The following is a 72089-nucleotide window of genomic DNA, read 5'->3' on the forward strand; positions in this document are numbered from 1 at the left end:
GTATCCTCCAACGGAGAATGTAATTCCAAATCAGTTGTTGAAACTGTGCAGATTGCCGGAGTGAGAATTGTCTAATTCTGAACAGGTAATTCAATGATCGCGGGATGAGGTCCAAAGTTAGTCGGGTAAGGTGCCAATACTTTGCCGGAATTTGTGATGTTCTGTTTGCCAGTCCCATGGGCTTTTACGTGAGTGCAGTCTTCTGATCTGAAAACCAGGCTTGTCTAAATTATGTGGGTAAACGACACTAAATCTTACAGCCACCCTAAATAATTTAACATGGAACCTGCCTCCAAGGAGTTGCTCTCTTTTCCAACCATTTTCCAACGCCTGGAAATGTTGGAATGATGGGTTGGGTCCATATATATTTGTATATGATTAATGTACCATATGCCCTTCCCACCCTGTATTTCTGTGTCAGAGACAGATTGTGATTGTTCCGTAATTTCCCGTTGCTTTCCTGTCTCTCTTTTGCAGCCAACATACTGGGAATTATAATCCTGACAGGGGGAAAGTGTGGCCTCTCTACATGCACCACTCGCTATCTGATCGCTATGGTGACGGCGGATCTACTGGTCATTATAACTGACATCGTACTGATCTGGATTAAATCTTTTTATTTCCCACTGTGTTTCCTGGACATGACCCCTATGTGCAGTCTCATCACGGTCGTGAGCCTTGCCGCCAGGGACTGTTCTGTCTGGTTCACCCTCATCTTCTCATTTGACAGATTCGTGGCCATTTGTTGTCAGCAGCTGAAAACAAACTATTGCACTGGGAAAACTGCGGTTGCGGTAATCGCCACAACCAGCATTCTGTTTTGTTCCAAAAACATCCCGTGGTATTTCACGATTGAACCTGGCGAGATAGTTGACAATGTACCTTGGTTCTGTTACACAAAGGCAAGCTATTACACTGAATCTGGCTGGGTTGCAGATGGCTGGCTGGACGTGGTTCTAACCCCATTCCTCCCATTCGTTTTCATTCTGCTGATCAACTCACTGACAGTGCGGTACATTTTGGTGGCCAGTCGAGTCCGTCAGGGATTGAGGGGCCAGAACAGGAATGAGAGTCACAGTGACCCAGAGATGGAGAGCAGAAGAAATTCGGTGATTTTACTCTTAAGCATATCTGGCAGCTTTATTATCATGTGGTTGGTGTATTTTGCACATTTCTTATATTCTAGAATTGCAGTAACATATGCATACAACCCTGTATTTATCCTTCAACAAGTCGGGTGGATGATGCAGAATTTGAATTGTTGCATAAACACATTTATTTATGGGGTGACGCAGTCCAAGTTCAGAGAGCAGGTCAGGAACATCGTGACATACCCGGTCACATCAATTATTCAATTAATGAACAAATTAAACAGTTGAGAGAAATTATCGTTATGACAGATAGTCAGTGGGGGGCAATTAGGACACGCATGTGGCATTCTATTGGGTGGCATGGACCCGTGTTCCATTCAACCTCAGGTAACTGTCTGTGTGTTGTTTGCACATTCTTCCCCTGTCTGCGTGGGTTTCCTCCGGGTGCTCCGCTTTCCTCCCACAGTCCAAAGATGTGCAGGTTACATGGATTGGATATGCTAAATTGTACCTAGTCGGGGTTGTGGGGCTAGTGTGTTGGATTGGGCCAGGGCTGGAGTGCTCTTTCGGAGGGTGGGTGCAGATTGGATGGGCCGAAAGGACTCCTTCAGAACTGTGCTGATTCTATGTTCTATGTTCTGCCAAGCAGATCATCCAACTCGGCGGTGGACGCCCGCTACATGCTGTCATTGAACTTTCCCCGCTGAAACAGAGCCCACACAGCCAATCAGTAAGCCACCTCCCCTAGCACCTCCGTAGCTAATGGGATAACTGCATCTCGCGATGGACAAAGAGTCCTTACCCTCAGTGAGTTTCACTTTATCAATCACTGGCACATCAGCAACTGATACGAGCAATCAGCTCACCAAACCAGTCACTGTCATCGAGCAAAAGCGTTGCCCTTTCAGAACTATCGACCTGTAAATTAAAGTAATGACACCAGAGTTCCAGCTGACCAGCTGACCATAGGCTGCTTTCCCCTTTGAGGGGGGAAGCTGAACCTGAGGATTACCACAACTCAGGCAAGAGGCACGAACCAATGGAGCGTGACTGATATGTGACCGAGGGAGGAAGAGGAAGATATGGCGCGAGAGAGCGGGAAGAGGTAAGAGAGAGGTAGAACATAAGATTAGCTGCAAAAATAAGCCACGCCTGCTCGGCAATTCAAAAGATCATGTTCGATTTGATTCTTTTTTTTCAAATACAGGGCAATTTAGCTTGGCCAATCCACCTACCCTTCACATCTTTTGATTGTGGGAGTGGGGGGGGGGCAGCACAGTGGCCCAGAGGTTAGCACTGCCCCCTCACGGCGCCAAGGTCCGAGGCTCGATCCCGGCCCCGGGTCACTGTCTGTGTGAAGTTTGCACATTCTCCCTATGTTTGCGTGGGTTTCGGCCCCACAACCCAAAGATGTGCAACCCAGGTGGATTGGCCACGCTCAATTGTCCCTTAATTGGAAAAAATAAATTGGGTCCTCTAAATTAAAAAAAATAAATCTTTGGATTGTGGGGGTGAGACCCACGCAGACAGGGGGGCAACTTGCAAACGCCGCATGGACAGTAACCTGGATCGGGATTGAACCCGGGTCATCGGCGCAGCCGGCAGTAGTGCACTACCGTGCCAACCTGCCTGGGTTGAACTTTAACCGCAGATCCACATTCTTGTTCCCACGACAATCGTTCACTTGCCTACTTATTAAGAATATATCTAACTTAAATGTCGAAGTAAAAGTGTGTGTAGATAGACTGGGTCAGAGTGAGATCAAAAAGGAGTAGGTGTTGGGCGGCTTGAAATACATTAAGCTAGATAAGTCCCCACGGTCTAATGCGATTTGTCCCTGAATACTGCGCGAGGTACGGGAGGAAATTACAGGGGCCTTGATAGAAATCTTTGTATTCTCGCTGGCTACAGGTGAAGTCCTGGAGGACTGGAGAATAGCGAATGTTGTTTCTTTCTTTAAGAAGGGTAACAAGGATAATCCAGGAAATTACAGGTCAGTGAACCTTACGTCAGTGGTCGGGAAATTATTGGAGAGGATTTTTCGAGATAGGATTTACTCCCATTTGGAAGCAAATGCACACATTAGCGAGAGCAGCATGGTTTTGTGAAGGGGAGGTCGTGTCTCACTAACTGGATCGTGTTTTAGGAGGAGATGACGGAGATGGTTGACGAAGGTAGGGCAGTGGATTTTGTTTACTTGGACAAGATTGTTGATAAGGTTCCTCCTAGCAGACTGATACAGAAGTTGAAGTCACACGGGATCAGAGGTGAGCTGGCAAACTGGATACAGAACTGGCTCTGTCGTAGAAGACTGGGTAATACTGGAAGCGTGCTGTGATGAGTGACGTTCCACAGGGATCAGTGCTGGGTTTGCTGCTTGAGGTATAGATAAATGATTTGGAGGAAAATGTCACTGCTCTAATTAGTAAGTTTGTGGATGACACAAAGGTTGGTGGAATTGCGGATAGTGATGAGGACTGTCAGAGGATACATCAGAATATAGGCCAGCTGGAGAGATGGCAGATGGATTTAAATCCGGACACAAGTGAGGTAATGCATTTTGGAAGGCAAAATATAGTTGGAAAATGTACAATAATTGGCAGAACTTCTGAGAGTATTGGCAGGCAGAGGAATCTGGTGTACAGGTCCACAGGTCACTGAAAGTGGAAACTCAGATGAAGAATGTAGTTAAGGTGGCATATAGCATGCTTTCCTTTATCGGCCAGGGCATTGAGTATAACAGTTGGCAAGTCCTTGCATTAATGCTCCAACGCGCCTTGCAAACAACAAATAACAAAGAACAATGCAGCACAGGGACAGGACCTTCAGCACTTCAGGCCTATGCTTGGATATAACTCTTGGCCAAAACCCTCAGCACTTCCTAGTGCCGTATCCTTCTATACCCATCCTATTCATGTACTTGTCGAGATGCCTTTTGAAAGCCGTTAGTATATCTGCTTCCACAACCTCCCTTTGCAGAGCGTTCCAGGCAGTCACCGCCCTCTTTCAAAAAACCTGACCCTTACATCGCCTCTAAACTTTTCCCCACGGACCTTAAATTTATTCCCTCTAGTGACTGACACCTCCACCCTGTGAAATATTGCCTGCAAATACGCTCTTTGCATGCCTCTAATAATCTTGTAGATCTATATTAGGTCATCCCTCAACCTCCATCGTTTTAATGAAACCAGTTCAAGTCAATTCAGCCTCGCCCCAAAGCTAACACCCTCCAACCAAGCAACGTCATGGAAAGTCTCCTCTGCATCGTCCCTAAACCCTCCACATCCTCCTGATGGCATGGCGACCAGAATTGTTCACAATATTCCAACTGCAGCCTCACCAAGGTTCTATACAATTGCAGCATGACTCGCCAGTTTATATACTCTATGCACCTTCCAATGAAGGCAAGCATTCCATATGCTTTCTTGATCACCTTGTCCACCGTGTTGCCACTTTCAAAGATCTGTGGATTTGTAACCCCAGATCTCCCTGCCTTTGTATATTCCTTAGAGTTTTGCCGTTGACTGTATATTTCCCCTCGATGTTAGACCTACCAAAATGCATTACCTCACATCTGTCTGGATAAAACTCCATTTACCATTTCTCTGCCCAAGTCCCCAACCTATCCGTGTCCTTCTGTATCGTCTGGCAGTCCTCAACACTATCTGGCATTTCACCAACCTTGGTGTCGTTGTCTGCAAACTTACTCATCAGACCAGCTACATTTTCCACAAATCGTTTTTCTATACTACAAACAGCAGAGGCCCCAGCACCGATTCCTGTGGAACACCACCAGTCACAACCAGCAATTCAAAAAAAAACCTTCTAATGCTACCCTTCCCCTGTTGTCACATAGCCAGTTCGCTACCCATCTTGCCACCTCACTTCTGATCCAGTGTGATTTTATCTTTTGTACCAGTCTGCCATGAGGCACCTTGTCAAAAGCTTTACTGAAGTCTAGGTAAACAACATCCACCGGCCTCCCCTCATCAATCACCTTTGTCACCTCATCAAAAAACTCGATCAAGTTAGTGATGCACGACCGCCCCTTTACAAAGCCGTGAGGCAAAGTACTGATTTAGTACCTCGCCAATTTGCTCTGGCTCAACACATAGATTACCTTCATTGTCCGTAAGTGGTCCAATTCTTTCCCAGGCCATGCCCTTCCTTTTTAGATATGAATACGAAGCTTTGGGATTAATCCTACTTGCCAAGGGCCTTTCATGGCGCCTCCTAGCCCTCCTAATTTCCCGCTTATGTAACTTCCTACTTTCTTTATACTCCTCAAGAATTTTGACTGTGCCCACATTCCAGACCGGACAACAGCCTCCTCTTTCCATTTTGACGAGGTTCACAACACCCCTCGTCACCCAAGGCTCCCTAAAGTACCCATATTTATCCTTCGTTCCCTCATAAACGTGACTTTCCTGAATTCTAATCAACAGTCACTTGAATGACTCTCACATATCCGAAGTTGAGTTATCCTCCAACAGCCGCACCTAATCCAAATTATTCAATACCTGTCTAGTGTTATTGTAATTTGCCTTTCCCCAGTTTAGCACTTTAATGAGAGGGTTACCGTCATTCCGATCGAAAGTACCCTAAAACGTACGGAATTGTGGTCACTACTGCCAAAATGTTCCCTTACTGAAACCTCAAGCACCTGTCCAGGCTCATTTCCCAAGACCAGGTACAGGATTGCCCCTTCCTTGGTTTGCCTATCTGCATATTGCATCAAGAATCCTTCCTGGGTACACCTTACAAACTCTGCCCCATCCAAGCCCCTAGTGCTAAGTGAGTTCCAGTTAAAATAGGGAAAGTAAAAATTCCCTGCCACGCCAACACTGATACTTTTGCGCCTATCCAAAATCTCTCTACCTATCTGCTACTCTATCTCTCGCTGGCATATTGGGACCTCTAATAAACCCTCAACGTTGTGATTGTCCCCTTCCTGTTCCTAAACTCTACGCAGACTGCCTCATGGTATAAGCCTTCTGTGGTGTCATCCCGCAGTACGGCTGTAATATTTTCCTTAATCAGTAATGATACACCCCCACCCCTTTTACATCCCCCTCTATCTCTCTTGAAGCATCTCTACCCCCAACATTGAGAGGCCAATCTTGTCCATCCTCTGACAATGTTTGTGTGATACTACAACACCATTGTTCCAAGTAATATTCAGTGCCCTCCGTTTATCTGCCTTACCCGCTATACTCTGGAGCTGAAACACACGCTTCAGACCACTGTTTTTGAGCAGACAGGGTAATGCTTTTGTTCTCTAATTTTTGTTCTCCATTGTCCCTTCAGTTATTACACCTTCCTCTGGTTCCCGCCCCCCCCCCCCCCCCCCCCCCACCCTGCCGTACTAATTTAAATCATGCCACGTGACTCTAGCAAATTCCCAGCCAGGATACTGGTGCCCCTACAGTTAAGATGTAATCCGTCTTTCTTGTACAGGTCCCCGGAAGAGATCCCGCTTTTCAGCTTACTGCGAAACTCACTGAACTCCTTCTGTAGTACCTCGTTGCTGTTTCTGACTATGTTGTTAGTATCCATGTGTACTACGAACTCTGGCTGTTCACCCTCCCCCTTCCGGATGCACTTCGTTCAGTGAAGTTCTTCTTGTCTTCCTCTGTCTGTGTGTGTCTCTCTGTCACTTCATCCGTCTCCCTGGGCAAAACGTCAGCTTTTACAACAATCTTTTTTTGAAAATTACGAAACATGCAACTCCTTTATAATCTAACTGTAACTATAGAACAATATGAGATGAGCCATGATGTGATTGAATGGCGGGCAAGCTTGAATGTTCTATGTTCCTATAAGACTATAAAATTCCTACAGGGCAGCAGGAGGCCATTCGGTCAATCCAATCTGCATCGACCCTCTGAACGAGTTGCCAACCTATGCGCATTGCCCTGCCTTATCCCCGTAACCCCATGACCCACCAACTAACCTGCACATCGTTGGACACTAAGGGGCAATTTAGCCGGGCCAGCCCACCTAGCCTGTTCACATATGGACATACGGAACAATTTAGCATGGTCAATTCACCTAGCCTACACATCCATGGACACAAAGCTGCGATTTAACATGGAAAATCCACCTGACCTGCACAGATTTGGACGGTGTGAGGAAACCGCAGCACCCGGAGGAAACCATGTGGAGAACGTGCAAACCCTCCACAGTCAGTCGAGGCCGGAATTGTACCTGGGTGTCAGGTGCTGTGATTCAGCAGTGCTGACCACTGCACCACCGTTTGTAATACTTCATTATAATACATGTACACAATGAGCGCAATGATTCGAACCTATTCGGCAGTGGGTCAAACAGGCAATGCAAAACCTCAACGCGCAAAATGTTTTTTACGTTTTTGTTTCGATTTCTCAACATACAAATTGACAGATTCATCTCAGGACAAGAAAATATCACATACACACATCAGGTGAATTATAACGGTTTATGTAGATATTTACATAACTAAAAGAAATGACAAAATGGGTCTCATGAATTAATAATGGCAATCATGAGATTATAGATAAATTGTACACAATGTTGTGCATCGGTATGATTTGTAATTGACACAAATATCACCTCAGAAATAGTTGTAAACCAGGAAACGGAAATGAGGAACAGAAGAAAATAACATTCAATGTGGAGGTGAGGTGGAGCAAACTGTTTTGGCGACGGCCTCCAAAGACCCAGAGTACTGGTGAACCTCTTTCCAGCGTTTATATTAAGTAGCCATTGAGACAGCAGCTGCATTGGTTTGTATTGTCCAATTGACCCACGTCGATTCACTTAGATTGTAAATAGGTAATGTATCGAATTTATTCAAAAAGGCAGGCAAAAAGAAATACACTACAAAACAGTTACCTTAAAATGTGTTCTCCGGAATATGTTAAAGTTTAAACTCACATAAGTATGAGCAAAGCATTAATATAAACTCTAGGTTGTGGCGAAGATTTCACAGAATTTTACGTTTCGGAAATTATTAGTGTCATTTGTTTTATTAAGTAACACCTGCTATGATTAAAGAACGACCAGTCGAGGTATTGAACTTAACTTTGAAGGTAATGTACAACACCTAAAATTGCTTAAAATAAAAGATACAGCTGGCGTGCCTGACATATTGGCATGGAAGGAATATTGGTCAGTTTAAAGAAAACAGAGAGTGGGGTTGAGTGGGCTATTGCATGGTTTTCAGGATGTAACAAATGGTGTGCCACAGCGATCAGTGCAAGTATCTCAGCTTTTTAAATTGTACACAAGTTATTTGGGTGCATTGTTTAAGGAAGTACGCGAACACATTGAAAGCAGTTCTGAGGATTTTGCTGGACTAAGACATGGAATGCTGCATTTGTTTTAGGAGCACGAATTGAACAGGCCAGAATTAATTCCACTGGATATTAGACGAGTAATAGGCCACTTGATTGAAAAGTTTATAATCTTGGCTACATGGACACAGTGAATGGGAAAACAAGGTTTCCTCCTGTAGAAGAATCTAGAACTGAGAGTCGCTAATAAAATAAACGGAGTCGCCCATAGAAAACGTTCCCCATAGAAAACATACATGAGGAGAAATCATTCCTCTTTCGGGTTTGTAAGTATTTTCAAATTTCTTCTGTAAGAGGCGGTAGCAATAATGAACAAAGAACAAAGAATAAAGAAAAGATCATCATAAGAATTGGCCCTTCGGCCCACCACACCTTTTACGACCATGCTGCCCGTCAAACCTAAACACTTCTACACTTCTGGGGCTGTATCCCTTCATTATCATCCTATTCATGTAGTTGTCAAGACGTCCCTTAAACATCACTATCGTACCTGTTTCCACCATCTCTTTCGGCAGCAAGTTTTAGGCACCCACTACCCTCTGTGTAAAAATCTTCCCTCCCACATCTCCTCTAAACTTTTCCCCTCATACCGTAAACTTATATCCCCTAGTATTTGACTCTTTCGTCCTGGGAAAGAAAACACTTCTAACTATCCAATCTCTCTGTGCCCCTCATAATGATGCAGATCTCTATCAGGTCGCCCCTCAACCTCCGTCGTTCCAGTGAGAATAAACCGATTTTGTCCAAAATCTCCCCAAAGCTCGTACCCTCCATACTAGGCCACACCCTGGTAAACCTCGTTTGTACCCTCTTCAAAGCCTCCACATAATTTTGGCAGTGTAGCGACAAGAATTGAACATTATTTTACATGTATGGCCTAACTAAGCTTCCATACAGCAGAAGCTCTCTGAGGAGAGTAGCTGAACAAGGCAATTGTGTGTGTGTGTGTGTGGGGGGGGGGGGGGGGGGGGGCACAGTTAACGGAACATATTTGTTTGCAACCATCATGCATTTAGAGTGCACGTTTAGATGGAGCAATGAGTTGGTTGAGAAGGATCAAGTAAATTCTAAAGAATTCTCCGGAAGAAAAACCGCATGCACGTATTCCAGTCCCGAGCAACGGATTTATGTGCCTAGCTTGAGGGAATTCGTCACTAGCTTATGTGCCTGTGAAAATATTGCTGGGAAAGGGATATTGGTAAATTACATCATATGCTTGAGTTCGTAGAGAATTCGTTCCAACATTTTGGGTTGATGCCATATGTTTCATTCATTTATCTTTCAAAAAATACTTAATTATTTATGTTATAAATTCATCAGAACAAGGGTGACGTGGTGTTGCTGGGTTACGAGGATAGGGTGGAGACGAGGGCTGAAAGTAGGGTGCCCTTTGCCAGGGCCGGTGCAGACTTGATGGGCCGAATGTTTTCCTTCTGCACTGTAAATTCTATAATACTAATTCTATTGCAGAATTTGCAGGGGAGAGTATCCTATGGCGTTCGAAATGATTTCATCCCGATGGATCTCTGGGTCACCAATATTTGGTACTTGGTTCTCAAGTAAAAAAGCAATTTGTCACAACCCCATCGACCATCGTTGCTTTGACTTAATACATGCAGCACATGATCAAGGTCGGGTTTACCATTTGCTGATGTTCCTTGCTTTATGAATAGTTTCTGCATTTTCTTTCAGCAGGCGTTTGGTCTTCATGTCTCCCAGTCTCTTTCCTTATCTTCTGAACACCTTGAATACCCAAGCTGTGAATAACTTCAGTGTACAATTTTTGATTCTCGGCTGGTTCCCACAATAATGGTTATATTTGGCATTGTGCCGCGAAAGGACAATAATAAGTCCACATGTCTATTTTTAAAGCTGTAAGTGGTCATAATTACATTTGTCCACTTAAAAAATATTTATGCTGATCAGAATATCAATATCGAGTTATTTCAATCCTTCCACTTCAGTCCTTCCTTTTGGACAATTGGTCAGGCACACCCGACCACGGTGCCACCTGCCCACCAGACATTCTATGGATCTGGCTGGAGTCCAGTGGATGTTGGGCCTACTTCACTGCTGCTCTCTCTTTGGTGTCTCCCAAGTCCTACGGACCTCAGCAATGTCTGGCACCATCGGGTTTTTAAACAGCGCAAATCTTCCAGTTTTTATTATTCGTTGGGAGTGGAGTTTCAACTGCACAAAGCTGATGGCTATCATTAATATATGTACTCCTTGAGGTACAATGAGTGCCTGAAAACAAATATACAGGCTAACTCTTAAGATCTATTAAGATTGGTGCAGCAAGGCTGTTTTTCGCACTGCTGCCTCATAGCGCCATGGACGATGAATTCCGGCCTTGAGTGACAGTGTGGAGTTTTTACATTCCTCCGAGAGCTCCAGTTCTCTCCAGAATCCAAAGATGAGCAGGTTAGGTGAATTGGCCATGATTACGGCCTGAACGGTGAACAATGTGTGCGTGGGCTTCCTCCGGGTGCTCCGGTTTCCTCCCACAGTCCAAACATGTGCAGGTTAGGTGGATTGGCCGTGATAAATTGCCCTTAGTGACCAAAAAAGGTTAGGAGGGGTTATGGGGATAGGGTGGAAGTGAGGGCTTAAGTGGGTCGGTGCAGACTCGATAGGCCGAATGGCCTCCTTCTGCACTGTATGTTCTATGTTCTATAAGCCACAGTAACCATACGGGTGATCTGAAAGAGGAATGTGACGTTTTTGTCACACTCTAGTCCCCCATAGATAAATATTGTTCTGCCCGTCAATTGCATAAGGGAAGTTTGGGATTGCCTGAAGGCAACTTCCAGAGATTTAACGGACTACATGATGGCAAATCGTTACTGACGAGGTTCAGAGTATTGCAGGAGTATTGCAGGAGCAGATTATGTCATGCTGTGACTGAGTAAAGACATTCTGGAGCTTTCATTGGAAGAGTCTATAAATAAACAAGGGTCCGTATAACCTTTGTAGCCTAACTGATAGACCCACTCATTCTTTGCCATTCTGAGAGACCATATTGGTATCCAGCAGTCTATTGGTATGATAGGCTGATGAACTGGTCAGTGAAGCCCGGTGCAAGCTGGAGGAGCAACATCGCATCTTCCGGTTGCTTAATTTGAAGCCCTGGGGGGTTCAACGTGGTGTTCGGCACCTTTACATATTGATGTCTCCACCGTCTTACACATAATGTGTCATGCATGTAATGCCTCAATGCAAACATTCATTCCCTCCACCCCCCCTCACGCCAAACATTTTGATTCAAAGGTGGTCATTTTTGTTGCAGTTTCTGTTGCTCCCCCTTTAAGTTCTGATGAAGAATCTAACGCCTGGAAACTTTAACAGTGTTTCTCTCTTGAAATTCCTTTCTGAAGAAATTGTATTTTGCCTCGTTTGCCTTCTTTCAAGGGAGGCGCCCTACACGGTATAATTTCTCCACAAACTGATATATTTTTGGATGCATTATACCAAATCTTTATTCTCAATATCAGCCATAATATTGTCGATTCCGCCTCGAGGCAGCATAACTCTCCCCCCTTGGACTGCTCATTGGTTACATTAAAATCGCCTGGAATCATAGGTTTACCCCTTCCATTATCTTGGTTCAAACGCTTTAATGTTGTCTCACCCGAAAAGCTCATTCTACATGAACGCGACAAACCACCAGCAGAGTTTTCACAAGGCAGGTCAAATAGTTACCCACTTCTAAGTTCAGCATTGTGACGCCATGCAACATAAGGTTTGTATCCCCTTTTCTGACTTTCGCGACAGGAGGGGTTGCCATGTTGCATACTGGCTCTGAAGATACTTTGTTCTCCAAGTGCACCCAATGATCGGCGGGTGAGTTTCATTTTATTTCCACTAACAGTCGCAAATTGTGCCAACCAACAGAGGTGGGTCGGATTCTGTGACACCTTCCCCATGTTGCGAAAGTGAGATGTCTAGGAGCTTCGATCTTGATGTAGTTTCATGTGGGCCTCTTGCGAATGTTCCAAAAATGAGGCTGCGATCGCGGGCGGCACGGTGGAACAGTGGTTAGCGCTGCTGCTTCACAGCGCCAGGGGCGCGGATTCAATTCCAGCCTCGCGTGACTGTCTGTGTGGAGTTCGCACATACTTCCCGTGTCTGCATGGATTTCCTCCGGGTGCTCCGGTTTCCTCCCACAGTTCAAAAATGTGCAGGTTCCGTGGATTAGCAATGCTGAATTGCCTCATAGTACCTAAGGTTGTGTCGGTTAGGCGGGGGTATGTGGTTATGGAGATAGGGGTGGGTGGGCCTGGAAAGGGTGCTCTTTCAGATTTTCAGTGCAGACTCTATGGTTGGAAGGCCCTCCTTCTGCGCTGTTAGAATTCTATAATTCCATGATCACGGGTCAAGTTGCCAAACACTTGGAATGACAGCCTTGACGTGCTTATGCCTCGTGGACCAATCAGGAATCAGCATGTGATCGTCATCTCGGGCTCTGCCTAACAACTACCATTGAAGGAAAACATCCAAATATTTTAGCTGTCCAGCTACTTTCTCGGGCGTGGCAGAAACAGGGCTCTATGTTATTCCCCTACGGTTTGGGAATTGGTTGAGCAGATTTGGGTGCTGCCGAGAGAGTTTGTATTTGGAGGATAGTGGTTGCTAACGATAGAGGTAGATTCACCGTCACGGCCTCCAGATACCTGGTCCACCCCTCCTACTTTAAGCTTCCTGATCCCTCTGAAATTTTTGGAGCTGCCAATCTTCCCTCTCTGTTCCTCTCTCTCGTCCTCTCCCTGGTTTGTCCGTCCATGTCTCTCTCTCTCCCTTTTGCCTTTCACTCTCTTTTTTACCCTGTGCTTGATTTCTCACTGGATTCTGAGCTTTCTCAGCTGGATATTGGCTGGAAGGGGTGGGTGAGTATTGGAACTCAGGGCTGAGCTCTGCCTATAGCTGCTGTGTTGGTAGCGTAAGATCTAACTGTTCGAGAAACAACTGGCTCATCTAATTTCTGGTCAGTTCAGTGAGTTGAAAGGCACCGCCCAATCTACAGTCTTCCGTTTCTCTCTGCTGAGGGACAATAAGGTTCCACCATTCAAATGTCCTCACGTTCACATTTCGGGGCAGCAACAGTCACCGTTTTTAGAGTTGCGTATGACTGAATCAAACAAAGTTGGTAGGTAGAGCTAGTGAAGTGTTCGCATCACTATCAGAGAAGGTATCTGGGAAGTGTGTGGGCGTAACAAATCCACCACAGGTGCATATGAACTCGTGCCTGAAGCCTACTTACAATGGTTTAGATATTTAAAGACAAAAACTGATCAAACATATATAGAGTTTGAAAGGAGCAAAAAGAGTAATTCTGATGGGTTCATAAGGGGGTTGAAAATAGACCAAATCTATGAAGCTCTTTGAGAAATAGCAATTTTGGAGGAGTTTAAAAATTCAATTCCTGATGTAGTGAGAACTCATGTGGAAGAGCAGAGGTTTAAAACTGCGAGATTAGCAGCAGAAATGGCAGATAATTATGAATTAGTTCATAAACTAAAGTTTGGTTTCCGTATCAGTTTCAGCCTGTGATGGTTAGAAACTGGGGAAATAAGAAATAGTCAGGCGGAAAAGCTAAAGGATATCTAATGGGAGATATTAAGGATAGTGTACCTCATATTAAAAAAGAAATCCAGCAGTCTGGAAGAGAAATGAAAAGTTTTAGATGTTTTTACTGTAATAAACTAGGCCATGTAAAGTCACAGTGTTGGGATTTTAAGACAAGCATTTGGAAGGCTGATGTGGTAAAACGGGATACGCCAGTGGGGTTTGTTAAAGTGGGAAAGGAAAGCCCAATTGAATTGTAGGAGGTGCAAAAGAATGTACAGCCTGATCAAGAGGTGATTGATAATAAGGTGCCAGATCTCTTTAAATCATTTACTTGTGTGGGTAAAGTTTACTTTTGTGTGTAAAGAAGTGAGGTTGGAGAGTCCAGTGAAGAGTGGTGAAGTGGTAGTTGAGTAATACAGAAATTATCTTCTCCAGGAATATAGTTTATCTTGGGTAATGGGATAGCTGTATCGTAGGTGGGAGCGATGCCCACTGTGGTCGATAAGCCAGTGGAAAATCAGACAACTGAATTGTTGAAGGGCAAATATTCTGGGATTGTTCCTGATTGTGTAGCAAAAAGGTCGCAACGTCACTGGTTAAGACAAGAGAGGAAATCAAAGTGAAGATAAAGTTGATGTTTAATTATCAGAAACCTCTGGAAAAGAACATGGACAGGTGGAGGATGAGCTGGATATTTGTAGTTCAGGAACGTTGGCAGACTTACAACAGAAAGATATAGAAATAAAACGGATGTATCAGAAAGCATACACGAAAGAGGAATCTGAGTATATTCCAGAATGTTATTCCCTTAAAAATGATGTCTCAATGAGAAAATGGGGACCTTTACATGTGGAGGCGGATGAAAAGTGGTCAGAAATTCATCAAATAGTATTACCGGTAGGATATAGAAAGGAGGTGTTGTGAGTAGCAGTAGGAAGTTATTTGTGAGTAAGGAAAACTCAAGCTAAAATAGAAAAACATTGATTGAGGAGAAATTGGTGAGTGCATTCTGAAATTGTATTATTGGGTTACACGTCAAATTTTAGTGAACGGTTAAATAGAGCAGGTGAATGGCTAGACAACATTTCAAAGTTGCACAGCATGTGCTGAGACAGAAAGTGGACAAGAAAGCAAAAGTTCGTAGTTTCGCCAGTGGGGATAACGTTTTAGTATTGTTACCAGTGGTAGCTGAACCTTTAAAAGCAAGGTTTTGTGGACATTATCATATTGAAAGGAAATTGAGTGAGGTGAATTATTTTGTAAGAACGTCAGATAGAAGGAAAACTCATCGAGTGTGTCATGTGGATATGCTTAAAATATATTTTGAAAGGGAAGGAGAGCAAAAGGTGGAGTTTTTAGTGATTATGACTCAAAGTGAGGATCCGAATCTAGATGACTCTGAATTTGACATTCCTCAAATTAAATTGGATAACGAGGATTTTATTAAAAATAGGGATAAATTATTTAGAGACCTTCTAGAGGGGAAATAAACTGACCTGAAAGAAGTATTAATATCACATGGGCAAGTTTATGGAAATATGTTGGAAAGTATTATAATGGTTGAACATGATGTAGATGTGGGAAATGCTGTTCCAATTAAACAACACCCATATCGACTCAACCCTCTAAAATTATTAGAAGTTCAAAAGGAAATTGGAAGTATACTTGAAATGGCTTAATTGAAGTGGGTACAACGAATGGAGCTCACCCACAGTGATGGTACCGAAACCTGACGGTACCAAACGATTGTGTTTGGACTATAGAAAAGTTAATGCAATTACAAAAACAGAATCTTATCCTATCCCACGGCTGGAGGACTGCATTGAGAAGGTGGGACAATGAACTTTAATCTCCAAACTGGGTCTAATCAAAGGTTCATGGCAGGTACCTTTATCAAATAGGGAGAAGGGGATTTCAGCTTTTGTCACTCCAAATGGTTTCTACCAATTCAGTATCATGCCATTTGGCACGAAATACGCCCCAGCCACATTTCAATGGTTAACTAATAGAGTCATCTTAGGATTTGCAATTGTGTGGTGTACATAGACGATCTGGTGATTTTTAGTCAGACATGGAAAGAACATTTGAAGCATCTGTTTGGAGTTATCCAATCGACTTTAGGGATTATTGGGAAACCTAGCTAAAAGTGAGTTTTTAAAAGATCAAGTCACGTTCCTTGACCATACAATTGGATATGAACAAATGGTCCCACCGGATGGAAAAACAAAAGTTACTGGGGAGTTCCCAATACCCTCCACACGACGGGCAATAATGACATTTCTTGTCCTGAGTGGGTTTTACCGCAAATTTGTGCCGAATTGTACCAGCGTGGTTGCTCCACTGACGGACTTGCTGAAGAAGCGTAGCAAATTTCAGTGGATGGCGGAGTGTCAACAGGCATTTGACAGCCTGAAGGCCGTGTGAACAACGGCTCCTGTGCTGGTCAACCCCAAATTACAAAAAAACATTACAACTCGGACGGTCTACACATGGACAGAACTGTGACCAATTTCCTCGCGGAGTTGTTTGCTAGTGCTTTTGGGGAGGGTATAAACTAATGTGGCATGGAGATGGTACCAATGCAGGACGTAAGACGGTAGTAAAGAGCGGACAGAAACAAAAGTTAGTAAGGAGAAACGTCGAAGGCAAACAACAGATTGAACTGCCCAATATGACATGGGAGTGAGAACCAGAGCAGTAGGTCAGCGGGAGAAATAACTGAGGGCGAGCTACAGACAAAGGTATGTAAGATTAAGAGGAAGAGCAGGGAGTGGTTGTTCAACGCAGCGGTGCTGGTGAGCTGAAGTGCATTACTTTCAATGCGAGGAGTATTTAAGGTAAGACAGATGAACTTAGAGCTTGGATGAGTACGTGGAGTTATGATGTTGTTGCTATTACAGAAACTTGGTTAGAAGAGGGACAGGATTGGCAACTAAACATTCCAGGATGTAGATGCTTCAGGCAGGATAGAGGGGTGCAAAAAGGGTAGGGAGTTGAATCATTGGTTAAGGACAATATTACAGCTGCGCTGAGGGAGGACAACTTGAAGGGTTAAGGCAGCAAGGCAATATGGGTAAAGCTCAGGGATAGGAAGGGTGCTGTCACAATGTTGGGGGTTTACTATAGACCTCATAACAGCCAGCGGAGCAGGTATACAGACAGATCTTGGAAAGATGCATAAAAATTAGGGTTGTTGTGGTGGGTAATTTTAACTTTCTCCATATTGACTGGGCCAATTGCTGCTAGAGGGATGGATGGAACAGAATTTGTAGTGCGCGCCCAGGAGGGTTTCTTGAAACAACATGTAAATTGCTCAACTTGGGATGCGGCCATATTAGACCTGGTGCCGGAGAATGAACCCGGCCAGTTGATCGAAGTTTCAGTAGGAGATAATTTCGGGAACAGTGATCATAATTCTGTAAGTTTTAAGCTCCTTCTGGATAAGGACAAGAGTGGTCCTCAGGTGAAGGTTTGACTGGGGGAAGGCTAATTACAACAGCATGAGGCAGGGTCTGGAGAGTGTTGACTGGGCGAGGCTGTTTGAGGGAAAATCAACATCCGGCGTATGGGAGGCTTTCGAATGTCATTTGATTGGAATTCAGGACCGGTATGTACCTGTGACGACGAAAGATTACGGTGGCAAGTAAAGGGAACCCTGGATAACGAGAGATATTATGAACCTTGTCAAAAAGAAAAAGGAAGCATTCGTAAGGTCTAAAAGGCTTAGAACAGAGGAAGCCCTTGAAGAATATGATGAACGGAGGAAGGAACCTAAGGCAGGAGTTAGGAAGGCTGAGAGGGGTCATGAATTGTCGTTGTCAAACAAGATCAAAGAAACTCCGAAGGCGTTTTATACATATGTAAAGAGCAAATGCGTAGCCACAGAAATGGTTGGTCCATTCAAGGATATTGGATGGATCTATGCATGGAACCAAAAGAAATGGGCGAGATACAAAATGCATACTTTGCCTCAGTATTCACCAAAGAGAAGGACTTGGTGGATGAGGAGTATAGGGTTGAGTGTGTAGATATTCTAAGTCATGTTAATATTAATAAAGAGGAGGTGTAGGACATCTTAAAACGCATTAAAGTAGATAAGTCCTCAGGGCCTGGTGGGATCTAGTCCACAATACTGAGGGAGACAAGGGAGGAAATTGCTGGGGCCTTGACAATAACCTTTCTATCCTCATTGTCCTCACAGGTGAAGTTCCAGGGGACTGGAGAGTAGCCAATTTTGTTCCATTGTTTAAGAAGGGCAATAGGGATAATCCAGGAAATTATAGGCAGGTGAGCCTTACGTCAGTCGGAGGCAAAGTTTTTGAAAAGGTTGTTAGAGACAGCATTTACCAGCATTTGGTAACAAATGGATTTATTCGTGATGGACAGCATGATTTTGTGAATCGGACATCGTGCCTCACAAATTTCATCAAGGTTTTGGAGGAAGTAGTAAAGATGATAGATGAGGGAAAGGCAGTATATGTATATATGGGCTTCAGTAAAACCTTTGACAAGATACCGCATGGTAAACCGGTATGAAAGGTGAAGTCACATGGGATCAGAGGAGAGCTGGCAAGTTGGACACAGAACTTGCCAGCAGTAAAAGGGTACATTTATGAATGGAAGGCTGTGACTTGCGGCGTTCGACAGGGATCAGTTCTGAGACCTTTAATGTTCGGAGTGTATATAAATGATTTGGAAGAAAATTTAGCTGGTCTGATTAGTAAGTTCGCAGATGACACATACATTGGTGGAGTTCCGGACTGTGAAGAGGATTGTCAGAGGATACAGCAGGATAGAAACTGGTTGGAGTTTTGGGTGGAGAAATGGCAGATTGAGGGTTTTTTCCGGACAAGTAAGGTAATGCACTTGCGAAGTTCCAGTGCATGTAGGAATTACACATTAATTGGTAGAACTCTTGCGAGTATTGACAGGCAGAGAGATCCGGGCATGTAGGTCCACCGATCACTGAAAGTGGCAACGCATGTGGATAAGGTGGTCAGAAGGCTTACGGTATGCTGGCTTTAATCGGTCAGGGCATTGGATATTAAAATTGGCAAGTCATGTTGCAGGTGTACAGGACCTGACTATGGCCTCTTTTGGAATATTGTGTACAATTCTGGTCGCCACACTACCAGAAGGATGTGGAGAGGGTGCAGACACAGTTTACTCGGATGTTGCCTGGTATCGAGGGCATTTACGGTATAATGATATAGTGTAGATTTATTTGTTCTTAAGGGAAGCACGGTAGCATTGTGGATAGCACAATTGCTTCACAGCTCCAGTGTCCCAGGTTCGATTCAGGCTTGGGTCACTGTCTGTGTGGAGTCTGCACATCCTCCCCGTGTCTGCGTGGGTTTCCTCCGGGTGCTCCTGTTTCCTCCCACAGTCCAAGGATGTGCAGGTTAGGTGGATTGGCCATGATAAATTGCCCTTAGTGTCTAAAACTGCCCTTAGTGTTGGGTGGAGGTGTTGACTATGGGTAGGGTGCTCTTTCCAAGAGCCGGTGCAGACTCAATGGGCCGAATGGCCTCCTTATGCACTGTAAATTCAATGATAATCTATGATTAATCTAGGACAAAGGTTCGGCACAACATCGTGGGCCGAAGGGCCTGTTCTGTGCTGTATTTTTCTGTGTTCTATGTTCTATTAGTTATAAGGAGAGGTTAGATAAACTCGATCTGTTCTCACTGGAACGAAGGAGGTTGAGAGGCGAACTGATAGAGGTCTACAAGATTATGAGTGGCACGGACTGAGTGGATAGTCAGATGCTCTTTCCGGGGGAGGAGAGTAACATGCTAGGGGACATAGGTTTAAAGTGCGTGGGGAGAAGATTAGAATAGATGTGCAAGGCAGGTTTTTTACACAGTGGATGGTCAACATAGTGAACACGCTCCCTGGGTACGTGGTGGAACCAGGTATGATAGTGGCATTTAATGGGCATCTAGACAAATATATGAATTGGGTGGGAATGGAAGGATAAGGACTCCGTGAGTGCATGCGATTTTAGTTTCGACAGGTACCATGGTCGGCCCAGGCTTGGAGGGGCGAAGGGCCTGTTCCTGTGCTGTATTCTTCTTTGTTGTTTGTTCTAAATCCATTAAAGGTGACTATCGATGTGAGTGATGTGGGAGTAGGTGCCGTGCTCTTGCAAGAAGCCGACAAAGGAACAGAGCGGCCTATTGGGTATTTTTCCAAAAAGTTAAACCAGAGGAAGTATTCGACAATTGAAAAGGAGACTTTGAGCTTGGTGCTGGCTTTGCAACATTATAACATTTGTGTTACCATCAATTCGTCTGAAATAATTATATATGCTGACCATAATCCGCTGACGTGTTTTGAGAAATTCAAGAATAGAAATGCTAGACTTTTTCGATGGAGTCTATTATAACAGCCATTTATTTTAAAACAGGATGGGATAATGTGATAGCCAATGCGTTGTCACGAATGTGAGACAGAGGAGAAGATTCGATGTTGGAAGACAAAGAACTGAAATCGACTATATTGTTGTAAATGTTTGCCTGTTTTGATTTTATAAAATATATGTATGTTTATTGTCAAGTACTGGTAATGTGCAAGTGAAAAAAATGAAACCATCTCTGAAGTTGACGGGTTTTTCCTCTTCGGGGGTGGGTATCGTGTGAGTGTCCCTTTAAGGAACGTTTGGTCTTACCACATGACTTGTAGCACGACTTCAGTGCTGTGGAGCAGGGCTGTGGATGTCAGGTGAGAGGGGTTTTTAAGAGTATGAGTTTCAGTTTCTGTTTGTTGCTTTGGACGGCAGAAGAGAAGAGCGTTTCCCTGTTTTCATTTTAAAGCTGTTCACGGGAACTGAAAGCACATTGGGTTTGGCAAACTACCCTGGTGACTTTAAAGATAGAGTTGCTTTCCGGAAGGAGTTTTGAATCTGTGGTTGGAGGCTGGATCTCAGGAAAAGTACCAGTCCCATTCAATTGAGATTAAAGTGTGCTACGCCAGCCCCTTGAAAGGGGGTTTGGTCTATTTGATTTATTATTGATTTGGAACAGCTACTCAGGGGGATTCATTAAGAGTTCCATGCATAGATTACTGTAGCTGTTGTGTTTTCTTCATGCTTGTAATTGATACCAAATTCTTGTTTTATATATGTTAACTACATTCTTATAATAAACTTTGTTTTGATAAAAGCGCCGAGGATGTCTGATGAATCACACCTTAAGTGAAGACACTTGTGCTCATCCTAACCAAATTCAACATAAAAGCTAGAAATCAGGTGAACTTCCTAGTACACTTTGGAGAATCTAAGCGCTGGCCCATAACAACAGAGAGTTTTACTTTGCATCTACCCCATTCTTTACCTGTGCTGAAGTGCAGAGCAAGCTTTGGTCATTTTGTGTAAAGACAACACTGAGACATTTATGACAGTTGTACATTTTGGTGTAAAAAAAACCCAGAAAGGAAGATATGATTTAAACGGTGATATTTTGATTTAGCACTGTCAGAGTTTTATATGTTTCGATTAGATCCGGTCTCATTCTTCTAAATTCTTGTGAATGCAGGCCCAATCGACCCAATCCCTCCTAAGAATCATCCCTCGGAAAACTAAGTCTGGTTAACCTGCGCTGCACTCTCTCTGGGACAGATTACTCGTAAAAATCTATTTCTCTCTCCACAGATCCTGTCTGATGTTCTCGGTATGTTGACATTTTGCAATTTGGTATCTGAGGAAAACAGAAAATAGTTGACAATCTCAGCAGATCTGGCCTCATCTGCGAACAGAAAATGGACTTAAAGATTTCAATCTGGATGCCAAAAGCTTTGACAAAGAGTCATCCAGACTCGAAACATTAGCTCCCTCTTCTCTCCACAGATGACCTGCTGAGAGTGTTCAGCATTTTCAGTTAATTCCTCAGATTCCAGCATTCGCAAGCTATTTGCATTTCTCTCAGTATCTGAGGAGGCCTGAATAGTGCTGTCTGTTGTGCGAACATTCCAATTCTGATATTGCGATGGAGAGAATGTCATTAATGAAGCAGCTTAAGATAGGTGGGTCTCAGTCTCTTGAGGAACTCCCGCAATTATGCCCCTTTATCAAGATGGTTGGAGTTGAGACAATCAGCACATTGCCAGAAGTGTTGATAATTAGAGGATGCTAATGTAAGGTTATGCGTGGCAGGGGTAACATGAGAAGATATTTTGAATGTAGTCCGTGGCTATTAAGAGGAATGTACTGCCTGAGTGTGAGGTGGAAGCAGATTCCATCAAGGACTTCAAGAGCAAATTGCTTCGGAAGTTGAATGGAAAATATTTACAGATTTACGAGGAGAGAATCACGCCAGATCCGCCATGATCAGATCGAATGGAAGACAAGACACAAGGGGCAGAATGTCTGATTATTCCCCGTGCTGCACCTGTACTAATAACAACGAACAAAGAAAAGTACAAAACAGGAACAGGCCGTTCGGTCTTCCAAGCCTGTGCCGATCATGAGGCTCTCATTAAAAACAAATGTTTTTGCCCATCCTCCATTTCCTTCCTAATCATGTACCCATCGAGATGCCTCTGAAATGTTGCTAATGTGCCTGCTTCCACTACATCCACTGGTAGCGCATTCCAGGCATCCACCACTCTGTGTGGAAAACGTACCCCACACATCTCCCTTAAAGTTTCCTTCTCTCATCTTAAACCTGTGCTCCTTGTAATTGACACATCTACACTTGGAAAAAGCTGTGACTATCCACTCATTCTGTCTCTCATAATTTTATAGACCTCTATCATGTCTCCGCCCATCCTCCGCTTTTCGAGGGCAAATGATCCTACTTTATTCGACCCCTTCGCAAAGCCAACAACCTCGAGACCAGGCAACATCCTGATGAACCTTCTTTGCGCTCTCTCCAAAGCTTCCACGTGCTTCTGATAATGTGGCGACCAGAACTGCACGAAATACTCCAAATGCGGCCGAACCAAGGTTTATAGCTGCAACATAATTTTGTAAGACCTTTACCCAGTGCCCCGGCTATTAAAGGCAAGCATGCCATATAGCTTCTTAATCACCTTGGCCACCAAGGTGTGCCACTTTGTGGCAACTGTGGATCTGCACGCCCTTATCCCTCTGTATGTCAATGTTCCTAAGAATTCTGCCGTTTAATTCGACCGAGATTTATCACCCCGCATTTGTCCAGATTGAACTTCTTCTGTTATTTATGTGTGCAAGCCTCCAATCTATCTATATCCTATTGTATCCGGTGACAATCCTCGGCACTTTCAGCAACTCCTCCAATCTTTGTGTTATCCGCATACTTATTAATCAGATCACCCACATTTTCCTTCAGATCTATTATGTATACTGCAGATAACAAAAGTCCCACTAGTGATCACTGCGGAATACTACTAGTTTCAGATTTCCATTCGGAAAAACATCCTTCCACCTCTACTCTCTGTCTCTATAACCAAGCCAGTTCTGTGTCCATCGATCCTGTCCATACCGAATCCCATGAGATTTTGGTTTTTGTACCAGTCTGTCATGTGGGGTCTTGTCAAACGCCATACTAAAGTCCATATAAACTGCATCCACAGCCCGTCCCTCATCAATATCCTTTGTCATCTCTTCAAGAAACTCAATCAAGTTTGTGAGACGACCGTCCCCGCACAAAACCATGCTGCCTGTTACTAATTGGTCCATTTTACTCAAAACTGGCGTCTATCCTGTCCCTCAGCATATTTTCCAAAAGCTCCCCCACCATTGACGTCAGGTACACCAGCCTACAATTTGCTGGATTATCCCTGATTCCTTTCTTAAACAAGGGAACAACGTTGGCAATTCTCCAGTCCTCTGTAACCTTGCCTATGGGCAAAAAGGATGTGGAATTATCTGTTAAGGCCCAAGCTATTTCTCCCCTAGCCTCCCGCGTTAACCTGGGATCTGGCCCCGCGGACCTGTCTACCATAATATAATTTAAGATACTCAACACATCCTCGTTCGATATATTGACGGTCTCAAGAATATTCACACACCAATCCCTGTCCTCAACGTCCGTCATGTCATTCTCTCTGGTGAACACCGATACAAAGTACTCCTTAAGGATTTATCCCACTTCCTGTGGTTCCTTGCCTAAATATCACTCATTGTCCTTGAGTGGGCCTACTCTTTCTCTTGCTGCCCTCTTGCTCCTAATATATGCATAAAAATCTTTGGGATTCTCCTTGACCATGTTTGCGAAAGACACGTCATGGCCTCTATTAGCCCTCCTAATTCTACGTTGAAGGTCCTTCCTACTTTCATTATGTTCCTCAAGGGCTTCACCAGTTATTAGATGCCTAGCCCTATCAGGTGCTTGTTTTTTTCCTTTAGAAGAAGCTTACAATTTCCCTTGTTACCCATGATTCCCGAATTCTGCCATTTGTATCTGCCTGGGATGTGCCTGCCCTGCACTTCAATCAACACGGCTCCCACATGTCAGACTTGGATTTGCCATTAAATCGACGCTCCTATTCCACATTCGCCCGTTCATGTCTAATGTGGCCAATTAACCAGCCTCACCCGCGGCCCACCCTTGTCCGTATTCATGACTACGTGCAATCTTATGGGAATTATGGTCGCTCAGCCCAAAATGCCCCTCCCCTTCGTTGAAACACCAATCACTTGGCCTGGCTCACTCCCCACTACCCAGTCTAATATGGCCGACTCGCTGGTTGGATTGTCAACTTTACTGTATTAAAAAGCCCTCCTGTACTCGTCTAACAAACTGTTCTCTGACGACCCCCTAACTGTAAAGTATTCCCAGTGGATATGGCGGAAGTTGACGTCATCCATCACAACTACTCTGCTTTTTAGCACCTTTTCAGTATCACACTATACAACTGTTCCGCTGTCTCCGACGGGCTGTTGGGGGAATCTCTTGTCTACCCTTGTTATTCCTGATCTCCACCCATAATGCCTCAGTGCAAGATACCTCCAATGTGTCCTCCCTCAACACAGCTGTAACCTGCCGCCTAAACATAAATGCAACTTCCCCAGCTCATTTGTTTCCCCTTTGTCCCGTCAAAACCAACAATAACCCGAAACGTTAAGGTGCAAGTCCTCGCCGTCCTTTAACCACCTCTCTGCACTTGCAATTACATCATAGTTCCATTCAGTAATCCAGGCTCTCAGTTAATCGATTTTACCTCTCATATTTCTTGCTTTGAAACAAACATACCCCAGACCTCCTGTCCCGCTGAGCCCTGCGATTTCCGTCTGCCTGTTCTTACTCTGCACTATGTTTATTTCAGTCTCAGGTTTTTCCCGCCTCTGCACTTAGTGGTCTGCTGTTCCGCCCCCGCAACCCGCCCCCCCCCAACACCGCCCCCCCCCCCCCCCCGCCGCCGCCGCCCTACCACACTAGTTTAAATCCTCTCAGACAGCACTCGCAAACCTCCCGCCCAGAATATTGGTGCCCCTTCACTTCAGGTGAAACCCACCCTTCCTGTCCAGCTGCCAAGTCCCCTGGAAGACATACCAGTGATCCATGTATCCCAAGCCCTCACTACTATAGCAGCTCTTTAAACACGTGTTCAACTGCAGTATATCTCTGTTGCAAGCCTGACCAGTACGTGCCACGTGGAATAATCCTGAGATTACTACCAAAGAGGTCCTGCATTTTAATTCACGACCTAACTCCCTGAATTGGCTTCCTCTTCCTGCCTATGTCATTCGTATCAATGTGGATATTGGGATTTGTCTGCTTACCCTCATGTTTCAGGATACCCTGTAGCTGTTTAGATGTATCCAGGGCACTGGCACCGGGGAGATAATGCGCCATCCTAGAGACTCGTTTGAGGCCACAGAAACGCCTGTCTGTGCCCCTGACTATCGAGTGTCCAACTAATAACACTTTTTTAGACCTAGCCCGACCCTGCACTGCAGCAGAGCCAGTTGTGGTGCCACAGGCCTGGCCGCTGCTGGTATATACCCGAGAGGCTATCCCCCTAACCAGTATCCAAAACGATATACCTGTTTGTGGTAGTCTGTGTAGAGGTATTACGGTACCTGGTAATGCTGGAACACCATTGGTAGATATTGTATGTTTCCTATTGGTCAAGCTGTATGGCAGCTCCGCCCTGCAAGGCGGGGTATAAGAGCCCTTGCCGCCCCAGCAGACTTCATTCTGTACCTGAGCTGCTGGGGGAAACATCTAGGTTATTAAAGGCTTCACTTGGACTACAACCTCGCTTTAGTGGTCATTGATCGTGCATCAATTTAATAAGCTAGATTTAAAAGCATTGGAGCTCCGGATCAAGCCGGATTGTCTGCAACTCAGCCCCCAACCGACGAACTCAGCAGCAATCTTCAAGAACTGGCTGGCGTGTTTTAAAGGATATCTCGGTATGGCTGAAAACACACCCACAGGAGAATATAAATTGCAAGCCCTGCACTCGAGGGTGAGCCCAGAAATTTACACCCTCATCGAGGACGCAGATTACTTCGATGCAGCAATGGAGCTGCGAAAAGGACATTATATTCACCCGGTAAACTAGGCCTACACCCGACATCTGCTAGCAACGAGGCGACAAATCCCTGGGGAATCGCTGGAAGAATTCTACCGTGCGCTCATGGTGTTGGGGAGAAACTGCAGTGGCCCACAAGTTTCAGCAAGAGACCACACAGAACATTTGATCCAGGACGCTTTCGTGGCAGGTATGCTGTCCTCTCAAATCCGCCAGCGATTGCTGGAAAAAGACTCCCCAGGCCTCAAGGAGGTATGGGCCCTTGCGGGCTCCCTGGATGTGGCCTCCAGAAACGCCCGCGCTTACGTTCCCGACCGTGTGGCAGCCCCCTGGGCAGCGTGGAATCCCTACGCAGCCGACCCCGAGACATCCCCCATCCCCCCACAAGCTTGTGCTGCAAGGCGGCTTGGCAACCCCGGGGTATCCCGCTGCTACCTTTGCGGGCAGGCCAAGCACCCCCGACAGCACTGCCAGGCCCCCGCATCTACCTGCAAGGGTGCGGTAAAAATGGCCACTTTGTGGTGGTATGCCAGGCCCGTGCGGTCGCCGCGGTCTCCGGCGGCGAATGCGGACCGCCACCTCAAACATCTCCACGGTCCCCATGCGCCCAACAGGCACCACCATCTTCCTCCTCCAGGGCCACGTGCGGCCCACGGGCGCCGCCATCTTGTTCCGTGGACACCACGTTTGATGGATGGGCGCTGCCATTTTGTGCAGCCCCAGTCATGTGCGACCAATGGGAGCCGCCATCTTGGATGGTCTCCCAGGACCCCAACTCGGCTGACCACACACTGCCCGAAGAGAACACTCAACTGCTGCGATTAGACTCGTTGACCCTGGACCAGTCCCGGCCTCGAACACGCTCAACTGCTACAACAACAGTACTAATCAACGGGCAAGTGACGTCCTGCTTAATCGACTCTGGGGGCACGGAGAGCTTCTTACACCCCGACACAGTAAGGCACTGTTCTCTCCTCATCCACCCCGTTAATCAAAAAATGTCCCTGGCCTCTGGTTCCCATTCAGTAGAGATAAAGGGGTTTTGTGTAGCAAACCTCACAGTCCAGGGAAGGGAGTTTAGAAATTACCGGCTCTACGTCCTTCCCCACCTCTGCGCGGCCACCCTCCTAGGTTTAGACTTCCATTGTAATCTCCAAAGTCTAACTTTCAAATTCGGCGGCCCTAAACCCCCCTCACTGTCTGCGGCCTCGCGACCCTCAAGGTCGATCCGCCTTCCCTGTTTGTGAACCTCACCCCAGATTGCAAACCCGTCGCCACCAGGAGCAGACGGTACAGCGCCCAGGATCGGATCTTTATTAGGTCAGAGGTCCAAAGGCTACTGAGGGAAGGAGTCATTGAAGCTAGCAACAGTCCCTGGAGAGCTCAAGTAGTGGTGGTAAAGACAGGGGAGAAGCATAAGATGCTCATCGACTACAGTCAGACCATCAACGGGTTTACGCAGCTGAACGCGTACCCTCTCCCCCACATATCCAACCTGGTAAACAGGATCGCGCATTACAAGGTCTGCTCCACGGTGGATCTTACGTCCGCTACCACCATCCGCACTAGTGACCGCAAATACACTGCCTTCGAAGCAGATGGGCGGCTCTATCACTTCTTAAGGGTTCCCTTCAGTGTCACCAACGTGGTCTCGGGCTTCCAGCGCGAGATGGACCGAATGGTTGACCGGTACGGTTTACGGGCAACATTCCCATATCTCGATAATGTCACCATCTGCGGCCACGACCAGCAGGACCATGACACCAACTTCCGAAAATTCCTCCAGACCGCAAAGATCCTTAACCTTACATATAATAGGGACAAATGGGTGTTTAGCACCGACCGCCAAGCAATCCTCGGCTACATAGTGCGAAATTGAGTTATAGGCCCCGACCCTGAATGCATGAGGCCCCTTATGGAGTTCCCCCTCCCTCTCTGCTCCAAGGCCCTGAAGCGCTGCCTAGGGTTTTCCTCTTACTATGCCCAATGGGTTGCCGACTATGCGGACAAGGCCCGTCCCCTGATCCAATCCACAGCTTTTCCCCTGTCATTAGTGGCCCGCCAGGCCTTCAGCCGCATCAAAGCAGACATTGCAAAGGCCACGATGCACGCCATCGTCGAGTCCCTCCACTTCCACGTCGAGAGCGACACGCCTTCCGTAGCTCTGGCGGCCACCCTCAACCAAGCGGGCAGACCGGTGGCCTTCTTCTCTCGTACCCTCCATGCTTTAAAAATCCGCCACTTCTCAGTCAAAAAGGAGGCCCAGGCCATAGTAGAAGTGGTGCGACATTGGAGGCGTTTCCTGGCCGGCAGGAGATTCACACTCCTCATTGACCAACGGTCGGTTGCTTTCATGTTCGATAATGCATAGCAGGGCAAGATAACAAATGATAAGATCTTGCGGTGGAGGATCAAACTCTCCACCTACAACTACGAGATCTTGTATCATCCCGGGAAGCTAAACGAGCCTCCTGATGCTCTGACCCACAGCACATGTGCCACCGCACAAGTGGACAGCCTCCGAGCCCTCCACGAGGACATCTGCCACCCAGGGCTACTCGCGTTTTCCACTTCATCAAGACCCGCAACCTGCCCTACTCCATCAAGGGGGTCAGGACAGCCACCAGGGACTGCCAAATCTGCGCGGAGTGAAAACTTATCTTCTACCGGCCAGAGATAGCGCACCTGATAAAGGCTTCCCGTCCCTTTGAACGCCTCAGCATGAACTTCAAAGGCCCCCTCCCCTCCACTGACCGCAAAACGTACTTCCTGAACGTGATTGACGAGTACTCCCGGTTCCCATTCGCCATCCCCTTCCCCGGCATGACCGCAACCACCGTCATCAAGGCCCTCCACAGCATCTTTGCACTGTTCGGGTACCCCGCTTACATACGTAGTGATAGGGGTCCTCCTTTATGAGCGGCGAACTGTGTCAATTCCTGCTCAGCAAGGGCATCGCCTCGAGCAGGACGACCAGTTAAACTCCCGGGGTAACGGACAGGTAGAGATGGAGAACGGAACGGTCTGGAAGGATGTCCTACTGGCCCTAAGGTCCAGGAATCACCCAGTCTCTCGCTGGAAAGTAGTCCTCCCGGATGCCCTCCACTCCATCCGGTCACTGATTTGTACCACAACCAACCAAACACCTCACGAACTTATCCTTGTCTTCCCCAGAAAGTCCTCCTCTGGGACCTCGCTCCCGACCTGGCTGACAGCCAGCGGACCCGCCCTGCTCCGAAAACACGTGCGGCCGCACAAATCAGACCCATTGGTCGAGAGGGTCCATCTCTTCCACGCTAACCCTCAGTACGCCTACGTCCTTCCGCCAGCCCCGTCTAGGCCCCCCCCCCCCACCCACCGACGCACCCCGCAGACTCCCCCTTTCCAGGTCAACCGTTTTCACCATCAGCGCTGTTTAGGGGTGTTGAAGCTGCCACAGAGATCGAGGCCACGCTCCTGGAGTCACAGACGCCCAAGCCTCCACCGGAGTCACCACCGAAGCTTCGACGATCACAGAGGACGACCAGAGCCCCCGATCGACTGATTGCTTCATTTTAAAGTGTATAGTTAATTATGAATCATAAATTGTAAATAGAGACTTCCGGTTGCGGCGATGCGGAGCTAAGCCGCGCATTTCGGCAGCTCCCGCGAAAACAGACTTTCGGGCTTTCCAGAGGAGCCCCAACGGAGTTTTGTTTTGATTGATCCCGTGTGGGAAGGAGCAGTGAGGTCCCCCCCCCCCCCCACACACACACACACAATATTTGGCAAGGAGCAGCGGTGGAACAACGAGGAAAGAGACCATGGAGTAGAGAACAAAACGAGGGGAAGAAGGCAAGATGGCGGATGGTGGAGTGCAAGCAGCGTGGAGGCCAGACCAGCAGGAGTTCTTCATGAGATGTGTGGAGGTGCTGAAAAAGGAGGTGCTGGCGCTGATGCTGTTGGCGATCGAGGGTCTGAAGGAGACCAGACGACCGAGGCGGTGGAGTTCCGTGAGGTGAACGACTAGGTGAACACCAACGAGGACGATATCCAGGACCTGGCGGTAAAAATTGAGGTGCACGAGGCAGTGCACAGGAGGTGGGCCGAGAGAATTGAGGTCCTGGCGAACAGGTCGAAGAGGACGAACCTCCGGATTCTGGGTCTTCCTGAAGGAGTGGAGGGAACTGATGCTGGGGCATACGTGAGCACGATGCTCCATTCGCTGATGGGTGCGGAGGCCTCTCCGACCCCCGTGGAGCTGGAAGGGGCTCACCGGGTCCTGGCGAGGAGACCCAAGGCAGATGAGCCGCCAAGGGCGATATTGGCAAGGTTCCATCGCTTCGTGGATAAAGAAAGTGTGCTGAGTTGGGCCAAGAAGGTGCGGAGCAGCAGATGGGAGAACGCAGTGATCCGAGAATACCAGGATTGGAGCGCAGAGGTGGCAAAGAGGAGAGCTGGCTCCAACCGGGCCAAGGCGGTGCTGCATAGAAATAGAGTCAGTTCGGCATGCTGCAGCCTGCGCGACTGTAGGTCACTTATCAGGACAGACATCATTATTTTGAAATGCCAGAAGAGACTTGGACCTTTATACAGACGGAAAAACTGGACTTGAACTGCGGAGATGTGGTTGTATATGGGGTTGTAAATATGGGTAAAGAATATTTTGTGGCTGGGATGATGGATGGGAATGTGGGTAGAGTCCTGGTCAAAATTCCTAAAAAATAAATTGTAAATAGTAAATAGAATTGTAAATAATTACAAAACGCTGTACGGAGGTATTATGGTACCTCCATAACTATAATTTCTACCACATTACCATGTTGTAATATCAAGCCACCACCCCCGCCGGACTCTTTTTTTTAACAGAGGATGAATGTGGTAGTCTGTGTAGAGGTATTACGGTACCTGGTAATGCTGGAACACCATTGGTAGATTTTGTATGTTTCCTATTGGCCAAGCTGTATGGTAGCTCCGCCCTGCAAGGTGGGGTATAAGAGCCCGTGCCGCCGCAGCAGGCTTCATTCTGCACCTGAGCTGCTGGGGGAAGCATCTGGCTTATTAAAGCCTTCAGTTGGACTACAACCTCGCTTTAGTGGTCATTGATCGTGCATCACTGTTTAAGTGGGAAATAGCGACAGGAGGCTCCTGTCTCACCTCCGTGCCTCGCCTGGGGGGTTCACCCATCCCCCTGTCTGAACGTGTGGTGTGACTACTTCCCTGAAGCTAGTGTCTATAATGCTCTCTGTCCCCGCTGCACTCAGCAATGTGTCCAGATGCTGCTCCACCCGAACTACGTAATCTGTGAGGAGATGCAATTGGTCACAATTCCCGCAGACACAGTTGTCAGGGAAGCTATAAAGCTCCCCGATATCCCACATCTGGCAGGAGGAGCATACAACAGCCACATCTGCACTTGTACACATGAGAAATACAGAAGAATAGGATCCTCACCTTGCTTGTCCTCATATTGTCTCTTTTTCTGGTTAGGGGCGGAGAGAGGGAAAAAAAGCTAATGGAGCGCTTCGGGCGCTCCTTGAAACCAAATCTTCAGCTACCTACAGTACAGTGAGGTGGCAGAATTGACTTCTACCAGAATCCTCTTCTGCCGCCTCTGCGGGTAGCGTTGGAGGGAGAGAAATTGTTTGCTACTCTTAAAATGTCCTATGTGTCACATGCGAATAATTTGATGGCGCTCCGTCTCAGAATTAGTCAACACCCCCAGAATCAAGCACAGGTCAGTGTTTGTTAAATCCAACTATTTTGTACGGCAGAGGGAGGGAGGGGGTCACAAATATAGTGTTTTGTTTTAACCGTTCCTTGACGCCAATTATTCGGCTATCCACAGTACAGCCGAGCTGACTGAGTTGACTTCTCCCAATATCCTGTACAGCCGCCTCTGCTGGGAGTGTCAGAGCGAGCGAGAAGGTTTTATGTGCTGAAAAGGACCAATATGTCACATGCTGTTAATCTGGTGTCTCCCTGGCTCAGAATTATTCAACACCGGGTCAGAGATTTCGCACTCCCGGAATCAAACACACGTTGGTATTTGTTGAATGAAAGTCTTTTGCTGGGCAGAGAGAGAGAGAGCAATACTGATATTGTGATTCGGACATAATCACTCCCTGTTCTTCGGCTTCCCACTGTACCATGGAGGTGACTGTGTAGACGTTTCCCAGAATCTTCTTCTGCCGCTTCTGTTGGCATGGCAGAGGGAGAGGCATTCTTTGTTGCGCTTAAAATGTCCACATGCTGTTAATCGGATGTCTCTCTGCCTCTGAATTATTTTAAACTGGTCAGAGAGTGTGCACCTTCAGAATCAAAAACACGTTGGTGTTTGTTAAGTTCAACTCGTTAGTCCGGCGCAGGGAGGGAAAGAATCATCAATATAGTGTTAGGCTTAATACCTCCTTGACAATCAGTTCTTCGACTACCCACTGTACCGTGGAGATAGCTGAGTTGACTTCTCCCAGAATCCTCTTCTACTTCCTCTGCTGGAAGTGTCAGAGGAGAGAGATGGTTCTGTGTGCTTTCAAGCCCCAATGTGTCACATGTTATTAATCTATGTCTCACTACCTCAGAATTATTCAACACAGGGTTGGAGAGTGCGCACCTTCAGAATCAAACACGAGTTGTTTTTTGTTAAATGTAACTATTTATTTCGGCGCAGGGAGAGCAGGAAACACTAATCTAGTCTTTCGGACATAACCGTTCCTTGACACCAGTTCTACTGCTCCCCTCAGTACAGGAGAAACTGGTGACTTCTCCAAGAATCCTATTTTCCGCAACTGATCGTAGTGTCAGAGGAAGAAATAATATTTGCTTTGTTTGAAAGGCCATAATCATGTCACATAATTATGTCACATTCTATTTCTCTGATGTCTCTCTGTCTCTGAATAATTCAATACCAGTTGGAGAGGGTGCATACCCAGAATAAAACTCACATTGCCGTTCGTGAAATTCAGCAAATCGAACTCATTGGTTCGGTACAGGAAGGGAAGAAAGTAATGTCGTATTTCGGACTTTACCGCTCCTTGACACCAGTTCTACGACTGCCCACGTACAGTCGAAATGACTGAGTTGGCTTCTCCAAGAATCTTCTTCTGCACTCTCTTATGGGAGTAGCAGAGGAAGAGAGATTATTCGGTGTGCTTAAAAGGCTCCCTATGTCGACTTCTGGTGGCGGCTATGAAGGAGTAAGTCGCACATTGGTGGCTGCCGCTCGGGTCGGACTTTTGGACCTTTTCCCCCGATGTTCTACCGGACTTGAACTGTAAAACTGAAGACAGAGGCAATTGTGTACTGAATTCCCACATCAGTGCATGGAGAGAAGGGGGAGAAATACTCGTAAAGGCAGATACAGTAAGACAGAGAAGGATTGGGCTGAAGCTGCAGCGGGAGTCAGCATGGCGGAGGAACGGACCTCTGGTTTGTCGACCCATTGGTCAATGGAGCAGCTGATGCAAGTTATTCCGGAAGGCTTTCCTAAGCAGAAGCGGGCCGGCTTGTACTCCATAAAACAGTCGATTGAGCGGCTGGAGATTAGATTGGACGCCCAAGATTGGGCGATCCAGAAGGTGGGGAGGGCACTGACTGAGCAGGAGGAACATCAAACTGCGGTGGAGTTGAGGTGGGGATGCTGAGAGACCAGCAGAAGAAGCTGCTGGAGTAGGTGGAGGATCTAGAGAATAGGTCCCGCTGGCAGAACTTGAGAATCGTTTGGCTCCTGGAGGGTCCGAAGAAGCGGACGCTGGGGCATACATCACAGATATGTTTGAGAAGCTCCTGGGGGAATGGGGCATTCTCCCGACCCTTGGAGGTGGACAGGGCTCACAGAGCATTCGCGGGGAAGCCGAGAACGGGAGACCCCCCCCCTCGAGGGCAATTGTGGTGAGATTCCACAGGTATTTGGATAAGCAGCACATTCTACAGTGAGCGATGCAGACACCGAGCTGTAAGTGGGACAATAGTATCCTGCAGGTCGACCAAGATCTGAGTGTGGAGGTGGCCAGGAGAAGAGTGGGCTTCAACCAGATGAGTTCGATCCCTTTAAAGAAAAAGGTGAAGTTCGGACTGTTGTATCGGCTGTTGTATCTCTGGGTCAAGTACGAGGAACAGCACTTTTATTTCGAGTCGCCTGAGGGCGTGCTGCACTTCGGGAAAAGGAAAGGACTGGTAGTGGACTGAGAACTTTTGAACTTTGCTGCAGCGTTCATATTTTTTTTTCTTTTTGTTTCTCTGTTCTTTAAAAAAAAAGTTACTCGTTGTTCGTTTTCTGGAAGCTGTTTGTAATGTCTTCTGTATTTGGGACTAGTGGCAGAGCTGAGTGAGTTAAGGTTTTCATTTGTACTGTTGGGGGATGGAGGTGTGCTTGTTTAGATTTTGGTGTTTTTCTGTTGGGCAATCGTGTGGGGATTGTTTGATGTTGGAGTATGTTTGTATGAGCGGGGTAGGGGTAGGGTGGGGAGGGAAAAATAGGTGGAAGACTGTCCGGCGCCAGGGATGGGAGCCACCAAGCTAGCTGGGCGGGCTAGCTCACGGAAGCGCAGTGGGGGTGTGTGCATATGTTCTGTTTATCAAAGGGGTTGGGTTGCAGAGTGTTGTTACTAGGTGGGGAAAGGGGAAAAACGTTCTGCTGACGAGGGAGGGACTTGGGCCAAGGGACAGAGAGGAGGTTGGGAGTGGAGGCTGCCTGGGGGCGGCCTAAAGAAGGGGATGGCTGATTGGCGAAGGTGGGGGGGGGCAATAAGCCCCCCAACTAAGCTGATCACCTGGAATATTCGAGGGTTAAATGGGCCGGTCAAGGGGGCACGTTTGTTCGCGCATCTTAGGGGACTGAAGGCGGATGTAGTAATGTTGCAGGGCACACACCTTAGAGTAACTGACCAGATTAGATTGAGGAAAGGCTGGGCCAGTCCGGTCTTTCAGTTGGGATTGGATTCAAAGGCTAGAGGGGTTGCGATCTTGGTCAATAAGCGGGTGGTGTTTGAGGGGGGCTGGAATAGTTTCGGATGTGGGAAGTTGGGACATTATGCTCAGTGGGAAACTGGAGGGGGTGCAGGTTGTATTTGTAAATGTGTATGCCCCAAATTGGGATGAGGTTGGGTTTTCAAGAGGATGCTGGGGACGATACCGGACCTGAAATCGCACAGGTGGGTCATGGGAGGGGACTTCAACACAGTTATCGACCCTGGCTTGGACCGGCCGAGCTCGAAACCGGGCAGGGTGCCAGCAATGGTAACAGAACTAGGAGGCTTCCTGGAGCAGATTGGTGGGTGGGGTGGGGGGTGGGGGGGGGGGGGGGATATCCATGGAGATTTGGGCGGCCGAGGGTGAAGGAGTTCTCCTTCTATTCACACGTGCGTAATGTGGACTCCCAGATCGATTTCTTCGTTTTGAGCAACGCCTTACTGGCAGGGGTGGTGGACACGGGGTAATCGGCGATCACAATCTCAGACCATGCTCCACACTGGGTTGACCTGCAGGTTGGTAAAGACAGTAACCAGCGCGCTCACTGGAGGTTAGATGTGGGACTTTTGGCTGATGAAGGGGTGTGCGAGCAGCTGAGGAAATGTATCCAGAACTATCTGCAGGTCAACAACACGGGGGTAATTTCAGCAGCGATGGTCTGAGAAGCACTGAAGGTGGTGGCCAGAGGGGAGCTGAACTCAATACGGGCCCATAGGGAGAAGGTGGACAGGGCAGAGACAAATCAATTGGTTAAGGAGATACTAGAGATCGAAAGGAGGTATGCGGAGATCCCCAGAGGCAGGGCTTTTAAGGCAACGGCGGAGGCTACAGGCGGAGATCGGCTGGATAATCACAGGGAGGGCAGTGGAGCAGCTGAGAAAGGCGAGGGGGGCGATCTATGACTATGGAGAGAAGGTCAGCAGAATGCTGGCACAGCAGCTTAGAAAGAGGGAGGCAGCCAGGGAGATAGGGAAAGTAAATGGCGGAGATGGGAACCTGGTTGGAGATTCAGCAGTGGTGAATAAGGTGTTTAGGGATTTCTACAGTAGGCTGTATAGGTCGGAACCCCCTAGAGGGCCGGAGCGGATGAGGCACTTCTTGGGTGGGCTGAATTTCCCAAAGGTGGACGGAGAGCTGGTAGGAGGGCAGGGCCCCCGATCGGGTTGGAAGAGATGGTGGTGGGTCTGAAGGCCATGCAGGCGGGTAACGCCCTAGGGCCGGACAGGTACCTAGTGCAGTTTTATGAATGGTTTTCTGGGATATTGGGGCCGGTGTTGATGAGGATGTTCAATGAGGCAAGGGAAAGAGGGTTGCTGCCCCCGACGATGTCACAGGCCACGCTTTCGCTGATTCTGAAGCAGGACAAGCACCCGGAGCTGCGTGGGTCCGACAGGCCAATCTCCGAGTTGAATGTGGATGCCAAACCGCTGGCCAAAAGTTTGTCCTCCAGGATTGAGGATTGTGTTCCGGACGTTATTGGGGAGGACCAGACGGGGTTTGTTAAGGGTAGGCAGTTGGTGGCTAATGTAAGAAGGCTGTTAAATGTAATCATAATGCCCCCGGAAGGTAGGGAGGTGTGGTTAGTAATCACAATGGATGCAGAAAAGGCTTTTGATCGGGTAGAAAGGGATTATCTGTGCGAGGTACTGGGACGGTTCGGATTTGGGCGGGGCTTTATTGACTGGGTCATGTTGCTGTATCAGACTCCTGTGGCAAGTGTACAGATGAATAGGACAACATCGTATTATTTTAGACTGCACCGTGCGATGAGACAGTGATGCCTCCTCTCCTCACTGTCGTTCACCCTGGCGTTAGAGCTGTTGGCAATTTCTCTGAGAGCCGAAAAGGGCTGGAGGGGGCTGGTCCGGAGGGGGGGGGGGGGTGGTGGAGCACAGAGTCTCGTTCTATGCAGACGACCTGCTTCTGTATGTATCAGGCCCATTAGAGGGGATGGAAGAAATCATGAGGATTCGAAGGGAATTTAGCCTTTTTTCGGGGCTTTTGCTAAATCTGGGGAAAAGTGAGATATTTGCGATCCAGGTGAGCGAACAGGACAGGCGATTGTGGGAGCTGCCGTTTAGATTTGTAGGGGGAAGCTCCAGGTACCTGGGCATTCAAATGGTGCCATAATGGTACAGGCTACATAAATTAAATCTGGCCCGGCTAGTAGACCAAATGAAGGGCGATTTTCGGAGATGGGACGCGCTCCCGTTGTCATGAGCTGGGAGGGTGCAGACGGTGAAGATGACGGTCCTCCTGAGATTCCTGTTCATGTTTCAATGTCTCCTCATCTTTACTCCGCGGTCCTTTTTTAAATGGGTCAACAAAGTGGTCTCAGGCTTTGTTTGGGCGGGCAAGACCCCGCGGGTAAGGCAGGTAATGCTTGAGCTGAGTCGGGCAGTGGGCGGGCTGGTGCTGCCAAATGTTATTACCTATTACTGGGCGGCGAATATAGCCATGATCAGGAAGTGGGGGGGGAAGGGGGGGGGGGGGGGGTGGGGGAGGGGTCAGCATGGGAGCGCATGGAGGCGGCTTCATGCAAGGGCACCAGTTTGGAGGCGTTGCTAATTGAGCCTCAGCCATTCCCTCCGGCACGGTACTCCACCAGTCCCGTGGTGGTGGTGGCCCTGAGAGTCTAGGGGCAATGGCGGAGACATGTGGGAGCATCGGGAGCATCGGTCTGGTCCCCATCTATAATAATCACCGGTTTGCCCCGGGAAGTATGGATATGGCGAAGAGCAGGAATTGAGAGGATAGGGGATATGTTTATAGAGGGGAGCTTTCCAAGTATGAGGGAGCTGAAGGAGAAGTTTGGGTTGGCGAGGGGAAACAAATTCAGGTATCTGCAGGTGTGGGACTTTCTACCAAAACAGGTGTCAACCTTCCCGCTCCTACCGCTAAGGGGGATTCAGGACAGGGTAGTTTCCAGAGGGTCCGTAGGAGAAGGGAGTGTCTCGAACATTTACAAGTAACTTATGCGGGCAGTGGAGATGCAGATCGAGGAGCTGAAGAACAAGTGGGAGGAGGAGCTGGGAGGAGAGATAGAGGATGGTCTATGGGCGGACGCGTTGAATAGAGTCAACGCGTCCGCAACATGTGCCAGGCTCAGCCTGATACAATTTAAGGTCGTTCACCAGGCTCACAAGACAGTGACCCGGATGAGCAGATCCTTTGGGGTGGAAGACAGGTGTGCAAAATGTGCAGGAGGACCAGCGAACCATGTCCACATGTACTGGGCATGTCCGAAGCTGAGGGGATTTTGGCAGGGGTTTACAGATGTCATGTCCACGGTGTTAAAAACAAGGGTGGCGCTGAGTACAGAGGTGGCGATTTTGGGGGTTTCGGAAGACCCGGGAATCCAGGAGGAGAAAGAGGCAGACGTTCTGGCCTTTGCTCCCTTGGTAGCCCGGAGGCAGATATTATTAGCTTGGAGGGACTCAAAGCCCCCGAAGTCGGAGACCTGACTATCGGACATGGCTAGCTTTCTCTGTTTGGCGAAAACCAGGTTCACCCTGAGAGGGTCACGGTAAGCGTCCGCCCGGCGTTGGCAACCATTCGTCGAAGTCTTCGTGGAAAACTAGTTGTGAGCAGAATGGGGTGGGTTAATTTAGCTTAGAGTCGGGGTTAATAAAGATGGGACCTGTAAAGGGGGGGGGGAGACGACTTTTGCACTATGTTTATAGTTTTGTGTATATTGTTTATTGTGCTGTTGTTATAATACCAAAAAATACCTCAATTAAATGTTTACTTTAAAAAAAGGCTCCCTCTGTCGGGAAACACGGTAGCATAGTGGTTAGCACAATTTCTTCAAAGCTCCCGGGTCGCAGGTTCGATTCCCGGCTTGGGTCACTGTCTGTGTGGAGTCTGCACGTTCTCTCCGTGTGTGCGTAGTTTTCCTTCGGGTGCTCCGGTTTCCTCCCACAGTCTAAATATGTGCAGGTTAGGTGGATTGTCATGCTAACTTTTCCTTAGTGTCCAAAATTTCCCTTACTGTTGGGTGGGGTTACTGAGTTGTGGGGATAGGCTGGAGGTGTGGGCTTGGGTAGGGTGCTCTTTACAAGAGCTGGCGCTGACTAGATGGGCCGAATGACAACCTTCTGCACTGTAAATTCTATGATGTCACATAGACAACGGAAGGTGCGCAACTCCAGAATCAGACACACTGTCGTTTGTTAAATCCAATTCTTTAGTTCGGCAGAGAGAGGGAGAAAGACTCTAATAGACCGTTTCGGGCTTAACCGCTCCTTGACACCAGTTCTTCAGCTCCTCACAGGATAGTCGAGGTGGCTGTGTTAATTTCTCCCGAAATCCTCTTCTACTGCCGCTGCTGGGAGTGTCAGAACGAAAGAGAATGTTTGAAGTGCTTAAATGGCCCTGTGGAGTCAGATGCTATTAAACTGTTATGTCTGCTTTAGAATAATTTAACATTGGGTGACACAGTGCTCACCTCCAGAATCAACATACACGTTGGAGTTTTTAAATCCAGTTCTTTAGTTTGAACGAGGGTGGGTGTGAACACAATGCAGTGTTTGGTACTTGACCACTCCTTCAGCAACCAACAGTACAGTCGAGGCGACAGTGTTGACTTCTCCTAGAGCCCTGTCCTGGCGCCTCTGCTGGAGTATGAGTGCGAGAGAGATTGTTCGGTGTGCTTAAAAGGCCCAGTGTGTCACATGCTATTAATCTGATGTCTCGCTGCCTCAGAATTATTTAACAGTAGGTCAGAGGGTTCGCACCTACAGTATCAAACACACGTTGGTATTTGATAAATGCAACTCTTTAGTTCGGCGGAGGGAGGGAAACACTAATGGAGTGCTTCGGACTCAATCACCCCCTGACACCAGTTCTTTGGCTACCCACTGTCTCTCTGCCTCAGAATTATTCATGATGTGGAGATGCCGGCGTTGGATGGGGTGAGCACAGTAAGAAGTCTTACAACACCAGGGTAAAGTCCAACAGGTTTGTTTCGATGTCACTAGCTTTCGGAGCGCTGCTCCTTCCTCAGGTGAATGAAGAGGTATGTTCCAGAAACATATATATAGAATTATTCAGCAATGGATCAGAGTGTGCGCACCTCCATAATCGAACACTGGTTGTTTTTTGTTAAGTGTAACTACTTACCTCGGCACAGGGAGAACAGGAAAATGTAGTGTTTCAGATTTAACCGCTCCTTGACACCAGTTCTGCTGCTACACCCAATACAGTGGAAATGACTGAGTGACATCTCCCAGAATCCTATTCTGCCGCACTGATGGCAGTGTCAGAGGAAGACAGAGTATTTGCTGTGCTTACAAGGCACACTATGTCACATGCTATTAATCTGAAGTCTCTCTGCCACAGTATTATTGAAGACCGGTTGGAGAGGATGCAGATCCAGAATCAAACACGCGTAGCTGATAGCTAAATTCAACGAATTCAAGTATTTCGTTTGGTAGAGGGAAGGATGGAAACACTAATGTAGTATTTCGGTTTTAACCGCTTCTTGCCAATAGTTCTTCGGCTCTCCACAGAACAGTCGATGTGACTGATTTTACTGCCCCCAAAATCCTCTTCTGCCGGAGTGTCAGAGGGGGAGGATATTGTTTGGTGTGCTTAAAAGGCCCAATTCGTCCCCATCAACCTGCTGCCTGCTGCGAACCTTTAGTTCGGCAGAGAGATGTAGAGAAAATCTAATGGACTGTTTCTGACTTAACCTCTCCTTGACACTATTTCTTCTGCTACCCACTGTACAGTCGAGGTGGCTGAGTTCATTTCTCCCAGAATCCTCTTCTACCGCCTCTGCTGGGGTGTTAGAGCGAGCGAGATTGTTTGGTGGGCTTAAAGTGCCCAATGTGTCACATGTTATCAATCTGATGTCTCTCTGCTTCAGAATTATTCAATACCGGTTTAGAGAGTGCGTACCTCCAGAATGAAACACACGTTGGTATTTTTTAAATCAAACTCCTAGTTCGGACCAGGCTGGGAGGGAACACGAACGTGTTGTTTTGCGATTATCCACTCCTTGACACCAATCTTTTGGCAACTGACAGTACCTGCGATATTACGGAGTTGACGTCTCAAAGAATCCTCTTCGGGCGCCTCTGCTGGAATGTCAGAGGGAGAGACATTGTTTGGAAGGCTTACAAGGCCCAACGCGTCACATGCTATTAATATGATGTCTCTCTGACTCAGAATTACTCAACATCGGGTCGGAGCGTGCGCACTGCGAGGACCCCCCAAAATGTTGGTGTTTGTTTACTCGTAGCAAGGTACCACAGTGGTTAGCACAGTTGCTTCACAGCTCCAGGGTGCCAGTTTCGAATCCCGGTTTGGGTCGCTGTCTGTGCGGAGTCTATACGTTCTCCCCGTGTCTGCGTGTGTTTTTTCCGGGTGCTCCGGTTTACTCCTACAGTCCAAAGATGTGCGGGTTAGGTGGATTGGCCATACTAAATTGCCCTGAGTGTCCAAAAAGGTTGGGTGGGGTTACTGGGTTACGGGGATAGGGTGGGGGGGGGGGGGGTGGCCTTGGGTAGGTTGCACTTTACAAGGGCCGGTGCAGACTTGATGGGCCAAATGGCCTCCTTCTGCACTGTAAATTCTATGAATTCTATGTTAAATCCACCTCTTTAGTCCGGCAGAGGGAGGGAAGAAACACGAATGCAGTGTTGGAGGCGTAACCATTTTTTGACACCTGGTCTTCGGCTACCAACAGCACAGTCGAGGTGACTGAGCTGTCCTCTCGTATGATACTCTTCTGCCGCTTCTGCTGGGAATGGCAGAGGGAAAAAGGTTGTTTGATGTGTTTAATAGCCCCGATGTCTGCTGCCTTATCATTTTTCAGCACCAGTTCGGAAGTGCGCACCTGCAGAATCCAAGTCGCCATGGTGTCTGTTAAATTGAATTATTTAGTTCACAGAGGGAGGGAAACTATAATGTTGTGTTTCTTGTTAAACCGCTCCTGGGTGCCAGTTTTTCGGCTTCCACAGTACAGTCGAGGTGACTGAGTTGTCTTCTCCCAGAATCCAATTTTGCCACCTCCGCTGGTCGTGTCAGAGGAAGGAGATTGTTCATTGTACTTAAAAGGCCCAATATGTTAAATGCTAATAATCTGATTTTTTTTTTGGCTTCAGCGGGTTGGACAGTGCGCAACGCCAGAATCAAAAGCACTTTGGCATTTGTTAAATCCAACTCTTTAGTTCGGCAGTGGGAGAGAAACACTAATGTACCATTTGGGACTTAACCTCTCCATGACACCAGTCCTACTATTCACCCCACAATACAGTCGAGGTGACTGATTTGACTTCGCCCAAAATTCACTTCTGCAACATCTGCGGAGATTTAGTGGGAGATAAATTGTCTGGTGTGCCCAAAAGTTCCAATTCGTCATTGGCTATTAATCTGATGTTTCTCTGCCTCAGAATTATTCAACACCGGGTAGGAGACAGCGCACTTCCAGAATCTAACACAAGTTGGTGTTTGTTAAATCCAACTCATAAGTTGGGCAGAGGCGGGGAGGGAAACACTAATGGGGCTTAACCGATCATGGATCCAGTTCTTAGACTATCCATAATGCAGTCGAAGTGACAGAGTTGATTTAAGACCATAAGACCATAAGACATAGGAGCGGAAGTAAGGCCATTCGGCCCATCGAGTCCGCTCCACCATTCAATCATGGCTGATTTCAACTCCATTTACCCGCTCTCTCTTCTTAGCCCCTAATTCCTCGAGAAATCAAGAATGTATCAACTTCTGTCTTAAAGACACTCAACGTCCCGGCCTCCACTGCCCTCTGTGGCAATGAATTCCACGGACCCACCACTCTCTGGCTGAAGAAATTTCTCCTCATCTCTGTTCTAAAGTGACTCCCTTTTATTCTAAGGCTGTGCCCCCGGGTCCTAGTCTCCCCTGCTAATGGACACAACTTCCCTACGTCCACCCTATCTAAGCCATTCATTATCTTGTAAGTTTCTATTAGATCTCCCCTCAACCTCCTAAATTCCAATGAACATAATCCCGGGATCCTCAGACGTTCATCATATGTTAGGCCTACCATTCCTGGAATCATCCGTGTGAATCTCCGCTGGACCCGCTCCAGTGCCAGTATGTCCTTCCTGAGGTGTGGGGCCCACATTTGCTCACAGTATTCTAAATGGGGCCTACCTAATGCTTTATAAAGCTTCAGAAGTACAGCCCTGCTTTTATATTCACCTTGATAAGGCACGGTAGCCTTGTGGATAGCACAATTGCTTCACAGCTCCAGGGTCCCAGGTTCGATTCCGGCTTGGGTCACTGTCTGTGCGGAGTCTGCACATCCTCCCCGTGTGTGCGAGGGTTTCCTCCGGGTGCTCCGGTTTCCTCCCACAGTCCAAAGATGTGCAGGTTAGGTGGATTGGCCATGATAAATTGCCCTTAGTGTCCAAAATTGCCCTTAGTGTTGGGTGGGGTTACTGGGTTATGGGGATAGGGTGGCGGTGTTGACCTTGGGTAGGGTGATCTTTCCAAGAGCCGGTGCAGACTCGATGGGCCGAATGGCCTCCTTCTGCACTGTAAATTCTATGATAATCTATGATATTCCAAGCCTCTTGAGATAAATGACAACATTGCATTTGCTTTCTTAATTACGGACTCAACCTGCAAGTTTACCTTTAGAGAATCCTGGACTAGGGCTCCCAAGTCCCTTTGCACTTCAGCATTATGAATTTTGTCACCGTTTAGAAAATAGTCCATGCCTCTATTCGTTTTTCCAAAGTGCAGGAACTCGCACTTGCCCACTTTGAATTTCATCAGCCATTTCTTGGACCACTCTCCTAAACTGTCTAAATCTTTCTGCAGCCTCCCCACCTCCTCCATACTACCTGCCCCTCCACCTATCTTTGTATCATCGGCAAACGTAGCCAGAATGCCCCCAGTCCCGTCATCTAGATCGTCAATATATAAAGAGAACAGCTGTGGCCCCAACACTGAACCCTGCGGGACACCACTCGTCACCTGTTGCCATTCCGAAAAAGAACCTTTTATCCCAGCTCTCTGCCTTCTGCCTGACAGCCAGTCGTCAATCCATGTTAGTACCTTGCCTCGAATACTCCCGGAATCCTATTCTGCTGGGAGTGTCAGAGGTTGTGCTTAAAATCTCCAATGTGTCACATGCTATTAATCTCATGTCTCTCTGCCTCAGAATTATTCAACACTGGATAGCTGAGTCCACCCCTCCAGAATCAAACACACGTTGCTGTTTGCTAAATCCAACTCTTTCGTTGGTTTTGTGTTCCTTCGACACGCCAGGTGTGGTTTGAGGTTCGAACTGTCCATTAAATTATGATCATGGGCAATGTCGAATTTCGGAATGAACTTCTACTTTATTACAACGTATTTTGACCTTGGACTGCATGGTGGTCTTAATGTATGCCAGGTCAATGACCTGCATTGAGATTTACCTGAACATGTCATTAAATGGTGCATTCTTTTCTGCATGAGATTGCTAACATTTACACAGTCTCTGACTCACCGTTTGCGTCAGAACGATTATTCTCACTTCTCAGGAGCAATATGAAATGGACATTTTGACTGGATTGAATGGTGATTTGGATTTAAGAAGCTGTTGTTAGGGTTGGTACGTTGAAGGTATGATGAAAGATTAGATAGACTCTGATTTTTTACCTGAGAATTAGGTGGTTGAGGGCTGACCTAACTGAGGTGTTCAAAATTCTGAGGGTGCAAAGATAAGGCAGAACGGAAAAGACATTTTTTTCCAGAGCAGAGAGATATAAGTTACCACGACGTGGTTGGGGCGGTGAGAGGAGTGGACATATGAAAGGTGATTCGTGGAAAGATAAGAGGAGACATTAGGTTTTTCACTCAGGGTCCGAAATTCATTGCCTAAATTGCTGGTTGAGGCGCATTCGATCGGCACACTGCAGCTGAAGTGTTGTAACCTGCAAGAAACATGTAACTGAACGGGTTTCTGAAATCATGGATACCACAGAATTTCTACAGCGGGACTTCCGGTGGCGACCGTGGAGTAAGATGTCGTGAAAAAGGCAGCTCCGACTAGAAGCCGTCCATTTGGGCCCTTTATACGGGTTGGTGGGGTAACTCCGCAGGAAGGTGGTGCAGAAGCTGGAGAGGGAGAGGTTTTCCCCAAGGTTGGCATGTCTGCAGGATACCAGACCCATCAAAAGCAGTTAAAGATATGGAGGGGACGTGTGGCGCAGCAACAATTGCGAGGATGGCGGAGGGGGAAGTGTCGTCGTCAGTGGGAAAGGCCCAGATGACATTCATCTATGATGAGTTTCGCCAGCAAAGGCAAGAAATGTAGGCTGACTGGTCGAAGACCATTGAGAGAATAATAGCACCTCTGTAGTGAGATGTGGACCGTGTAGAGAAGAGCAATGAGGCACAAGATGCGAAGATATGAAACGTGGACATGCAGGGGTCCTAATGGTGCGATCGGACCGAGTCCTTGGAGGTAGGGATGGGGTTCCTGGGGGACCTCTGCAAGTCTTTGAGGGTGAAGGTGCAGGAACAGGAAAACAGGTCAAGGTGGCTGAACAGGCGGACTGTGGGGCTGCCACAGGATGTGGAAGAAAAGAACACCACAAAACATCTGTCAAGTGTTGTGGCCGGTTTCGTGGCGGAGGGAATGCTGGAGAAGGCCCCAGAGTTGAGCAGAGCCCACAGGTCGTTAAGGCAGAGGCCGGGACTGGGGGAGCCGCTGCGGGCGGTGATTGTGCAGTTGCGAAGGAGAAGTTCTACAATGGGCCAGGGAGAAACAAAACTGTGAATGGGGGGTGGAGGGGGGGAGGGGGGGATAGTGTCCAAAGATATCAGGATATTGATGTGGATATGGTTGTAGCCACCTACAATGGCTGATTCCCTATTAATTTGGCCAAAACCCGATTTGAAATTGCTAACCGAAAAGGCTGATGGGAAAAGCAGCCAACAGTACACAAACGGACAGCTGCAGACAGAATAGCGTATTCGGCTCTGGGGAAGGTGGCCCAGATCGATACTCAAGACGGTTCGCAGCACATCAACACAGACACCTGCAGTTTAATCGGCTATCCCCGGGAACAATTGCTACATATTAGCAATTGAATGCCGGGCCAGACCTGTCGGCGCCTGCAGTGGCCGAAACAAAGACAGGTGAACGACCACCCCCCGATCGAGGAATCGCCCCGTTATTGGACATATCGAACCCAGTGATAGGGAACAAGTCCAATCACTTGGGACTCAGGGTCAAGGGCCGCCCCGAGAGGTGGGAAGCCCCTGGGCCCTATAAGGTGAGGGGCCAAGTTCAGATCTCGCTCTCTCTCTCCCTTCTTCTCCTGCTCGAGACCTTCGCAAGAACATCAACCAGAAACAGTAAGTCTGACTCCAGCGATCGCTACCCGATAAAGACTCCTGGCCATCGACCCGTATCAGCCTTTTTGAATCCCGCGGGCCAGATCCGATTCGATAAGCCATTCGTTTCCCTGAGCTGGTGGGCCCTTCCTAAAGTTAAGTATTTGCCAGTAGTGGTAGGTTTCTATATAGATAGTAGGATTATTGTGTGAGCATTAATTGTTGTATATAATAAATGACCGTTGATTTCAATCTTACTAAGCGGTGTGCTGACTTACTAATCATAACTCGAGCTTGAACCACGTGGCGGTAACAGAAAGATACCTGGCGACTCGTGAGCAAAGGTGACATAATCAGAGGTAATAAAACTAAGGCTAAAAAGAGCAACATGGCGAAGAGGAGTGCAGGATTCAACAGGGCCGAGGCGGTGTTGTACCAAGGGAAGAGCCGGTTTGGAATGCTGTACACGCCAAACTGTGGGTCACTTTTGAAGGCCGGGGCCACTATTTTCAAACATAAGAACATAAGAACTAGGAGCCGGAGTAGGCCATCTGGCCCCTCGAGCCTGCTCCGCCATTCAGTGAGATCATGGCTGATCTTTTGTGGACTCAGCTCCACTTTCCGTCCCGAACACCAGAACCCTTAATCCCTTTATTCTTCAAAAAACTATCTATCTTTATCTTAAAAACATTTAATGAAGGAGCCTCTACTGCTTCACTGGGCAAGGAATTCCATAGATTCACAACCCTTTGGGTGAAGAAGTTCCTCCTAAACTCAGTCCTAAATCTACTTCCCCTTATTTTGAGGCTATGCCCCCTAGTTCTGCTTTCAACCACCAGTGGAAACAACCTGCCCACATCTATCCTATCTATTCCCTTCATAAATACAAATGTTTCCATAAGATCCCCGCCCCCCCCCCTCATCCTTCTAAATTCCAACGAGTACAGTCCCAACCTACTCAACCTCTCCTCGTAATCCAACCCCTTCAGCTCTGGGATTAACCTGATGAATCTCCTCTGCACACCCTCCAGTGCCAGTACGTCCTTTTTCAAGTAAGGAGACCAAAACTGAACGCAATACTCCAGATGTGGCCTCACTAATACCTTATACAATTGCAGCATAACCTCCCTCGTCTTAAACTCCATCCCTCATTCGCCTTCTTAATCACCTGTTGCACCTGTAAACCAACTTTTTGCGACTCATGCACTTGCACACCCAGTTCTCTCTGCATAGCATGTTTTAATATTTTATCTTTAAATAATACTCCCTTTTGCTGTTTTTCCTGCCAAAATGGATAACCTCACATTTGTCAACATTGTATTCCCATTAATCCCCACTCTTTGCTTTTTATTAATTAACCAATCCTCTATCCATGCATCTTTATCTTATGCACCAACCTTTTGTGTGGCACATTGTCAAAGGCTTTCTGGAAATCCAGATATATCACATCCATTGGCTCCCCATTTTTACCGCACTGGTAATGTCCTCAAAAAATTCCACTAAATTAGTTAGGCACAACCTGCACTTTATGAACCCGTGCTGCGTCTGCCCAATGGGACAATTTCCATTCAGATGCCTCGTTATTTATTCCTTGATGATAGATTCCAGCATCTTCCCTCCTACCGAAGTTAAGCTCACTGGCCTATAATTGCCCGTTTTCTGCCTACCTCTTTTTTCCTTTATTTTTCCCATTAGTTTTATTTCTTGCATGAGCATGTGTGAGGAGCTGTGAATTAAAATTCAGGGTGGCAGGAAAATATGTTTGTTATTGTCCTTCCAGCACTGTAGTGCGTTCTCTATATCTATTGCTGCATCATTTTAGTTCGATTATCCAGTTTGCCATTTCTTTTCCAGTGTGCAATTTCCCATTTTTTGTCTCAATTTCAGGTCTGGCATTAACGTTAATTTAATTGAATTAACACATTAACGTCCATCGCTGTTTTTGTTTCATTTATTTTGTTTATTAATTAAGTGAAACATTGCTGCAAACGGATATTTCACTGCGCTCATGAGCTGGTCTCTGAACTTTGACTGAGTTGCCCCGTAAATAAAGGTGTTTGTGCAGCAACTTAAATTTTGCAGCATAAATCCGACTTGTCCAAATATAAATTCAGATTTATTGTAATCCCTGGCATTTACTCCTTTAATGCTATAATATAAGAAGTGTAAGACATACACTAACCATAGAAGTATGAAACTGCCGGATATGGCGAAGAGTAATATTATAGACTTCCTTCTGCTTTCCATCTCTGGGTCATTGTGATTGTCTCCATTGCTTTGAACCCTCAAGGTCTTTCGGACCCTACTGGCCACCAAAATGTGTCTGACGGTCAGGATGTTGAGCAACATCACCAAAGTGAACGGCAATAATGGAGTCAAAACAGTATCAATCCAGTCAAATGTTATCCATTCAGACGCTGTGTAATAGCTTGGCTTAATATAGCAGGACCATGGTACATTGTCAATTATTTCTGCAGGTTCGAGTGTAAAGTAGAAGGGTATGTTTTTTAAACAGAGTAGAATGCATGTTGTTGCCAAAATCGCAGCTGCAGTTGTCTCGGTACAATACATTGCCTTTAACTTCTGGCAACAAATGGCTACGAATCGGTCAAATGTGAATACGATAGTGAACCAGACAGAACAGTCTGTAGCTGCATGCCGCAGGATATTAACAAAGCTGCACACAGGCGTGATGTAAAGGAAAGTCAATGGGAAATAATAATAACCAATCTTCCATAGAATAACATCAGTGATAATGAATAGCAGATCGGCCACTGCCATGGCCACCAAGTAGCAGCTGGTGCAATTGGAGAGGCCGCACTTTCCCCGGGATAGTATCACAATCGCCAGTAAGTTAACTATAAGAGAGAGAAGGGAAAGCAGGATGTTGATGAACTAATCGCGCATTGACTCAGACAATAAGGAGCAGGATTTTAACATTAAAATCTGGATGGTTGGATATGAGAATAAAATTTAGAGTTTCAAAATTTGAAGCTTATGGAACAGAAGGGACAGGGTGTCTGGGTTTGAAGAATGGCTTCAGGGCAGAAACAAGCGAGTCATGATATAATTCTTATTTTCGTTCTGGGGGGCTATAGACACTTGTCTCCGAAGGGTAATTCCTGGGACCACTGCTCTTCTGATTTTATCAATGACTTGAAGTTTGGTGTAACGTGTAAAACTTTAAAATTATCCAATGATACCACAGTTGCAGGAGCGGCAAGCATCGAACCATTACAGACAACTGTAAGATCATGCATTTTAGCAGAAATTATGCGGAGAGGCAATATCAACTTAATGGCATAATTCCCAAACTATGTATAAGAAAAGAGGACCTTGATGTGCATGTGCATCTAATTTCGAAAATGCCCAAACATAGTGAGAAATTGGCCGCCAATTTGTATGGATTTGGGCTTCATGAAAGCAAATTAGGTTGGAAATGTATACATTTCTGGTTTGCCACTAGCTAGACTATTCCTTCCATTTAATTAATTATGTGAAAGTCCTTCTTGATGCAAACTAGGTTTGCCAGAATTGGCATTTTCGGATGGAAACTCTCAAGTTGTTCTACATTGAGCAAAAAAGATTAAGGGGTGATGTAATGGAGGTGTTTAATATTATGACAGAGTTCTAATAGATTGGTGGCATTAAACTCCTCCAATTAGCTGATGGCTTAAGGACTACGGAATATATATTTACAATATTCGCAAAGAGGTACTTGATTCACTGTCTGAATTGTTCTGTTAACAATCAACATAGAATCAATTGTCAAATGACGGTCATCTGTGCTATGCACGACGCTATGTATCTATAGTGTCAATGGCTTGACTATCCAGTAACCCTCTAAGGTACCAATCGAGGTTCGCATTGAATTGAAGCAATGGTCAAACGGTAGAGATAATAAAGTATATCTGACTTATAAAATATATTGTCACTAATTTGATCGCATATATATATTTGACGACGACCACTAGATCATCACGTAACATTAAAAGTGGTGGACTAAATCTAGACGCCAGATATTACGCAGATTGACACTACTTCAATGATTATAGTCACTTACCAAGAACACCAAGTGCAGAAAGGATATTGTAGTATATTTTCAAGATACTGTCACTTGGATAATGCATTATCTCTAGGAAGTGGTCTGCCGCGTCTTGCTCCAGTCAAACTCCCTACATTAAAGTCTGAGCCAATACAGTTCCGGAGACATTAATTTATACCCTGTGGGATCTCGAGGGGTGGTTCGGCTTCCAACATTGTTCTTGCTGTGTTTACTTTTTAAGTTGCGCAACAGATTAAGACATGTGCTCAGTCAATGCTATGGTAGAATATAATTAATTCTGAAATGGACTCGGAAAGGTACAAAGATTATACAATGATGTTGACATAAATTAATAATATTAAAATAGACCTCCTACCAGCAACTAGGCTGTTTGTTCAAATACCACCAATCCGAACATGAGATCGTACCTATTTTAAGTTATGTCCAAACTTTACTGTGAAGATTCTTTTATGAATATTCCAAATATTAATCAGTCTGTCTCAGGATTCTTCTTCTGTACTCTGGAATGCAGCTGCTCCTTAACTGCAGAGCTCCCGCTAAGTTATTAAACTGGGTTATTTGTACCTATACATTGTAGAGTTCACCAAACGCAGCATCAGAAACTAGTCCGGCCGCACAAGCAGATATAACATCTCCATCTATTACAGCAACATAAAGTGATACAAAAGATTTAACCAAAAGAATATCTGAAGTAATACAAATCCTGCAGTCGACATTAGCCCTCTGACTCGTCCAGACCCCAAAACAGAGGTAGATAATCAAACAAAAGTAGCCCCTCCATCTTACACAGACACGACAATTAATATGGACTCTCCAACGTCGAGAGCTCCTCACTGATACAGATCTTTCAACTGGTACGCACCCTCCAACTGATAAAGATATTCTAATCGTTACAGTGCTCCAGAAAATGCAGACATTTGAACGTACACAGCAGCTGCAACTGACAGAGATACGGCAACAGATAGTCGATGTGGATGCGTCATTTCTATTAACTCTGTGATTAATACAGAGAATGATGTGGAGATGCCGGCGTTGGACTGGGGTGAGCACAGTAAAAAGCCTTACAACAACAGGTTAAAGTCCAACAGGTTTGTTTCGAATCACTAGCTTTCGGAGCACTGCTCCTTCCTCAGGTGAATGAAGAGGTGGGTTCCAGAATCTTCGTACAATACAGAGAATGAAATTGATTTTTTTCCCCTCAGACAGAGATGGCACGCCAAACCAATACAACTCAAATCAATAGGCAACCTTAGACTAATGTAGTTCTCAGCCTATTCCTTCAATTAATGCATCCACTCACACGAGTAAATAACGTGAAAGGAATGTAAAATAATATATCACTTCCTTTTCAGAAAGTATGTCAAGCAAACAGTTCAAACTGGCACAGCACTTTTAGCTAAAACAACTCTACAATCCCCGAAAGTATATCAAATTGATACAGCATAGGACGATAGAACCATTAACAATGATGGCCGATCAGGAGCACGCCTTTCATTTTCCAGTTTACAAAATGGCATAATAATATTTCCGGAAGTGTGTCACTAATTCATATGAACATCCAATTAATGGAAGTATCTAACTGCATGAGAAATAATTTCACCAGCTTTTGGGTGAGGTAAATGATGATTATTTTGCTAATGATTACTCGACCAAATAATTCAATCTATGCAGCTTCAGGCCTCTGCAATCCTTGCGTGCAATTGTATTTTCCATCTGATATTGTGAATAGAAATGTACACGGAGTTCTATCTCTGGGCTGGTGTGTCCAGCACAGTGTGGTCAGAATCTCGGTTTTACAAACAGTGTGTAACGCTGGGTCATTGGTGCAGAAAGGGAAGATTTTTTGTGTGTCTCTACTTCATTCATTATTTATCTAACAGGTGAACGATGACTTTAATCTGCATGCAAATTTACCTGGATGAAATAATTATGAAGGGGGAAAAGAAATAATCTGTCCTGCTCGACGTTGTTTACGTTTAGATGTACACAATGATATCTGAAAAAGAAAGGGAGACCTGCATTTCTTTTCACTTTTCGCAATTCAGTTGGCAATCCCAAAGCACTTTATTGCCCATGTATTTTTGAAGCCATCTAATGTGCTGTACTGTTGTTAATGTGGCAGCCAATTCGATCAAAGTAAGGTCATATGGAGAGCAGTGTGATAACGACTGATACCGTTAGAGACAGGACACATAAATGTGACTGAGGATGGATACTGACATAAGGATGATTGTCAGGACTACAGAATAATAGAGGTAAGAAGGGCAGATAAATGCGTGACTGGGTTTGAGCAGAGGGATGACAATTTGAAAACGGTATGTACTGGACCTGAAGCCACAATAGATCAGCGAGCATGGTGAGTGTTTGCAACCTGTGAAGAATAGGAAATACTGCAACAGTAGTATTTAAAAAGCTACTTTTACCAGAGGCCACAAAATGGAAGTTCAATGGCCACTATATTGGTAGAGTTGACACAGCATCCCTGTAATGTGGAAGGAGGCCAGTTGGCCTATAACTTCTGTACTGACCCACCGAAATTGCTCCTTACCTCCGCTCATTCCCCTGCCCTTACTCCGAAACCCCACATAACCTGCACAACCTTGGCCACTCAGTGACAATTTTAGCATGGTCAATCCACCTGAGCTGCACAACTTTGGACTGTGGGAGGAAACCGGAGCACCCGAAGGGAACACACGCAGACACGGGGAGAACGAGCAAACTCCACCTAGTCACCCAAGGCCTGACTTGACCTGGATCCCCCGTGCTGTGTACCGCACTGATAACCACAGTCGAGTAGACCCAAAACACCCATGTGAGTCCAGGTGTTGCGATTGCCTGTAATTGAACTATGGAGACATGGCGAGAACCGTAACACCAGTCTGTGTCTGACACTCATATTTATCTCAACCTATCGAGAAACATTCTCTTTTATAAAGAGCCAAGCTGCCAAACAGGCCAAATCGCTGTTTAACTATCACGGGCGTCCGATGTTGATGAGAAGAATGACATAATTTCAGTCAATGCTGAAAGGTCTACTCTTGAAGTTGAGTTTCTCCATCCACGCTATTGTTGGCTTTGAATTATGACACTACGCTTTATTCCATCAGGGGCGAAACATTTGTCGACCTCAGTTTGGAGAAAGTGATCATCCACAGTTCCCTTTGGTCGAAATTTTCGAATAATCCCAACCCTTTGACTGAAGAAAATTATCCCCGTTGCAGTGTAAAACTGACGAACCCGCACCTTCAGAGTATGATGGCTGTGTCTGGGCTCTCTACCAACGGAAAACAACCTCTCAGCATTTCACCGGTAAAATTAGACAAAAGGTTCATAGATTTTCATGAAACTTCAAGTGGTTATCTAACGAATTTTCGGATCCTCGTACTTGCGCCATGAAAACATGCCTGGAATTCTTTGTATTCCTTCCTCCAACCACATTACATCCCTTACTCCTATTATTATCCCTCAATTAATCGAATTATTTGCTGAGCAGTGTACTTCAGAAGCTCATCATTTCACAAACCTGTTGTATCTACACTCATCCACTTCTATCCAGCGATAGCAACAGCAGTTTATGAAATGCTTCCTCATTGCTACAATTCTCCAATACCAGAGCCAAATCAGATACATCAATTTCCAGTCCCGTTCCACAAGCAACAATTTCAATGTCCATTTGTTGTCGTATATGTCATTTTACTGTTTTTTTTTACGAAAGTCTGCACCTGCAGCCCGACCTATCACTGTTGAGCCTTGTCACAAACATTTTTACGTCCATGTCTAAAATATCATCACCCAGTCCTTAAGAAAATCACATTCTGGAAATTGTCCGAAATGGAAACAGAAAATGCTGGATGTATTCAGCAGGTTGGGCAAATTTGTTGTTGATATTTGTTTTCGTATAACATGTATGTCACTGGCAAGGCCAGCATTTTTCAGCCATCAATAATTGTCCCTGAGAGCAAAGTGAGCCGCCTTCTTGAATCCAAGAGTACTGTTAGAAAAGAGGATCCAAGGGGTTTGACCTAGCGATACAGTGAAAAGACGGCGGTATAGTTCCATGTCTAGATGGCTAGTGGCTTGGAGTACAATTTGCATGTCGTGTTGTCCCTGTCATGTGAGAGTGCCTTTAAGAAATGGATGTTTAGGCAATGTACCTTCAAGAAATTGAGCTGATCATATTACTGAAGTGATGTCAGAGGGTCGGGGGAGTTGAGCTCACTTCTGCTTTTGGTTTCAGTTTGAGGAGAAAGCTGCGAGGGTCTGTGTGTTTTGCTGAGAGCTGCAGGAAGAAAACACAGAGCTTGCTGAGAGTTGCAAGAAGAAACAGAGCTGGTCTGTGGATGTCTGCAAATCCAAAGACTATAAATATATTCAATGTAACCTCATGTCGGTTTTTGATGGTTTGAAGTCTTTGGATGTTTAAAGGAACAGTTTGAAGGATTATTTAGTGTTGTAGTTTTTGAGGTTATCTTTGAAGTAATGGGTGTTAAGATATTCTATGTTTCTTTTTAAAAGATTAACTTGAGTTCATAGAATAAACATTGTTTTGGTTTAAAAACCACTTGTCCATTTCTGCTGTATCACACCTGGAGAGTACGCCGTGTGCTTCCCACACCACAATCTATTAAAAGTTGTGGCCCGGTTGAACTCCATGAAACACTTTGGGGTTCTGTAAACCCGGATCCATAACATCGCCATCTGATAGTTGATTCTGATTCTATGTGTTAGAGGTCGTAGGTTGCAAAGGAGTTATCGAAGTTAAATTTGGCGAGTTGCTGCTGTGAACCTTGTGTATGGTGCACACTGATGCACTGCGTTGCGTTAGTGCAGGAAATTAACGTTTCACAGGATAGATGACGTGTTGTTTTTCCCGGATTGTATCAAGATTTGTCCGTTTTGGTGGAGTCGACGTTATCCAAACGTCTGGAGACAATTCCGTCTCTGTACTGACTTATGCCTGGCAGATAAATGTTTGACAACCTAAGGAACAAGATGTAAATATATCGCTGCAGAATTCACAGCCCGTGAACTGCTCTTGTATTCACAGTATTTACATGACATACATGATTTTCAAGTCAACGGTAAACCCCACATGACGATATTATTCAGCAAGTGGATGTTACTGGATGCCAAGGGCATATGGTTGGATTGTATCTCCTTGGACATTGACACTGTCTGGCAATTGTGCTTCACTAGTATTACTTGTTACTTACCTTCAGAGGCTTGATTCTTCTCCGAGAACACGAACTGCTTCAGTTGTGTAAGGATGAACAGAGGTCGGACAAGACTCCCGTGACTCCTTTCTGTGTAACTCCATAGAATTGCATCCATGAACGTGCCATGCAACGTATTACAGAGCACTGCTATTCACGAATGAAACAAAATCTCCTGATCTGCTCGCCACCCTACTTGAGGAATGCTAGTCAAGGGTTCCACGGTCGTATTAGACAGAGTTATTCATATTCAGGCGGAAAGGACATGATGAGACCAATCGTCCCCTTTGACGTTGATGGAAATAATCTAACCTCCCAGGTTTCTTTATTATTTAGATACGAATCACAGGGGTTGGTTTAGCACAGGGCTAAATAGCTGGCTTTTAAAGCCGACCAAGGCAGACCAGCAGCGCCGGTTCAATTCCCGTACCAGCATCCCCGAACAGGCGCCGGAATGTGGCGACTAGGGGCTTCTCACAGTAACGTCATTTGAAGCTTACCTCTGACAATAAGCAATTTTCATTTTGTTTTTTCATCGTCACTGAACCGAAGAGGAATCTCAGAACGAGTAGCCGCGAGCGAGATCTGAACTGATGACCCAGGTTTATAACACCTCGAACTACTGATCTATAGAATCACAAATCTTGGGGTAACTTAGCGGCACGGTGCCACAATGGTTAGCACTGCTGCCTTACAGCGCCAGGGACCCGGGTTTGATTGTGACTGTCAGGTGACTGTCCGTGTGGAATTTGTATTTTCTCCCCATGTCTGCGTGGGTTTCCTCCGCGTTCCCCGTTTTTCTCCCATACTTGAAAAATGTGCAGGTTAAGTGGATTGGCCATGCTAAATTGCCACAATATGGTGGGGTTGCTGGAATAGACCGGATCTTAGGAAAAGTGGTCTTTCAAAAGGTGCAGACTCGTTGGGCCGATTGACCTCCTTCTGCACTGTGGGGATCCTATCATTCTATGAGCCTGGGCGTTCATCGTTTTATGGCTGAGTTGGAATTCACAAAGGGGGAGTGATTTTCTCCCCAAGTCTCTTGCAAAATTCACTTCTGTCCAAAAATGAACAAAGAATCAAAACTAACGATCGGGTGGATTTGGGTTTTGTTTATTGTCACGTGTACCAAGGTACAATGAAAAGTATTTTTCTGCCAGAAGCTCAACAGACCATTAAATTATCGGACCGGCCTCCCCGAACAGGCGCCTGAATGTGGCCACGAGGGGCTTTTCACAGTAACTTCACAGTAACTTCATTGAAGTCTGCTTGTGACAATAAGCGATTGTTATCATTATTATTAAATACATGAAAAAAAAGGAAATAAAAGAAAATACATAATAGAGCAGCACAAGGTACACAATGTAACGACATAACACCGGCATCGGGTTAAGCATACAGGGGTGTAGTGTTAATGAGGTCAGTCCATTTGAGGGTCGTTTCGGAGCCTGGGAACAGAGGGGAAGAAGCTGTTTTTGAGTCTGTTCGTGCATGTTCTCAGTGTTGCTAATTTGTTTCTCTTTATTTACCTCTCAAGATGGCGGCCAATATGGTCGCCTTCCTTAATTCTAATTACCTTTTGCTCTAGAGTCGCCAGGTATCTCTCGATACCGCCACAAGGTTCAAAACCGAATACTGATCAAAGACTCGATACACCAGTTAGTAAGTTCAAACTCAATGCTCATTTATTTACACACACAGTCAAATATACTCACGCACAAAACTCTACTCTACAGACTACACTATAACTACTGCTGAAGCCTATACTTAGTTTCAGGAGCCCACTCGGTCAGAGGAACAATGGCCGTTGTTCGGTTCTGAGGCTGCTGGGGTTGAACTGGTATGGAATAACAGCTAAGAGCGTCTGTCTCCTAGCATGCGTTGACCTTGGGTTTACTTGTTCTGATGTTGCTGTTGGGCAGGTCTCTCCTTGGTGAGAGCCGGAGCCAAGAAAGCGATTCTCTCTTGGGGGATCATTCTTATACCCAAAAGGGGCTTTGCGCTCTTTTGGGCGGGCCTTGAACTTGGCCCCAATTAATTGGGCCGTTTCTCAATCGTTCCTTTCGATTCCCTCCAATAGAGGGGTGGGTGCCCTGATGGCTGCGCGTGTCCTAGGTGGCCGTTGGCCTGCTTTGTTTTGGTCTCCTATGGCGCTTCCCACATCTCCATCATGTGTAGCCATTTTAGTACTTCCCAATTTATCTCTACAAACTTGCCCATGTGATATCAATAACTCTTTCAGGTCAGTTCGTTTTTCCTCTGGAAGGTAACTTAACAATTCATCCAAATTTTTAAGAACATCCTCATTTTCCAATTTAATTTTAGGTATGTCAAATTCACAGTCATCTGGATTTGGTTCGTCACTTTGAGTTAGAATCATTAAAACCTCTTTTTTCTCTCCTTCCCTTACAAAGTACATTTTAAGCATATTCACAGGACACACTCGGTGAGTCTTTCTTCTATCTGGTGTTTTTCACCACATAATTCACCTCACTTAATTTCCTTTCAATCTGATACGGTCCACAAACCCTAGCTTTTAAAGGCTCACCTACCATTGGTAACAACACTAAAACTTTATCCCCACTGACAAAACTACGAACTTTGGATTTGTTGTCCGCTACCCGTTTCATCACATTTTGTGCAACTTTCAAATGTTGTCTAGCCAATTCACCTGCTCTATTTAATCGTTCCCAGAAATTTGACACATAATCCAACAGTGTAATTTCCGATTTCTCACCCACCAATATATCCTTTATCAATTTAAGTGGTCCTCTTACCTCAAGACCAAAAATTAGTTCAAAAGGACTAAATCTGGTAGACTCATTAGGTGCATCCCTAATTGCAAACAATACGAATGGGATTCCTTTATCCCAATCCTCTGGATAATCTTGACAAAACGCCCTCAACATTGTCTTTAATGTCTGATGCCACCTTTCTAACGATTCTGGATGGTACGCAGTTGATTTAAATTGTTTTATTCCTAAGCTATCCATAATTTCTTTGAATAGCTTTGAAGTAAAATTCGATCCTTGATCCGATTGAATTTCTGTGGGTAGTCCATATCTAGTAAAGAATTTAAGTAACTCCTCCACAATCCTTTTAACTGTAATATTTCATACTGGAATGGCCTCTGGAAACCTAGTAGACACATCCATTATAGTCAAAAGATATTGATTCCCACTTTTTGCTTTAGGAAGCCGTCCTACACGAGCAATTAGGACCCGCGTAAAAGGTTCCTCAAATGCTGGAATGGGTATTAAGGGCACTGGTTTTAACACTGCTTCAGGTGTCCCTATCACTTGACATGTGTGACATGATTGACAAAATGTAACTACATATTTATGTAGTCCAGGCCAATAAAAATATTTCTGGATTTTAGTTTGAGTTTTCCTTATTCCCAAATGACCTCCCACTGGTACCACGTGCAACTCGCTACACATCCTTTCTATACCCTACCGGCAATACTACTTGATGAACTTCTGCCCACTTTTTATCCGCCTGCATATGTACAGGTCTCCATTGTCTCATCAAGCCATCACGTTTACATTAATAACACTCTGGTATACTCTCAGATTCCTCTTCCGTATATGCTTTCTGATATATCCTTTTTATTTCTACCTCTTTCTGTTGTAACTCCACCAATGTTCCTGAACTAAAAATAGCCTCATCCTCCAACTGTTCTTGTTCTTTTTCAACCATCTGATCAAAAATCGTTTCTGATAATTGCACTTCAACTTCATCTTCACTCTTTGATTTCTCATCTTGTCTTAACCAGTGACTTTGCGACCTTGTCACTACACAATCCAGAAAAATCCCAGGATATTTGTCCTTCAACATTTCAGTTATCTGATTTTCCACTGGCTTATCAACCACAGTAGGCATCACTCCCATCTGCGATCCAGCTATATCATTACCCAAGATAAACTGTATTCCTGGACAAGATATTACTCCTGCTACCACTTCACCATTCTTCACTGGACTTTCCAACCTTACCTTATATGATGGAACGCTACTCCTCTCACCCTGAATTCCACATATCACCACCTTTTCTGGCGACATTCTTCCCAGACTACATAATTCCTCATCTCTTATCATTAAAGATTGACTAGCCCCTGTATCTCTTAAAATTGCGACTTCTTTACCTGCTCCTCCTGATACACATGAGTAAACATTACCCCCACAAATAAATTATTTGAAGACATCTGGCACCTTCTTAACAATTACTTCTTGAACAGGCTGTATAATCGTTTGCACCTCCTTCGTTTTCCTTGGGCTTCCTTTTACCACTCTAACAAATCCCACTGTCTCATCCTGTTTTACCACATCAGCCTTTTCAGTGCTTTCCTTCAACCACCAACACTGTGACTTTCCATGGCCTAATTTATTACAGTGAAAACATTTGAAACTTTTCATTTCTTTTCCACCCTCCTGGATTTAAAAAAAAATCTGAGGTACACACTCCTTATTATCTTGCATCAGATCACCTTTACCTTTACCACTTGAGTATTTCTCATGGCCCCAGTTTCTATCCCTCACCGGCTGAAACTCATGTCGGAAACCAATCAATGATTTATGAACTAATTCATAATCATCTGCAATTTCTGCTGTTAATCTCGCAGTTTTAAGCCTCTATTCTTCCACATGAGTTCTCACTACATCAGAAATTGAATTTTTAAACTCCTCCAAAAGTATAATTTCCCTGAGAGCCTCATACGTTTGGTCTATTTTCAAAGCCCTTCTCCACCTATCAAAATTACTCTGTCTGAGCATTCCAAACTCCATGTATGTTTAACCAAATTCTTTCCTTAAATTTCTATACCTTTGTCTGTAAGCTCCAGGCACTAGCTCATATTCACTTAAGATGGATTTCTTCACCCCCTCATACATTCCAGATACCCTCTCCGGTAGTGATGCAAACACTTCACTAGCTCTACCTACCAGCTTTGTTTGAATCAGTAATACCAACATGTCCTGTGGCCATTTCATTTGTTTCGCTACCTTCTCAAATGAAATGAAAAAGGTTTCCACTTCCATCTCGTCAAACCTTGGCAATATTTGGACATATTTAAATAGATTCCCACCAAGCCTTCGACTATGACGCTCTTTCTCACTATCCTCATTACTATCATCCAACTGTACGTTTCCCTTTACGTCTGCTAATTTTAATTGATTGTCATGTTTCATGCCCATTTTCTAAAGTTCAAACTCCCTCTCTTGATATTTTTCCCTGATCTGTATCTCCCTTTCTTTTTCTTTTTGTTCTGCTAGGGCTATTCTTTCTTTTCTCCTTTCTTCTCTCTCCTTTTCTTTTTCCTCTTTCACTCTTTCTCTCTCTTTTTGCTCTCCCTCACTCTCGTAATCAAGCCACTTTAGTTCTTTCGCATGTTCCATTTGTTTAGTTTGCAACTGAATTTTTCCCATTTCCAATTAGTCAAACTCTATCTCAGGTAACTTTAAATGCTTAACCACTGCCATAATTACCTCATCTTTTCGCATTTTGTCAGGTAATGTTAATTGCAATGTTTTGGCCAGACCCAGCAGTCTGCGTTTAGTCTCTGGCCGTAAGGTACTGCGTGTGACAGTCTCCACCCCCAAAAACCTCTGAGCCTCTGAAAGAGCCATTGTCCACAACACACTCCCCACTTAAACTAAAACACCACACCGGAAAAGCAACAATCCTTCACTGTCTTTATGTACACAAAAGCCAATCCAATAGATAGACTTTTATCCCCCTCGAGCCCCCACTTTTTATGGGCGAGGGCGTTTTCAGAACTCCAAAATCTATCATGGAGTCCAACCCCCCCTTTAATGTATTGTTGCTTTTGAGAGCACACGGCTTGTTCTCCAGGTGTGATGCAGCAATTATGGACATGGTTTTTAAACACAAAACAATGTTTCTTCCATGAACTTAACTTAACCATTTTAAATAAACATTGGATCTCTTAACACCCCCTTACTTCAAAGATAACCCCGAAAATATTACAACACTAAATAATCCTTCAGTTATTCATTTTAACATCCAAGAGAGATTTAACACCTTTAAACAGAAACACATCAGGTTAAAGGCGTTACTATTATGAGTTTAAATCACCCAAATGATCCAGAGATAGTCTTTCATGGCAGAGATCACAGCAGACCCAGCTCACTGCAAACACAGACACTCCCAAGCTCTTTTCAAACTGAAACTAAAAAACAGCAAAATGGCTGTTCGAAAGCCCAGTTCCACCCACACTCTGACGTCACTGAATTTCTTAAAGGCACATTGCTTAAACATTGATTTCTTAAAGGCACTCTCACATGACAGTAACATCGGCTTTTAAATCAGGCCACCAGCAGAGAGGTCTTAGGTGGGTTAGGGTGGACTCAATGCCTTGGTATCCATGATTGTCATAGAACTGACAAATAACCTGGTTCCTGTCCAGACTGGGAACTACACAAATGCCTTCTTTCAAAATCGCAACGTCCTGTGTGGTGATTGCGTTCTTAAACTTGTCGTACGGGGCTGGGAAGGTTCCTTTTAAAACATCCCTGAGTTTTTCATCTTCCTTCTGTGCCTTTGATAAATCCTGAATGTTGGTCTGTGAGACGTGAACCACGTGCCTGAGTGACCATCAAGAATGATTAAGAATGTGGTCGTCGTGGGGGGCTGCCTCTCGTGATCGAATCAGGAGAAGCGATGAGTGGTGTCTGTCGACAACCTAGTTCCTATGAACAGTTGTCTGTCGACATACTAGTTCCTCTGAACGGTTGTCCCCAATTCTTTTCCACAAAAAAATTATTTTCCCCCCAAATTTTATTCCCCCCAATATTATTTCCCAAAAATTATCCCCCCAATACTTTTCCCCACAATTATTTCCCCCACAAACTTTATTCCGCTCCCCCAAGTATTTTTTTTCAAAATATAATCCCCCCCACATTATTCTCCCCCAAAATGATCCCACCCCAAACATTTTTCCCCCCAATTTATCCCCCCCCCCCCGCAAATATTTTTCCCCAAAATCTATTTCTCCCCAAATAATTTTCCCCCAAATATTCCCCCCACCCCCCAAAATATTTTTTCCGCAAACTTATCCCCCTGGAAACAAAATGTAATCCCCAGAAAAGATAGGTTGTTTAAACATTTTATTGCCAAAATTGATACAGAGCTGGGGGGGGGGGGTACCTCTCCCCTTGCAAACCCCTGACTCATGGGCTGGTTTAGCACAGGGCTAAATCGCTGGGTTTGAAAGTAGACTAAGGGGCGCCAGCAGCACGGTTCAATTCCCGTACCAGCCTCCCCAAACAGGCGCCAGAATGTGGCGACTAAGGGCTTTTCACAATAACTTCATTTTTGAAGCCTACTTGTGACAATACGCGATTTTCATTTCACATTGGGAGAGATTTCAAATGAAATGAAGGTGCACATGCCTAGTGTGTGTGCCAGTATTTAATTTATTATACACACCAGACTCCACCTGCGCTCCCTCCTGCTGCCACTCTCCACCTCCTTAATTCCCTCCTGAGGCTGCATTCCCTCCTGCTCTCCTACTCCACCTTGATCCCCTCCTGAGGCTGCGTTCCCACCTGCACCCCCACTCCACCTCCTTAATCAGCTCCTGAGGCTGCGCTCCCTCCTGCTGCCACACTCCACCTCCTTACTCCCCTCCTGACGCTGCGTTCTCTCCAGCTGCCACTCTCCACTTTAATCCCCTCCTGAGGCTGCGCTCCCTCCTGCTCCCCCACTCCACCTCCTTAATTCCCACCTGAGGCTGCGTTCCCTCCTGCTCCCACTCTCCACCTTAATCCCCTCCTGAGGCTGCGCTCCCTCCTGCTCCCACACTCCACCTCCTTAATCCCCTCCTGAGGCTGTGCTCCCTCCTGCTTCCACAATCCCCCTTAATCCCCTCCTGAGGCTGCGTTCCCTCCTGCTCCCCCACACCTCCTTAATCCCCTCCTGAGCCTGCGCTCCCTCCTGCTTCCCACTCCACCTCCTTAATCCCCTCCTGAGGCTGTTCTCCCTCCTGCTTCCACACTCCACCTTAATCCCCTCCTGAGGCTGCGTTCCCTCCTGCTCCCCCACACCTTCTTAATCGCCTCCTGAGGCTGCGCTCCCTCCTGCTCCCACTATCCACCTTAATCCCTCCTGAGGCTGCGCTCCCTCCTGCTCCCCCACTCCACCTCCTTAATCCCCTCCTGAGGCTGCCTTCCCCCCTGCTCCCCCACTCCACCACCTTAATCCCCTCCTGAATCTGCGCTCCGTCCTACTCCGGGTGCTCCGGTTTCCTCCCACTCGTCCAAAAGACATGCTTTTAGGTAATTTGGATATTCTGAATTCTCCCTCTGTGTACCTCAGTGTCTCCCTCAGTAAGCTTTGCCCAGGTCAAGGAGACACAGCCTGAGTGAGACACATCCAGAGTGGGAATTAGAACTTGGTAATTTGGTGCAGTGAGGTAATCAGGAAAGGTTAGTGGTAAGTCTAATTCTGCTATTATTTCAGTTAAAAGTGCAGCGTGTAGATTAGTGTCTGATTGGCTGAAGCTGCCCCCGCCCAAATTGCTGAGAGGCAGTAATCTGTCAGTTACCTGAGGCCTCTTTAGTGGCACAAAGGTGCACATTGTATTCTTCTCTTTGAAGCTTACGTAGTGCGAGTCACCCTGGTTACTGAGGTCTGTATAAAAGACAAACAGAAAGCGCGATCAGTAAGCTCTGCACAGGTCAAGGAGACACAGCCGGAGTGAGACACATCCAGAGTGGGAATTGCAACTTGGTAATTTGGTGCAGTGAGGAAATTCGGTGCAGAGTGGGAGAAGGTGCTTTTTCCTATAGTTTTGTTCTCTCTCTTTCTTCTGGCCTGTAACTTTTAATCTGCAGGGAGAGAACCTGAGAGCATCTGAGAACCTGGGAATGTAAGTGATTTTTATTTATTGTTATTACCTTTTCAAATTGTGTGTGTGTGTGTGTGTGTGGGGGGGGGGGGGGGGGTAACTGAAGTGACATCACAGTAAAGCTGTGACCTGATTGGCAGGTTGGGAACCTAAACTAAATTTAAATAGATTAGCATTGTTAAACTTATTAAGCATAATTACTTAATTATAATTTAGAGGGGTATCTAAGCCAGAAATCGGAGAGTACTGTATTTAGCTTTCACATTTATAGTAGAAATCTGGTTCTGGGAAACAAATAGTTAACTGTGACCTTTTTTTTCAATTTCAAATTTAATTTACTAATTAATTGACGCAGTGTCAATGAGAGGGGTGCAGTGCGCTGACTGTGAGATGTGCCAGGTCCGGGAGGCTTCCAGCGTCCCGGATTGCTTCATCTGCAGAAAGTGCACCCAACTGGAGCTCCTCACAGACCGCATGGTTAGGTTGGAGCAGAAATTGGATGCACTTAGGAGCATGCAGGTGGCGGAAAGCGTCACAGATAACAGTTCTGTAAATGTGGTCACACCCAAGGTGCAGGCAAATAAATGGGTGACCACCAGAAAGGGCAGGCAGTCAGTGCAGGAAACCCCTGTGGTTGTCCCCCTCTCAAACAGGTATACCCCTTTGGATACTGTCGATGGAATAGCCTATCAGGGGAAAACAGCAGCAGCCAGAGCAGTGGCACCACGGCTGGCTCTGATGTTCAGCAGGGAGGGTCAAAGTGCAGAAGAGCAATAGTCAGAGGGACTGTATAGTCAGGGCACAGATAGGCGCTTCTGTGGACGTGACAGAGACTCCAGGGTGGTATGTTGCCTCCCTGATGCCAGAATCCAGGATGTCTCCGAACGGGTAGCGGGCATCCTGAAGTGGGAGGGCAAATAGGCAGAGGTCGTTGTACATATTGGTACTAACGACATAGGCAGGAAGGGGCATGAGGTCCTGCAGCAGGGGTTCAGGGAGCTAGGTAGAAAGTTAAAAGACAGGACCTCTCGGGTTGTAATGTTGGGATTACTCCCTGTGTCACGTGCCAGTGAGGCGAGAAATAGGAAGATAGAGCAGCTAAACACGTGCCTAAACAGTTGGTGTAGGAGGGAGGGCTTCCGTCATCTGGACCACTGGGAGCTCTTCCGGGGCATGTGTGACCTACATAAGAAGGACGGGTTGCATCTAAACTGGAGAGGCAAGATATCCTGGTCCTGAGGTTTCCTAGTGTCACACGGGAGGGTTTAAACTAGCATGGCAGGGGGATGGGCACCGGAGCAATAGGTCAGAAGGTGAAAACATTGAGGGAGAACTTGGAAATAGGGCTCTGAGGAAGAGCAGACAGGGAGATGTTGCTGAACACAGTGGGTCTGGTGGCCTGAAGTGCACATGATTTAATGCAAGAAGTACTACGGGTAAGGCAGGTGAACTTAGAGCTTGGATTAGCACTTGGAACTATGATGTTATTGCCATTACAGAGACCTGGTTGAGGGAAGGACAGGATTGGCAGCTAAACGGTCCAGGATTTAGATGTTTCAGACGGGATAGAGGGGGATGTAAAAAGGGTGGCGGTGTTGCGCTACTGGTTAGGGAGAATATCACAGCTGTACTACGGGAGGGCACCTCAGAGGGCAGCGAGGCTATATGGGTAGACATCAGGAATAAGATGGGTGCACCCACAATGTTGGGGGTTTACTACAGGCCTCCCAACAGCCAGCGGGAGATAGAGCAGATAGGTAGACAGATTTTGGAAACCAGTAAAAACAACAGGGTTGTTCTGATGGGATACTTCAACTTCCCCAATATTGACCGGGACTCACTTAGTTCTAGGGACTTAGACGGGCAGAGTTTGTAAGGAGCATCCAGGAGGGTTTCTTAAAACAATGTATAGACAGTCCAACGAGGGAAGGGGCTGTACTGGACCTGGGATTGTGGAATGAGCCCGGCCATGTGGTGGAAGTTTCAGTAAGGGAGCATTTCGGGAACAGTCACCACTATTCAGTAAGTTTTAAAGTGCTGGTGGACAAGGATAAGAGTGGTCCTAGGGTGAACGTGTTAAATTGGGAGAAGGCTAATTATAACAATATTAGCGGGAACTGAAGAACCTAGATTGGGGGCGGATGTTTGAGGGTAAATCAACATCTGACATGTGGGAGGCTTTCAAATGTTAGTAGAAAGGAATTCAAGACCGTCACATTCCTGTGCGGAAGAAGGATAAATACGGTAAATTTCGGGAACCTTGGATAACGAGAGATATTGAAGGCCTCGTCAAAAAGAAAAACGAGGCATTTGTCAGGACTGGAAGTCTGGGAACAGACGAAGCCTGTGTGGAATATATGGAAAGTAGGAAGGAACTTAAGCAAGGAGTCAGGAGGGCTAGAAGGGGTCACGAAAAGTAATTGGCAAATAGGGTTAAGGAAAATTCCAAGGCTTTTTACACGTACATAAAATGCAGGGAAAGGGTTGGCCCACTGAAGGATAGGCAAGGGAATCTATGTGTGGAGCCAGAGGAAATGGGCGAGATACTAAATGAATACTTTGCATCAGTATTCACCAACGAGAAGGAATTGGTGGATGTTGAGTCTGGAGAAGGGTGTGTAAATAGCCTGGGTCACATTGAGATCGAAAAAGGCGAGGTGTTGGGCGTCTTGAAAAATATTAAGGTAGATAAGTTCCCAGGGCCTGATGGGATCTACCCCAGAACATTGAAGGAGGCTAGAGAGGAAATTGCTGAGGCCTTGACAGAAATCGTTGGATCCTCACTGTCTTCAGGTGAGGTCCCGGAGGACTGGAGAATAGCCAATGCTGTTCCTTTGTTTTAGAAGGATAGCAAGGATTATCCAAGGAACTACAGGCCGGTGAGCCTTACGTCAGTGGTAGGGAAATTACTGGAGATAATTCTTCGAGACAGGATCTACTCCGATTTGGAAGCAAATGGACGTATTAGTGAGAGGCAGCATGGTTTTGTGAAGGGGAGGTCGTGTCTCACTAACTTGATAGAGTTTTTCGAAAAGGTCACAAAGATGATTGATGCAGGTAGGGCAGTGGATGTTGTCTATATGTACTTCAGTAAGGCCTTTGACAAGGTCCCTCATGGTAGACTGGTACAAAGGTGAAGTCACACGGGATCAGGGGTGAGCTGGCAAGGTGGATACAGAACTGGCTAGGTCATAGAAGGCAGAGAGTAGCAATGGAAGAGTGCTTTTCTAATTGGAGGGCTGTGACTAGTGATGTTCCGCAGGGATCCGTGCTGGAACCTTTGCTGTTTGTAGTATATATAAATGATTTGGAGGAAAATGTAACTGGTCTGATTAGTAAGTTTGCAGATGACACAAAGGTTGATGGAATTGCGTATAGAGATGAGGACTGTCAGAGGATACAGCAGGATTTAGATCGTTTGGAGACTTCGGCGGAGAGATGGCAGATGGAGTTTAATCCGGACAAATGTGGAGTAATGCATTTTGGAAGGTCTAATGCAGGTAGGGAATACACAGTGAATGGTAGAACCCTCAAGAATATTGAATGTCAAAGAGATCTAGGTGTACAGGTCCACAGGTCACTGAAAGGGGCAACACAGGTGGAGAAGGTAGTCAAGAAGGCATACGGCATACTTGCGTTCATTGGCCGGGGCATTGAGTAGAAGAATTGGCAAGTAATGTTGCAGCTGTATAGAACATTAGATAGGCCACACTTGGAGTATCGTGTTCAATTCTGGTTACCACACTACCAGAAGGATGTGGAGGCTTTAGAGGAGGTGCAGAAGAGATTTATCAGGATGTTGCCTGGTATGGAGGGCATTAGCTATGAGAAGCGGTTGAATAAACTCGGTTTATTGTCACTGGAACGACTGAGGTTGAGGGGCGACCTGTTAGAGGTCTATAAAATCATGAGGGGCATAGACACAGTGGATAGTCAGAGGCGTTTCCCCAGGGTAGAGTGGTCAATTACTAGGGGGCAGACGTTTAAGGTGCGAGGGGCAAGGTTTAGAGGAGATGTACGTGGCATGTTTTTTACGCAGAGGGTAGTGGGTGCCTGGAACTATCTGCCGGAGGAGGTGGTGGAAGGAGAGACGATGCTGACATTTAAGGGGCATCCTGACAAAGACATGTATAGGATGGGAATAGAGGGATACGGACCCAGGAAGTGTAGACGATTTTAGTTTGGTCCGGCAGCATGGTCGGCAATGGCTTGGAGGGCCGAATGGCCTGTTCCTGTGCTGTACTTTTCGTTGTTCTTTGTTCTTTGTACCCGAACAGGCATCGGAATGTGGCAACTAGGGGCTTTTCAGAGTAACTCCATTGCAATGCCAAACCAATACGAAAATGCTGGAAAATCTCAACAGGTCTGGCAGCATCTGCAAGGAGAGAAAAGAGCTAACGTTTCGAATCCAGATGACCCTATGTCAAAGGGTTGATTACCAAAGGTAATTACAAAGCATCCGCAGTAATTTGATTTTAATCATTGCAATGTCGGCCTACTTCTGAAAATAAAGAATACTATTATTAAAACGGACCCTGAAATATCTTTAGCAAACATGTTCAAGGAGAATCCCAAGGCTTTTTATGCATATATTAGTAGCAAGAATGTAGCAAGAGAAAGAGTAGGCCCACTCAAGGACAATGGAGGGACGTTCTGCAAGAAGTGGGTGAAAACCTTAATATGTATCGGTATTCACTAGGGAGAAGGACATACCGGATGTTGAGGTCAGAGATAGGTGTGTGAGATCTAGAGAACGTTAATATATCAAAGAAGGAAGTGTTGAGTATTTTAAATTGCATTAAGTAGACAGGTCCCCAAGGCCGGATGGAATCTATCCCTGTTTACTGCGGCAGGCAAGGGGAGAAATAGCTGGTGTCTTAACAAATATCTTCACATTCTCTTTGACCACAGGCGAGGTTCCAGAGGACTGGTGACTAGCCAATGTTATTCCATTGTTTAAGAAAGGAAGCAGGGATAACCCAGCAAATTATAGTCCAGTGAGCCTGACATCAGTGGTGGGGAAACTTATGGAAAAGGTACTGAGGGACAGATATTTGCACATTCGGAGAAAAATGGACTAGTTAGTGACAGGCAGCATAGTTTTGTACGGGGAAGGTCGTGCCTCACCAACTTGATTTTGAAGAGAGGACGAAGAAAATTGATGAGGGAACGGTCGTGGATGTGGTTTATATGGACTTAGTAAGGCATTTGACAAGGTCACACATGGCAAACTGGTGCAAAACCTAAAATCATATGAGATCCGAGGTGGGTTGGCTAGATGGATCCTGGTTTGGGTGTAGAATACAAAGAGTAGCGCCACTCTTTGTGTCATCCGCATACTTTCTAATCAGACCACCCGCATTTTCCTCCAAAACATTTATATCTACGACAAATAACAGAGGTCCCAGCACTGGTCCCTGCGGACCACCACTGGCTAGTTCTTCATATTGCCTGATTCGGGGGTGTTGGCTATGAGGAGAGGTTGAATTAGCTAGGATTGTTTTCTCTGGAAAGACTGAGACAGAGGGGAGACCTGATTGAGGTCTACATAATTAGGAGAGACATAGACAGGGTGGATAGTCAGAGTTTTTTTCCAAGGGTGGTGGTGTCAGTCACAACGGGGCACAGATTCAAGGTGAGATGCACGGGGTAAGGTTTTTATGCAGAGAGTGGTGGGTGCTTGGAACGCACTGCCAGAGGATGTGCAGGAAGCTGGCACATTAGCCACATTTAGGAGGCATCTGGATGGGTACATGAATAGGGAGGAAATAGACTGAATGGACCGATAAAGGGCAGAAGGTTTTGTTTTTACTGAGAGTATCATGATAGGCACAGGTTTGGATGGCCGAAGGGCATGTTCCTGTGCTATATTTTTCTTTGTTCTTTGAGAGGTGAGGTGAGAGTGACTGGTCATGACATAATGGCCGAATTTGAACACGTATGGCATGAAGAAGCTCCAGCTAAACTAGAGTCAATGGGAATCAAGGGGACAACTCTCCACTGGTTGGAGTCATACTTGGCACAAAGGAATATGGTCGCGGTTGTTGGAGGTCAATCATCTCAATTGCGGGACATCGCTGCAGGAGTTTTCAGGACAGGCTCCTAGGTCCAACCACCCTCAGCTTTTTCATCAACCTAAAGTTAGATATGGACGGCACGGTAGCACAGTGGTTAGCTCTGTTGCTTCACAGCGCCAGGGTCCCGCGTTCGATTCCCGCTTGGGTCACTGTCTCTGTGGAGTCTGCACGTTCTCCGCGTGTCTGCGTGGGTTTCCCCCGGGAACTCTGGTTTCCTCCCACAAGGCCCAAAAGACGTGGTGGTTCGGTAAATTGGACATTCTGAATTCTCCCTCAGTGTACCCGAACAGGCGCCGCAGTGTGGCGACTAGGGGCTTTTCACAGGAACTTCAGTGCAGTGTTAATGTAATCCTACTTGTGACAATAATAAGGATTATTATTATAAAGATATGGGGAAGGTCACTGACATTTGCACAATGTTCAGCACCATTCGAGACTCCTCAAGCACTGAAGCAGTCCACGTGCAAATGTAGCAAGACCTGGATAATATTGGGCTGACAGGTGGCAAGGAAAGTTCACGCCACACAAGTGCCAGGAAATGCCCTTCTCCATTAAGAATGAATCAAACCGTCGCCCCTTGTTAATCAATGACATCCCCATCACTGCATCCCCACTATCAACATCCTGGGGTTTACCATTGGCCAGAAATTGAACTGGGGCAGGTCAGAGGCTAGGAATTCTGTGGCGAGTAACTCACGTGACTCCCCAAAGCCTGTTCACATCGTACAAGTCATAAGTCAGGGGTGTGATAGAACATTCTCTGCTTGCCTGGATGAGTGCAGATCCAACAAAACACAAGAAGCTTGGCACCATCCAGGTTAAATAAGCCCACTTGATTGGAAACCCTACCATAAATATTGTCTCCCTCTACCACCAATGATCAGTAACAACTGCGTGCACCATCTAAAAGATGCACAGCAGCAACTCACCAATCTCCTTATGCAGCACCTTTCAAACCCTCGACCACTACCATCTAGAAGGACAAGCGCATAAATGCTTGGGAACACCACCACTTGAAAATTCCTGCAAAAGTTACTCACCATCCCGACATGGAAATATATCGCTGTTTCTTCACTGTCGTTTGGTCAAAACCTGCAACTCCCTTCCTAATAGCACAGTGGGGCTACTGGCAAAACAGGGACTGCA

The sequence above is a fragment of the Scyliorhinus torazame genome, chromosome 4, assembly GCF_047496885.1.
Source record: "Scyliorhinus torazame isolate Kashiwa2021f chromosome 4, sScyTor2.1, whole genome shotgun sequence".
NCBI lineage: Eukaryota > Metazoa > Chordata > Chondrichthyes > Carcharhiniformes > Scyliorhinidae > Scyliorhinus > Scyliorhinus torazame.